General features: G+C 38.5%; 4 protein-coding genes across 13 annotated transcripts; 1 reads left to right on the forward strand and 3 right to left on the reverse strand.

Moving 5' to 3' along the window:
- Positions 1-10,370: 10,370 nt before the first annotated feature.
- Positions 10,371-11,495, reverse strand: LOC104090778 (uncharacterized). The gene has a single exon (XM_070180498.1). It carries the CDS (start codon positions 11,493-11,495, stop codon positions 10,371-10,373), a length of 1,125 nt encoding a protein of 374 aa, XP_070036599.1.
- Positions 11,496-14,457: 2,962 nt separating this feature from the next.
- LOC104090777 (uncharacterized) lies at positions 14,458-16,364 on the forward strand. 3 transcript variants are annotated; one of them, XR_684992.4, is made up of 3 exons: positions 14,461-15,121; positions 15,372-15,561; positions 16,204-16,364. XR_684992.4 is itself a non-coding variant. In XM_009595958.4 (2 exons), exons 1-2 carry the CDS (start codon positions 14,536-14,538, stop codon positions 16,224-16,226), a joined length of 609 nt encoding a protein of 202 aa, XP_009594253.1. In that variant the 5' UTR covers positions 14,458-14,535; the 3' UTR covers positions 16,227-16,364. The 3 variants fall into 3 exon arrangements, 2 of the variants coding, with proteins under 2 accessions (XP_009594253.1, XP_009594252.1); XM_009595958.4 differs by lacking the exon at positions 15,372-15,561 and having other exon boundaries at positions 14,458-15,121; XM_009595957.4 differs by lacking the exon at positions 16,204-16,364 and having other exon boundaries at positions 15,372-15,603.
- Positions 16,204-22,220, reverse strand: LOC108944190 (uncharacterized). Of its 8 annotated transcripts, none has more exons than XM_070181657.1 (6): positions 21,898-22,082; positions 18,968-19,656; positions 18,618-18,905; positions 18,382-18,514; positions 17,505-17,839; positions 16,204-17,386 (listed from the first exon to the last, which is right to left on the reverse strand). In XM_070181657.1, the coding sequence occupies exons 2-5, from the start codon at positions 19,096-19,098 to the stop codon at positions 17,678-17,680; spliced, it is 714 nt and encodes a 237-aa protein (XP_070037758.1). In that variant the 5' UTR covers positions 19,099-19,656; positions 21,898-22,082; the 3' UTR covers positions 16,204-17,386; positions 17,505-17,677. The 8 variants fall into 8 exon arrangements, 6 of the variants coding, with proteins under 6 accessions (XP_070037758.1, XP_070037757.1, XP_070037759.1 ...); XM_070181656.1 differs by having other exon boundaries at positions 18,968-20,054; XM_070181658.1 differs by having other exon boundaries at positions 18,968-19,405; positions 19,499-22,082.
- Positions 22,221-23,294: 1,074 nt separating this feature from the next.
- On the reverse strand, positions 23,295-34,981 carry LOC138895772 (uncharacterized). The gene is made up of 4 exons (XM_070180499.1): positions 34,697-34,981; positions 24,465-25,004; positions 23,663-23,909; positions 23,295-23,620 (listed from the first exon to the last, which is right to left on the reverse strand). The coding sequence occupies exons 1-4, from the start codon at positions 34,979-34,981 to the stop codon at positions 23,295-23,297; spliced, it is 1,398 nt and encodes a 465-aa protein (XP_070036600.1).
- Positions 34,982-72,089: the final 37,108 nt, after the last annotated feature.

The following is a 72,089-nucleotide window of genomic DNA, read 5'->3' on the forward strand; positions in this document are numbered from 1 at the left end:
TATTACGACTAATTTAAATTCGTGTTAGTAAAGTTCATTTAATAGGAAATATATTTTATCAAAAATTTCTCAAATCTCAAAATTCAAACCCAATACCTCTTGTTAAAGGTGGAAGATTCTATCTATCTCACAGTATTTCTCGGTGATTCAAATGTGAATGATGAGGACTTTTGGTGGATGAACAAATGTGTCATATGCTTTAACACTTCAATCTACTTCTTTCAAGTGTTTCTACCTGCATTTTCTCTTTTGTGCTTTTTAAGGATAAAATCTTACTCTAATGAGCAATATGATTATGTCAAAGAAATTGTTCACAACAAATAAAAGAGATTGAAAACTAACATTTTTAATGAGGCTCACTGAATTTAAATGGCAGCTTTCTATTTCACGTTTATCTATCAAAAATTTAATAGAAAAAGGTCAAAATTGTCCTTGGACTAGTCAAAATAGGATAAGTTTACCCTCTGTTAAAAGTTGGTGGCATTAATATCCCTGTTGTGACCAAAAGGGCACATTTTACTTTTACCCTTTCCGACTAATGACCCCCTTTTAATTCTATTTTTTAAATTCAAAATTACGTTTTCCTTTTTTTAATTGTCACATGTCATAACAGAGTGCATAGTTGTCTTATTTCATATAGTTCTGGGAAAATTTTGACTTTTTATTACTTTCTTATTTTTAAATTCTGAATTTAAGCCCTAATTAAAATATCACATATCATAAAACCCTCCCTCTTTAACCAGATCCCCTTTCCTCTCTTACTGTTATAAAGATTTTATCTACAATTAAAATTCATATGCCTACAATATATAAACTCTTTTTCTCTTAATTCAACTCCCCTTCTCCCCCTCTCTGCCAATACCAACAGCCCTTTTGAGGAATTGGATGTGCCAACAGAAAACAAGTAAAATTAGCACCATGTGGCAAAAAGATGTCCCACAGAAATCATGGAGATGATAGTAAAGAAAACAAGCATCGGAGACTATATACAGATGACTGCTATTTGCATGTCATGGAGATCAATGCTTGCTAATGAGCATGTCACGCCATCCGATCTCGAAGCCCCTTGGATTTTGCAACTCAAAGATTGTGAACATAATGATGATAGATGATTTAACTTCTATTACTTGTCTAATGGTTATAAATACTCTAAAGTAGCTTAAGGAGTAGAATGCCAATTCTAATGATTGGTTGGTTCTTATAGTTTGGCTTATCTTAATCGTGACATGTTTTTTTATTCTAACATTGATGTCAAACTTTCTTTACTGAAACACTTCCAACCTTCCCATATTTTGAGCATGATAATATCTCATTACGGTATTTTGGTTCAAGTATTTTCAATCTCGGATAATCCAACCAAAAATGATCATATACCACCTAATTTTTACAATCCAGCATAAGTCTTCCTCGAAGTTGTTTACCCGGAAAATGGATAACAATTAAATTTGTACGTGATTTTAAGGATACGTGATATATAGCTTGGTACAAATAGAGAAAATATACATATTTGGTATCGAAATTAGCTATTAAACGAAATAAATGCAAACCGAATGAATCAATCGGCCTAGGCCCTCAAGTCTGATCACCCTCAAACTAAATGGAGGGTAAACTAATACAAGAACATAATAACTGAATATTAGGAACCAGAAGAAAGGCAGTATCTTGCTTTTTTATTGTATATATTCCTCTTTCTACAAATGATCAGACCCTCTTTATATAGCAGGAAAGTTCTATTCTTAATATAATTTCTAAATACAGCAAGAAATCCCATGATAGACTAATTAATTGACCTTTCCTTGATATACGTCGGGATTTTCACCGAGATTCTCGTCTAATTACGGATATTCCGGCTTTCTATTTTTTGGCTCGATAAGCTTTCTTCGATCTTGATCGGTCTCTATTTTGCTCGATCTCGATATTTGATCGATCTCTGGGTCACGGACTCGACAACCTCACTTCGCATTATGTCTCGATATTCATGAGGTTGAACTTTGCACAGTCATGTTCTACTCTCGATAAGTCACGTGAAAGACAGGCTCGATTTTGACCGTATACAGATAGTCCCCTCGTTTCTTGGAAAGAAGATGGCGAGAAACGATATGAATTTACGAACTCCAACTAGATGGGTAATGACGTCAACGACGAGCCCGATTATGAGGTATGTGACAAAATGTCTTGTCGGTCCAGTTACCGAGGCATTAAATGCATGTCAGCTTTGGCCACTGTCAGTTCTGAATCGCCATCACTAGGCTATAAGTATTCAAACTTTCGCACTCAAAAGCTCTTTCTACTCTTGCTTCTTCATCAGAAAGAATCCCTTTGCTCCACAATTCTTACACCAAAATTTCTAGAACTCTAATCAAACCGCATATCATCCTAATTCTCTTTTCCTTTGCTCATAAATGGTGAAAACTTCCAAAACCGTACCTCAAAAGGAAGTTGTTTCTTCATTACGGCCCGTCAGTGGTGAGGTTACGGCGGAACCTCACCCTGAGGAATTAGTTCCGGTAGGGTGCCGGACCGTTACTGATTTTAGGGTCGAGAAGGCCTCTTTGGTAGCGGGCCGATATGAACCGGTCTTGAGGTACATATCTACTATCACTGAAAAACTCCTCCCTAGGGTTAAACATGAATGCAACTGGGTCGATAAGCATGTGGTTGTTCCTTCGCCCGATGAATCGATCACTACCTTCATGGAGGGGTTTCTAAGTGTTTACACTTATCCCTTTACATTGGGTCCCTTAGATCCTATCATTATTGGCTTTTGTAAAAGGTATGATGTGACCCTCGGCCAAATCCACCCCTCTTTCTGGAGAATAGTGATTCTCCTCCGATTTTTTTGTAAGCAAAATCGAGGGATGTCCCTTTACCCTCGACCACCTTGTGTGCCTCTATAGTCCCTGACTCTATCGAGTGGAGTTGATTAAGCTTGCTCGCCGAGCCAATAAGGCTGCATTCTCGAGTATAGATGAAGGTCGGGCCCGAGGTTGGATGTGTCGATTTGTTCGAGTAAGGACTTCGGATCTGATCCCTGCTAAATACATGCCATTTCCCGAGAAATAGAACATGAAACGTAAGTAGCACTTTTCTTAGAAGGTTTTAATCTCGTTGCTTTTCTTCTTATTTCTTTTTATTGATATTTTCTGGCATTGCTACTGTGGCCCAGATGCCGGACCCGATTTCGAATCTTAGAAAATGGGTCGAAGGCCTCGTGTTACAAAGGCCGTACTCAGAGCATGCTTGGATGGAGTTGTCGAAGGGTCGATGGGAGGCCCGTAACCATGGTGAGTTTCCTTCTTAGAACGGTGGTCGTTCAGGCTTTTCTTCGATCTTACTCATCTTTTTCTTTTGCAGGCCTCGGAAAGGATGTTGCAATGAGGCCCCCGTCTGGTGACGAAGAAGTCCTTCCACCTGCTCCGAAGCAGGCCAAAGAGAAGAAGAGAAAAGGGCTCCGAATTCCTCGGGCTCGGAAAAGAAAAAATCGGCGAGGAAGTCTCACAAGCCCAAGGGGACCACCGGTGTTATGTCTTCGAAATTAATCAGTCGATTAAGGGACGAGCCCGAAGAAGGAAAAGAGGAAGATAATCCCCAATTAATGGCCTGCGTACGGGCTGGTACTTCAATACCATAGTCCTCCGATCTGGCAGAGGTCGAAGAGGGAGCTTTGGCTATAGTTCCTGAACCAAAATAGGAAGAGGCCACTCCGTCCCAAGCTGAGATAGTCGAGAGAGAGATCGGGGGTGATGCTTCCCTGGCAGCAAAGGATGTCTCGAGGGAAGAACTCGGAGTGATCGATATTTCTGGATCACCTCAGATTTCGGATGCTATGATCCATGAGGCCAATGTTTTGGAAGGCCGTTCTTACGAAGGTAGTCACAGGGCTACCGATATCCAAGGCTTTTTGGATGGGTTTGAGTCTGGTGCTTTGGAGGATGCCACCGGGTTTGGTGATTTATCGATACTGAAAAAGTACCGTCACCGAGTGCTACCGGTTCTTCATCGAGCCCAAAACCGGTGGACCGATTCCCTCCCCCAAGGGTTAGTCCCGACCGTAGGCGGAATATAGTGCTTTCTATCCCGGCAGATGTCCTTATTTTCTCTTCTTCCATGGGGATTGCTATCTACCTTCGATCCTTGGTGACCGAGGAAGACCAAGCCGTGATGAACGCGGTGGGAGAAACTTGTCTTTTCAATGAGGCCCAACATGATCTGAATTGGGTAACTTCAAAGGTTTCTTCATTATTTCTTTTAAACTCAGAGTTGTAGGTAATTCTAACATCTTCTCCTTTATTTGCAGGCTTCCGTGTTGCATCACGAGGCTTTCCTCCGAATCCGAGAGGAGCATGAGGCTGAGGTTTGGAACCTCACTGAGAAAAGTGATACCTACAAGCTTTTCAGTGAGAAGCTTCAGGTCGACTTAGTGACAACTCGGGATGAGCATGCCGAGATGGTCGAGCAGGTATTCCGAGTTCTTCACGATAGTGAAGATGAATTGGAGATGACTACTAATGATTTGATTCTGCAGTTTCGACAGAGGCTCGAACAAATCGGACGGCTCCAGACGCAGGCAGATGCGATACAGGCCGAGGTAGAAGAATTAAAAAAGAACATGGACATCCTAGCCTCGAAAAAGGAGACTGTCCAAGCCCAATTGGAGTTGACCTAGACCCAGCTTCGGGCTACAAAAGCAAAGGCCTCGGTGCAGGTCTAAAGGATCAAGGAGCTTCAGTCTCGGTTGGATTTGGCCATTTCTGACAAGGCAAGCTTGGCCAACGATCTCGAAGCGGCCAAATCCGTGGTGACCGTGGCCAAATCCGAGATGGTTGTGGCCAACATAAACATTGATGCTAAAGTGGCCCAGTTTAGGGTCGATGTTGAGGCCATTCAGGCCAAGGCCAAGGACATGGTGGATCATGCAAAATGGCAAGCTCGAAGGGAAGCTCTCGAGGGAGTTAATGCCCAGGGATTCGATATTATGGCCGAAATTGAAAGTGCCAAAGTAGATGAAACCAGGGCCCGAAGGCTGGCCTTCCTTGAGGAAGACTCCGAGAGCTCAAGTGAATTCGAAGATGGAGAAAATCCCGAGGATGGAGATGCAACCTCCGATGACGACCAAGCCACTTAGGACTTTAGGTTTTTTATTTTTCTTTTACATTTTTTCTGAGGCTATTTTTGGCCGTTGTAAATTTTTGTATTAGGCCGATTTGGCCTTTGTAAAAAATTATTGTATATGAATATAAGGTTTTTCTTTCCCTTTCAGCTCTCTTATTTTTCCTTTGTTTTTTCATTTGCATTTACAAAGGTAAAAAATGCCTTAGCATGAAGTAAGGTTGTGTTCGAGGGTTCGAACAAACCTTTTCCTTTATTGTCTTTCTAGGATAAGGCGTTAATGGATGATGTTACAAAAGTTATTTCCCGAAAACATCTTAAGTTTTGAGATTTTTGCCGAGGGTAGCCTTTAGAACCGGTTGTAAAAGAAATTTTGACCGTCTTCGGACGTCTCTGAACCGTGTTAAGTTAGCCGTAGCCTTTTTATTCGGGAGCTGTCCTTTGGGGTTGTTTTCCCATTTTATCCGGGCTTGCCTGAGATTATAGTCCCCGAGTGAGGTGGTCGTGACCTTCAGAATTCGGGGTATTGCCTATTAGGTCTTTTGCTCCAGAGGCCCGATGACTTGGGCTGTTTGAGTCGAATGGCAGTCCCCGAGTGAGGGAGCGATCATTCGTATTTCGATTATGTGTTTCCCTTGGGCTTGTTATGTTCGAAAGTACGAAGCTCTTTGATGTGTAAAGAGGAAAGTTTTTTAAAACATAAGATGATTGCAAGAATAGTATTTCTCTTTATTCTCGATCGAGACAATCATACATGCGTACATATTTTACGTCAGGGTTCGAATGATCTACATGGGCATGAATCGTATTGACCGTTTGGCCCTAACAATAAATCCTATCTATCGAGACCCTCCCTTTATGAAGTATTCTCCTAGCTAGAGTTTTCTATTCGAAGATAAATGTATATCCGAGGGTAGCTCCCCAGTATTCGAGGTTGATTGCAAAGTTGGATTGATCTTCGGTGCCGATTCATAATCGGGCTTGATTTTAAGTTAGCACGATTCATCTTCTCCTCATTAAAAACCTTGCCGAAAAAACCCATTTGGGATAAAAATCGGTCTGAGGGAAAAAGAGTGTGACACGTGCTTTCAGACCTAAAGACTTATCGCCGTTTCTTGTCGACCACCTGCATGTGTTATTTTGAAAATAGAAAAGTAACTGAAGAAGAGCGTACCTTAGCAGTAGTACCGTTTTAGGTGAGATATGCTCCAATTGTTTGGTAGTTGTTCCCCATTCATCGTTTCGAGCTTGTAGGACCCTTTTTCGGTGATCTCGAGAATTTGGTACGGTCCTTCCCAATTCGGACTCAATTTTCCTTCATTAGGATTTCAAGTGTTGAGGGTGACTTCCCTTAGCACTAAGTCCCCGATATTAAAATATCGAAGTTTAGTTCTTCGATTGTAGTATCTCTCGATTCGTTGCTTTTGGGAGGCTAATCAGATGAGGGCGGTTTCACACCTTCCATCCAATAGTTCCAAGCTCGTATTCATGGCCTCGTTATTTGATTCCTTTGTTATATATCAGAATTGGATACTTGGCTCTCCGACCGGTATGAGAATGGAGTTGCGCCGATGCTGGACTTCGAGGTCGTGCGGTATGCCCAAAGAACTTCAGGTAGAATTTCCTTCCACTTTCCTTTGGCGTTGGTCAGCCTCTTCTTAAAAATTTGGATGATGGTTTTGTTGGTTGATTTGGCTTGCCCATTTCCGCTGGGATGATAAGGTGTTGATAGGATTCTTTTGATCTTGTGATCCTCGAGAAATTTGGTTACTTTTCTGCCGATGAACTGTGTTCCATTATCACACACAATTTCGGATGGTATCCCGAATCGACATATGATGTGGTCCCAAATGAAGTCAATGACTTCCTTCTCCCTAACTTTCTCGAAGGCCTGAGCTTCAACCCATTTAGAAAAATAGTTAGTCATAAACAAGATAAATTAAGCCTTACTTGGTGCCCATGGAAGAGGGCCAATGATGTTCATTCCCCACTTCATGAACGGCCATGGTGACAAGACCGAATGGAGTAACTCCCTGGGTTGGTGAATCATTGGTGCATGTCTTTGGCATTTGTCACATTTTCGAACAAACTCTTTCGCATCTTTCTCCATGTTGATCCAGCAATAACCGACTTTGATTACCTTTTGAACCAATGATTTGGCACCGGAATGATTTCTGCAAGTATCCTCGTGAACTTCCTTCAGAACATACTCAGTGTCTCCCGGCCCCATACATATCACTAGTGGACCATCGAACATTCTTCTGGACAAGGTTCCGTCTTCGGACAAGGTGAATCGTGTTACCTTCGTACGCATGGCACTCGATTTTTTCGGATCTGAGGGAAGCTTTCCGATTTCCAAATACTCTGTGTATTTATTTTTCCAATCCCAGGTCAAGCTTGTGGTGTTTATCTCAGCGTGACCTTCTTTGACGACTGTCCTCATGAGTCATACGACGGCCTCCGAATTGAGTTCGTTGTCTTTGATTGATGATCCTAAGTTTGCGAGGGCATTAGCCTAGCTATTCTGATCTCGAGGAACATGTTGCAAAGTCCATTCATTGAATCGGTGCAGAGTTACTTGCAATTTATCTAGGTATCTTTGCATTCGTTCTTCTCTAACTTTGAAAGTTCCGTTCACCTGATTCACTACGAGGAGGGAGTCGTATTTGGCTTCGATCACCTCCGCTCCCCAAGCTTTTGGCTAGTTAGAGACCTGTAATCATGGCCTCATATTCGGCCTCATTGTTAGTCAATTTTACAGTTGTAATAGATTGCCTAACCATATTACCCGTGGGTGGTTTCAGTACGATGTTGAGTCCAGACCCTTTTGCGTTCGAAGCATCGTTCGTGAAGAGGATCCAGATTCTCGAAGACGTACCCGATTTTGTCAATAGTTCTCTTTCGACCCCAGGTACTATGGCCGACGTGAAGTCAACCACAAAGTCTGCCAAAATTTGAGACTTAATGGTTGTACGAGGTCGATATTCAATATCATACCCGCTGATTTCTATGGCCCATTTGGCCATCCGTCCCGAAATCTCGGGTTTATGCAAAATATTTCGAAGTGCATAAGTTGTTACAACACATACGGGGTGACACTGGAAGTACGATTTTAGTTTTCTAGAGGCGCTTATCAAAGCGAGCGCCAACTTTTCTAGGTGGGTTTATCTAGTTTCGGCTTCACCTAAGGTTCGGCTAACGTAATAAATTGAAAATTACGTACCTTGTTCTTCCCAGACTAAGACTCAACTTACCGCTACTTTTGATACTGCCAAATATAAGTACATCTGTTCGTCCGCCCTCGGCGTGTGAAGCAGTGGCAAACTCGATAAGTAACGTTTAAGTTCTTCCAAGGCATGCTGGCACTCCAGTGTCCATGTGAAGTCATTTTTCTTTTTTAGTAACGAGAAAAATCGATGGCTTTTATCGGAGGACCTCGAGATAAATTGCCTCAGGGCGGCTATGCACCCAGCTAACCTCTGCACGACCTTTACGTTGTCAAATGTCGTGATGTCCTCGGTATCTTTGATCTTACTGGGGTTGATCTTGATTCCTCGGTTGGACACCATGAATCCGAGAAATTTGCTTGACCCGACCCCAAACGCGCATTTTTTGGGGTTCAGCTTCATGTTATATTTCCTCAAGATACCGAAGGTCTCCTGCAAATATTTCAAATGGCCCTTTGTTCGCAGGGACTTAACTAACATATCATCAATGTAAACTTCCATAGATTTCCCTATTTGTTCTTCGAACATCCGATTTACTAGGCATTGGTACGTGGCACCAGCAATTTTTAACCCAAATGGCATTACATTATAGCAGTAGGTTCTGTATTTGGTGATGAACGAGGTCATTTCCTGATCATCCAGGTTTATTTGTATCTGGTTATACCCGGAATAGGCATTGCAAAAATTGAGGATCTCGTGGCCGGCCGTGGCATCGACATGAGATCGATATTAGGCAAAGGAAAAGAATCTTTGGGACATGCTTTATTTAGGTCTTTGTAATATATGCATATTCTAAGTTTGTTTCCTTTTTTAGGAACTACCACTATGTTTGCTAACCATTCAAGGTATTTTACTTCCCGGATGGACCCTATTTTAAGGAATTTGGTGATCTCGTTTTTGATGAAGGTGTATTTGATCTCGGACTGGGGTTTTCTTTTCTGCTTCACCGGATGAAACTTCGAGTTCAAACTTAGTTTATGGGTGGTGATTTCCGCTGGGATCCCTGTCATGTCGAGATGGGACCAATCAAAACAATCCATGTTAGCTATAAGAAATTGAATAAGCTTTTCCTGAGCTCGAGATTTAACCCCGTGCCCAGGTATACCTTTCGTTCGGGGAGATGTTCGATTAGTATGATTTGCTGTAGCTCTTCAACTGTTGATTTGGTAGCGTCTAAGTCATCGGGGACTATGAAGGATCGAGGGACCCCGTAATCATCATCTTCGTCAGTCCCCTGCTTCTCTAGTCGGGTCGAGGCCGGCGTTTGTGATTGCTATTTGGCCTCCTGTTTTCCCTTTGAATTTGACCCCTTCAATGATGAGAGTGACGACATCAGAATCACTTCTTCAATGGCAAACATTTCTTTTGCGACGGGTTGCTTCCCATAGATTATTTGGATTCCCTTGGGTGTTGGGAATTTTAGAACTTGGTGAAGGGTCGAGGGCACTGCTCTCATGTTGTGGATCCATGGTCTCCCGAACAGGGCGACCTCATGTCACCCTCGATCACATGGAACATCGTCTCTTGGATGGTCCCGGCCACGTTCACTGGCAAAGTTATCTCGCCCTTAGTAGTTTCACATGCCATATTGAATCTGTTTAGTACTAGGGCCGCGTGCACAATTTGGTCTTGTATGCCGAGTTGTTCTACGACCCTCGATCGAATGATGTTGGCAGAACTACCTGGATCAATCAACACACGTTTAACTCGAGTTTTATTCATGAGTACAGAAATTACCAGTGTATCATTATATGGATGTATGATTCCCTCTACGTCTTTATCGTTGAAGGATAAAGTTCCTTCTGGTGTGTAATCTCGAGCCCGTTTTTCCCTTGCGATTGATACTTTGGTGCGTTTTATCATCGGACCCTGAGGAACATCGACCCCTCCAATGATCATATGAATGACGTGTTAGGGCTCGTCTTGTTCACTCTGTTTATTGGAATCCCTGTTTCTGAAATGATTCTTAGCTCTGTCGCTCAGAAATTCTTGAAGATGCCCGTTATTGAATAACCGGGCTACTTCTTCTCTCAATTATCGACAATCCTTCGTTCTATGGCCATGTGTACCGTGATATTTGCATATCTGGTTGGGATCCCTTTGTACAGGATCAGTTTGTAAAGGCCGAGGCCATTTAATATCTTTGATGCGTCCGATAGCCGATACGGTGGCGGATGCATCGGCATTGAAGTTATATCCCGACAACCGTGGTGCTTCTTTAGGTCCGGTATGTCTGTAGAAACCGTTCCTGCTCATGAACCCTCGAGAGCTTTGGCCTCGATCATTTCTCCTTTCATTTCGCATAGGGTTGCGCCCAGGTTTGTTGCCACTATACTCTCCATTATACGGCTGATATCGATCCATGTTCGACCTAGTTTCTCGATTGATATCCCTCTTAGTTCTATCGATGGATATGATATGATAAATTGACTCGGGTGGAGCCCCGAGTTGGTCATCTTCGACCCTGATCTTTGATTGATACCGATTATGGACATCGGTCCAAGTGACAGCCGGGTATTCTATCAAATTTTGCTTCAACTGCTGCGAAGCCACCGAACTTCTAATGTTGAGTCCTTGGGTGAAAGCTTGAACTGCCCAATCGTTGGCGACTGGTGGTAGGTCTATTCGTTCCATTTGGAATCGGGACACGAATTCTCTAAGCATTTCATTGTCCTTTTGTCTTACCTTGAAAAAGTTCGATTTTCTGGTTTCAACCTTGATGGCTCCGGCGTGTGCCTTTACGAAAGAATATGTGAGCATAGCGAAAGAATCAATAGAGTTAGGTGGTAAATTATGGTACCATATCATCGCACCCTTTGACAGGGTCTCCCCAAATATTTTCAGCAATACATACTCAATCTCGTCGCCTTCCAAGTTGTTCCCTTTGATAGCACACGTATAAGAGGTTACACGCTCATTTGGATTGGTCGTTCCATTGTACTTTGGTATTTCAGGCATACAAAATGTTTTAGGGATCGGTTTTGGGGCCACGCTCGGAGGAAAAGGCTTTTGCACGAACTTCTTTGAATCTAGTCCCTTCAGTATCGTGGGTTCCCCAGGGATTTGATCTACCATGGAATTATAGGTTTCGACCTTTTTATCGTTTGCTTCGATCTTCTTTTCCCCTGACTCTATTCGTTTTGTCAATTCCTCGAGCATTTTTATGATTTCAGGGTTAGTCCCCGATTCTTGTTTATTTGATCTTACCACGGCTGGCCCCGTTCTGTGGGTGACTTCTTGATGTGGATCGGGCTCAGCCCTGTTAGGTGCCTTGGTTTGTCTCTACAACTGAGCTATCGCCACCTGTTGAGCTTACAGTATTTCGAAGATCATTCGTAGGCTGATCCTGTCTTCTCCGATATTTTGGGTATTTCGAGTTGTGGATCGGGTCCCACCATGGACGCTGTTTTCGAGACCGACATGCCGGTTCGCGTCAATGGCCACATGTGAATTAACGTCGATTGGATCCACGACCCGAATCCCAACGGGGTCAGCGGGTGACCTTCCATCACCGGGTGTCACGTTGTTATTCTCACCTTGATAGCCAGATCCGTTGTCGATATGCACGGGGAGTAATTGGGAGATCGTCATCTTTAGCCTGAAATCAAAGACACTTCAAAGAGCAAGTGTAAAATTGTATGTTTTATAGAGATTTGTACCAAATAACTACTATTATCCTTATCTCCACGGTGGACGCCAAACTGTTTACCCGAAAAATGGATAACAATTGAATTTGTGTGTTGTTTTAAGGATACATGATATATAGCTTGGTACAAATAGAGAAAATATACATATTTGGTATCGAAATTAGTTATTAATAAATGCAAACCGAATGAATCAATCGGCCTAGGCCCTCAAGTCTGATCACTCTCAAACTGAATGAAGGGTAAACTAATACAAGAACAAAATGACTGAATATTGGGAACCAGAAGAAAGGCAGTATCTTGCTCTTTTATTATATATATCCCTCTTTCTACAAATGATCAGATCCCCTTTATATAGTAGGGAAGTCCTATTCTTAATATAATTTCTAAATATAGTAAGAAATCCCATGATAGATTAATTAATTGGCCTCTCCTTGATATGCGCCGAGATTTCCATCGAGATTCTCGCCTAATTGCCGATATTCCGGCTTTCTATTTTTTGGCTCGATAAGCTTTCCTCGATCTTGATCGGTCTCTTTTTTGCTCGATCTCGACCTTTGATCGGTCTCTGGGTCACGGACTCGACAACCTCACTTCGTATTCTGTCTCGATATTCACGAGGTTGAATTTTGCACAGTCATGTTCTACTCTCGATAAGTCACGTGAAAGACGCTTTTGACCGTATACAAAAGTATTAAGCTATTTTGGTAAACAAGAATAAAACTAATCCATAAGAGGCAAAAATTAATCTCTTTAACTAGGTATAACAGTATGAGAGGGGAAGAAGTCTGGTAAAAGGGATTGGGAGAAGGGGAGGAGGGGGCGATAGTATGACCTGTGGCATTTTAAATAGTGTTTAAAAAAGATTCAGAATTTAAAAATAAGAGAATGGAAAAAGGTCAAAATTGCGAGAACTCTACGAAATAGGATAATTATGCCCTTTGCTATGACACATGGCAATTAACAATGGGGAAATGTAATTTTGAATTTAAAAAATAGAATAAAAGGGGTTCGTGAGTCGGGAAGGGAAAAAATGTGCTATTGTGGTTGTTAGTCCCGCCAATATTGCTGTATTTATAAATAATAATTCTGCAAAATATAAGTTATCATAATGAAACAGTAATTAATTCGAGCCCACTGAATTCACAGTGTTTCCTTAAGGAATTTAATCCCCTCCTAGTACCCAAGGTTATGGATTATTTCCTCCCAGGATAGAACGAACCACACACTAGTGTAGCGGTACTTCAAACCCCAGTGTTTCAGCGAATACAAAGTTCGGTAGCAAATCACACTTATAGTTGCTTTGTTTGAAGTTAAAACAATACAGAACGAAGGAGTAGAAACTCAGAAAATCGTATGGAAATGCTGAGAGGAAGGAGTGCAATGTATAGCCAAAGTTGAGCGTTTTTCAGTTTTGTTGGTGTTTTCGTTTTTCATTCGTATCTTTCTTCAACTGCTGCACATAGATATAGCAGCCAGCTTTGAAGATGAACGACCCTCCACCCTCCATGGTGGAGCATGCACTAGCTTGTTTGTGGAGCAAGCACTTGGCCATGGTGGGAAGAGCATTAGGCGGCTGCTATTGCAGCTGGTGGTCAATACACGGATTGAAACATATCCGTTACAAATGCGGATAATCTTACGTTAATATTTACTATTAACAAATAAATTTGGTCCAAAAAATTAATCAATCAATTGTCCGAAGCCGAAGCCGAGCCGAGCGACGACGACGGCGACGGCGCGAGGCTTGCTTTCTTCTTAACTCTTTAAGAGCTACAAGAAGAGTAATTATATATATATACCCACTAAAAATCTTTTCCTCTTCCAATATGGGACAATGTTTCATTGTCAAGAGGGGAAAACTTAAAATTCTACTCAAAAAATTTCATTTTCCCTTCATTTCTCATTCACCCTCATTTTAATATTATTTCATCTTAAATAACAAAAATCTCAACAATGGTCACGAGAGCGGCATTAATGCTACCAACTATTAATGGAGAGTAAACTTATCCTATTTAGTCGAAGGACAGTTCGTCCATTTCCGAAAATCTAAAACCTTATTTGGTTTAAGTCTATAGAAGTCTACTTTTTATATATATATATATTATTAACTCCATCGAAGGATATTCATATTTTCTTAAATATGTGCAACTTATAATCTTAAAAAATAATAAAATTATCTTTTATAATAGATAAAGATAACTTAATAGTCTAAAAAATATTTACCCTGATTGTATATAATTAACCTAATCACCTTACCTGTTGGCCTTTCCCAAAATAAAAATTCAATACAACCTTTCCAATTTTAAATTGACATCAGAACCGACTTTTGCAGTAATAGTATGGGGGGGAGAGAGAATCCAAGGAACTTTCACATGTATTTCACTCATTGGGTACTGAAATACAGAGACCAAAGCCAGAACAAAGTCGTTAAAATACGTGGACGCTTTCCATACTGAATATCCTATAAAAACGACATTTGTCCATCTTTATCACCACTATTTCGGTCCCTTTTTTAGAAAAAAAGTGTCTAAAATATCTTGAAAGTGCTAGAAATGGAAGATAGTTTGACTGATATTCCAAACTTGAACGTCTCTAGCTCTGGAGATCAAGAAGTGGAAGAACAAATTCAAGAAAATGTTGGAGAAGTCAGCGAAGAGAATAAAGATAGCAAAGGAAAAGAAGAAGGTGGGCTTATTAATCATTTAATTTCCAACATAATGAGCCCTAGAGCAGGAGATGAAGAAGTTGAAGAACAAATTCAAGAAAATGTTGGAGAAATCAGTGAAGAGAGAAAAGACAGCAAAGAAGGTGGGATTATTAATAATTTCATTTCCAACTTAATGAGCCCTAGAGCAGGGGATGCTAGCAACAAAGGAAAAAATAATTTCTTTGATGTTAAAGATGAGGATAATAACAAGGAAGATAGAGCTTCTGAGCAAAGTGGTAATAATTATGGCAGTGGAAGTGGAGGGATAATCAACAATTTCATCTCCAATATTTTTCATCCAACTGAAAATGCTGTTGAGATCAACCAAGAAAACAGCAGTAGAGAAGGACAAAAAGGTGGGGTGGTTCAAGAAAATGAAACTGCAAGTGTTTTAGATAATATTGTTTCCCACTTGCCAACTCCTCTTGCAGGTATGTTCATATTTTCATCTCATTTTTTGGTCTTGATTATAGTGTTTAATTTTAAAGAATTGTCAGCGTAATTATGTAACTTCGAGAACAAGGCAAGCAACCTGCTATAACAAGTTATTTTTGACTGATATTATAAAAATTTGCCTACATTTAACACTATATCTATCAAACTTAAATCCTCTATGTATTTGGACTGACAGTATAAAGATTCAAATGAGTTATTTTTTTTTGTTTGTTTGTTTGAGAGCAGATGATGCAGTTCCGGCAACAGATGAGGCTTCAATACTGATTCATTCAATTGTTCATGACTAGGGGAGATATAGTGTTTCCTATGTACTAAAAATTAGGCAACAAAAGACGGTGCTGAAGATCATTTAGTCAAATGTTCAGTTCCATTCGTGTGGAGAAGAATGTGGTGTATATACGTTTTTACTTTTTGTGTAAGTTTTGATCTGCAATCTCATTGATATTTGTGGTTGTTAGTGCTGAGAAGAGATCAGAAATGAGTCAATGACTGCTCCTTTGTCTTTTTATTTTGTTCTCTATATATATACTAGTAAGGATAGCACGGGCCCAATAATAATATGCTCGGGAGTAGAGCTAAAGTTAATTAAGCTAAAAGAGATCAATTGCACCTATTTAGGAAACTCGGTAATGAAAATTCAGTTTTAGTAGTCTATAAATATCAAAATTGCAAGTGAAGATACACGCATAAATACAAAATATTCAGCAAAAGTCCACTCTTGTAAAGAGCTAACCATATCAACAAAACCGAATAATCTGCGAGCTACAAATGTAGAGCAGTACCACTAAGTCCCAGATAACAGCTGAAGATATAATAAAGGAAGAAAATTTCAACACGACAATGCCTAAGGAAGCAGAAGAATAGAGTTTCAACAAGGAAGGATCATGTTTTCTGATTTAGTCTATTAATCAACACTTGTTGTTCATATTTTCGAATTCTACACTATTGTAAAGTTAGTAGCTATTTCATATTTGATACAATTGATTTAGATCATTTCATCTACTTATGAGAATCAAGAATGCTATTTCAAATTTTCTTTGATTTCAATGTTTAACAGGTCAACCAACTCTTAAACAGTGATAACAAATTCATCAGTCACTTGAAAGTTGAAGCAAAGAAGAAATCAGAGGATGAAGCAGAAGGAAGACAGAGAAAAAGGCAATCTGTTGGACATTACCTGTACTCCGTCATAAGTTATCAGAAGATGCGTTGAAACTCTTTGGCCTTTAGCTTCTGTCTGAAAATGTAGCTTTGACAAACACACAAATATTATACAAATAAAAAATCAAGGTAGCTAAATCGGAAGGAAAAGTGACCACTTTTCTTATCTGTTTATTTGCACTTTTAATATAGTCTAGCTTGTCGTTGTCCATGTATAGCCCGTCGCACAATGACATAGTTTGTATAACATAAACTTTAAAGTATTTACTGATGCTCAGTAATAAATACTTCAACTAAGGAAAAAAACTTATTTATCAATATTTTAGTGGTAAGAATTGTGTTTAAACACTGTCAAAGATTTTTATAACTGAACTAAAATTAAAAATATGTAAATGATACATGTGTAATTCTTTTGTTAAATAGTAAGAATAGACATCAGTAGTGTAAAATAGAACACTATGTGATAAACGTAGTAAAATTTTGGAAACGTACATGCATCCTAATTATAAGATATCGCTACACAATATCTAGAGGCCGCTCCAATATCCAAAAAGTAATACCAATTGCCGTCTCAAACATAGACACACACTATCGACAACTATTTACGCAAAAAAATGTGGAACACTTTGTTAAGGCGGCCAACTATCTAAACCTTGTTAAAAGATCAGTACGATCTGTCAAAATGTCTTTGTACATCGCATACCATCTGAGCGGACATCATTGGCTCGACAAACTGTACAAATAAAATATTCATTTTGAGAAAATTAGTAGATGGTAAAATATGGTATTTGAATTTCTAACCTTGACTGTGGCTTTGGTAGAGTACTTGGTTCCCTTTTTCGTTTCTTAGTTCCTTTCACATCACTCAGGAGTATTGGCTCTTCTTCCATAGTTCCCTCGGCATCAGTCATAGATGTTGACTCTTCTGGTAGAAACATGGTTGGTTTTTCAGTGTATGATAAAAGGACCAGAGAACTTGCATTTTTGTCTGGTGTTCTGGATGATGACCTTTGTAGCTGAACTCTGAATAGTTTATCTGCAAGTTGTCGATTGATATGGGCAACAGGGAATAACTCGTTCTGCAAAGAGATAGTAAAAACAATGGATATGTCAAAGCTTACGTTTATGTGTTAAGCGTGAGAGCATTATATTAGCTTTGTTGGCTTATGTCAACTGTAGCATTGTATGTGTATGTACCTTAACAGTGATGATATCATATATTTGTTCAGCTCTCATTGACAACATTCTTTCGCCCAAGCCTTCAGACACTGTTGTTGTAGTTGTGCCAGTTTCGTCTGTTTTAGTTGAGGTACAATTGATGGCACACAATATCAAATACTGTCAATGCATCATCTTATTAGTAGCATTTGTTACCTTGGAATTAACATTCCTTGCAGCCTGTAGTTTATGCATTGAATCTCTCTTTTTATTTTGCTCCGAATAAAATGATTACATTCAGAACAACCTAGCAGATAAAATCGTTGAAAATGGTCAGGTAGCGAAATTTCTCCTTCGACGTAAAAAATTTCCGCCTGCAAAATATAAATGATAAAATAAGTCGTTAGCTTTATGTTTATAACATAATTAGTGGAACATGCTAACTCATCAATTGTTAATTGCATATAACTTTCAGCAATCAAATAATACAAAGTTGCATAGTTAGTAAAACCTCATGAGAAGTGTGTTGTGACAGTAAAATGTAAAAATTAGTTAACTAATTTTATGTAAAACTAAGTTGAAAACTATTCTGCTTGATATTAGAATAGATTTCTTTGAATCAACGGCCTCTTTCACAAATATTAACATGACATAGGATACAAATAGGATGTGATATAGTGACCAAACTTTTAAAAAAATATTTCAGAATAAATTTAATTGTGAAGCGAACAATATATAACTTTAATGTAAGAGTTTATTCTAGAAGTTTATACTCTAATATTATTTAAACTATATTATTACTGAGACAACACGAACAGTAGAATATTAGAATATATTGAACAGTTATCCACATTATATAAAACATACGCAATTGCGTAGTGCAGTGTGGCAGTTTTTGGTATTTTCTTGAACTCACAGTGGAGGTTTGCATAGCGATAGTTGAAACAGATAATATTTCATCGTCAACAACTACAAGATTAAGTGATGAAGCTGATTCCGTTGAACTCTTCATTGTGTATTCGATTAGCATTTGTTTATTCTCATTTGCCCTGTAATTCGCACGGGAAATCTCAGACAATTGCTTTTTCACAGAAGTAACAATAGTTAAATAATGAATGATATGGTACATTTTAAGCACAATTTGTATTGTACCAATTCCGTAATTCAGTTGCTTGCACATACAGGGGATTGATTAAGTCGAGTTGTATCTTGTTGCCAAACGGAAAACTGTGTATGCAAATTTTGTTAATAAATAACAGGGAAGCATTATCCATGTGTAGAAACAGGAATTTCATAAGCTTGCCACCATGGTATTTTTTGGTAGCTATATGTATCGCGACAATAACAGGGTATTCTTGTAGTTGCCTTACTTGTCTCAGTAACTCAGTTCCTTCATTGCTTGCCAAGTCTTCCCATATAGTGAAGAAAAGAGGTTTCTTCCTGTTATATTTATAAGTGTCAGCTAGAGATTTTATTATGTAATAGAAGATTAAATGACTCACTTGTTGTCCATAACTATGGCCTCTTGAAATCTCTTAGTCTGATCAGCGGTGTATTGCATTACCCCACAGTTTGCCACCATAGCTAATAGATCTATTGTTATAAACAGAAAATAAATATTTGCATTCACCATGAGTTCCAAGCAATTAAGTTGTTATAAGGCATAGGGCAACACCGCAAGGCTGTTGTTCAAGATCGAGGAACGAAAATGTACTCAGTCTCGACGGAGGAGGTAACAGTGCCTCATTTTTATTATTCTTTGGAATAGACTCCACAATAGTGAATCTGTCGACGACCCATTCAAACTGGTTGATATGTAGTGAATAAGGCTGCGTATTTCTAACTTTTGCAGTTGAAATGAGATACGTCTCAAAAAGTTTGAACAAGTTATCACATCGTCTAATGTCGTCACCATAGAGTATTACACCAATTTGTTCCTCCTACAATGTTATTAAGAACAATAATGCAGTAATTATTGGAAGAGTACAAGTGAGAAGATGTTATGTTACAATTATAGTTGTAACCTGACTTACGTTTTCATCCTGGACAATTATTGTCTGAAAACGAACTCGCTGATCTCTGCTGTCTCGCGGCCGAAATTTGTCTACAGTCTGGACTTTGCAAGTCCATTCTGTAGTTAGTGGTATGATTTCACTGATACTAAGTCTTTGTTCTATTTTATCAATATAACCTGCATATTGATATCCGTAAAATTGCAAGAACAAACTATCCCACATTACAAATATGAGGCAGCAAATAAAGAAAACAAAAAAGAAGTAGATATAAAATTCATGAGAGAAATTCAATATTAATTACAACCCAGTTGGAGAAAGACTGTTATTCCATGAAATACATTGCAAGTATGAGTACAAAGAAAGCTTCCACTCTGATGGGGATTTCATTTTAGCAGGGAAACTATTTCTACCTTGTACTTGTAAATTTTTTAAAAGTTATTTCCGCTCTGCTCTAGTTCTGTATCACTTACTCGTATAACATTTGAATATATTCATACTCCACTTGCACATTGGGATAGTTGCAAGCAAAGACACATTATATGCTTTTACACAATGAGCTCAGAATTCGCATTTTCTGATAAAAAAAAAAAGACAATGAGCTCAGGATGACCTCCAAATCATTTTTCGTCAATGAACATAAATCTCAGCTTTCTACCTGCTCTTTTCATAAACTAAACAAAACTTAGCTTGGTAGAGAAATCCCAGAGCAAGCATATCAATACCCTTTCTTCTTCATACATAAGAAAAACTTAATATTTAAATTATCCATCAAAAAAGTTTGCATACCAGTATGTTCAACATTGCTATTTTAAACTTTTATAACATTGAAGAATTTTGTCAAACACCTAAACAACAAAAATCATTGATACTCAATAAAAATACAGATAAAGATGAATGAAAGAGATGTTTGAAGTGATACCCACCATAAAATAAGATCGATGGAAGAAAACACAATTCAAACTTAAGATCAAGAGGAGATAGACAACAGATGTTTTGGAGATGGCATTGGAGACGTGTTAATTCTCCCAGAAGTGTTAGATTGAGATGAAAAACCAAGACATAACCCTGGTTAAAGAGAATGAAGCCACTAAGCATACACTCGGCAATATATACAGGAACCTCAAATAAGCATAAACATGAGAAACAACAAATTTGACACTTTTAACATCTCCAATAACTTATACAGTGTAACAAAGAAGAGAATTAGCAAACTTAATGTTTACCGTGTGAGAGATTAAGATGAATCAAATAGATGGTAGAATAGATACCCACAGAAAAAATACAATTGACGGAAGGAAACACACTGAAGTGCAAATTTGACAACAAGAGGAAAGACGGAGAGCACATATGTTCTGGATTTTTCTTAGTTCCAGATCTTCACGGTTGTTCGAGATTTAGCCGAGAAACCAGCAGTGCTTCCACGCGTTAAAATTGAAACTCCACGTGTTAGCTGTGAAAGTTTTGAAATGACAGAAGTATCCTCACATTAATTTTAATTTCTTTGTTCCTTTTTTTGATTGTTACGAGTTGAATATAGGTAATTACATTTGAGTTAGCAAGTGAATGATGTGTAGCTTATGTATATTCTTAATCTATTGCTGACTGCACTATAAGGACCCTATAGCCAATCATCCTAAGGTGCCCTATACCATACATTTATATGATATTTTCTATTATATTATCCTAATGATGTCCACTTCAAGTAATCAAACCTTTTTGAATTGTAGATTTATCAATATACTGGGGAGGAGCCACTTAACCACTCAAACAGTACCAAATGAAAAAAGAGAGGAAAAGAAAGAAAGCTGCTGCATTATTGAATTTTGTGAGGACCCTCTATAATAAACAATGTTATCGATAACTCCAGCTATAAAATGTAAGCCTATAACTTATGACAAATTACATAACTGATCTGTTTTCCTCTTTCTTTTTCTTTCCCTTATGCTTTTCTGAAATGGCTTATTTGTTGTTTATGGGTATCCAATTGTATTAGCTTTAACAGGTGAATGATGCTAATCTTATTGTAGAAAATTCCACTGGAAATCTGGTCCAGGCACAGTTTATACAGTTGGATAATGTTACCAGCAGCTTAAGAAGTTCTACGTTGAGGCGCATGTACGAATTTCACCCAAACAAGCTCCCAAATATTGGCTCATATTTCGAGTGTCTGTTCCGCCTATTGGCCGAATACTTATTTTGTTTCTAAAGCATCGCAAAAATTAGTTGAATTTCAGGCTTAGCAATGGAAAAAAGCCAAAGAAATTGGTTTAAAAATTAGGTAAAGCATATAAAAAGAACAATACACAACAACAACCATAAATCACATCAATTTTAAACCCTTTTTCCGAAAAATAACCAGCTTACGGTACAACAAAATATAAAACAAAGACAAAGAACAGTAGGAAGTGCAAACTAACCAACTCAGTTGTGGAAGCAAAGAGGATGTACACAGGGAGAGCGGAGCAGATTAATCACTTTAAGATTGAATATCAAACGAAAACCCCAAAGATCTGATCTTTTTGCAGAAGAAGAAAAAATAGTGAAGAAAGTGAAACCACTAAACCTGCAGAAGAAAAAACAGAAGCAGAGGAAAGCAAAGCAGCGAAGATAAAATTGAGATGTAACAAAATTTGAAGCGGTGCTTTCTACGTGGCAAATTAGAAACGTGGCAGCAGCAGTTGAAATGTCAAAAATGCCCCTCTGCCAGGCAGGCATGTTGACGGAGAGCTCCTTGCTTTCCCTCTTATTAGATAGTAGTAATATAGCGTCAACATTTACCCAGTTACTGTTTTTCCCCGCAATACAATCTCTATAGGTTGCAAGACCCTTTGGTCATTTGGTTACCGAAATTAGAATTTTAATCTCAATATTTGGGATTTATTTAGAGTATTAATTAAAAGCGACATAAAATTTGTATGAAAATCTTAATATTAGCTATGATGTGGGATTATAATCCAGAAATTCGAAGCAAACGACCCCTTAAATTTTGTCCCTTCCTTTCTACATTCTACATGCATTTTTCGTTTTGTCTTTGATCTCAAGGGTTCTCAGTGCTAAAAAGAAAAGCAGTTCAGAAGCGAAGGAAATATCAGGTCACACTACTAGTGACATTTGTCCCCCCTTCTCATTACTATTTAGTCAATTCAAAGAATGACATCAAATGGATCAATATATTTCTTTTAAGGATCTTGTCTGCGTGTTTGGTTCGTATACGTGTAACATGTCATTTTAGATTAAAATTTATAGTTCAAGTTTTGCACATCAGGGGCAAACAAATCAGAATTCGTAACTTCAATTTCTTTCCTAGAGACTTGGGAAAGAGAATAAACACACAAAAAAGGATCAGGAAAGGAAAGAGAAATTTAGGGTGAAATGATTAACACTATAATTACAATGAGTGAAGATTAAGCTTCCAAAACATAATATATGGTACGTTCATAATGGATTTAACGCCAAATTAAAGTATAGAGTAATTCTGGATCCCCTGATGCCGACTTATTGGAAGAACTTTTGAGAAAGACATATATGCTTTAGCATGCTAGTAATACTTTTTACGCCATTTTCTATTTTCTATTTTTTATTTATTTTTCCACAAAAGTCCACCAGGATGGTGTGGGGTTTAGGTTATACCCCAACCTTTAGATAATCAAAAAGGATAAGTACACGGAGGAAGACATAAACCATAGCCTCCAAAACATGATGGAGAATGATAGTACTCCTAGCTTTGGTGGTTACATACTTTACAGTATGTATACATCGAGCTTCACAAAAAGATACTATAAGTATAGTTGTAAAAACTATACAAACATCATCATTATCTAACGTTTGCATCATTAATTATAAAATAGTTCTTCCTTGGTCTGAATCTGAAGTTTGGAATGTTCTCCTGATCCAATATCCCAATTGCCTTCACATAGTCTGGTAAGGAGCTCTTATTATCAAAGATAACTCGATTTCTCCCCTTTTCACCCATGTTTGCTAATTGATCCACATCCATATTTCCCACTCTGAATGTATGGACAAAACAAAAATTACCATTACTTGAGAGAAGAACAATCTGGTCTATGATATGTTGGATGTGCCAAGGAACCTTCATTTTATTGTTAATCGTGTCTACTATCAATTGGTAATCAGCTTCAACTATTACATAGGAGTATCAACCAGAAATGCATATTTTTATACCCTGAAGCATAGCTTTGGCCTCAGCCATGTTGTTACTACAAGTGCCATAGTAATCAGCAAATGCGGAAATGCAAGAACCTTGACTATTTCTAAGTATTCTCCCTCCGCTAGAGTTTCCTGGATTCCCCTTACTACAACTAGCCGTGTTTAATTTTACCCATCCATTATCAGGTTTATACCACCTTACCAATTGGCTGGTAATGACCTGTCTAGCCGTTTCCACTACTGTGTATAAAGCATGGTAAGGCTGAGGAAGAGTAACTTTGGGGAATTGAATATTTAAAAAGAAAATCATATATTTAGACACTTGCTGAATTATAAATCTTTCAGACATATGAATGTTTTCAAATATGGAAGCACACCTACTCTTCAAAATCTCATAACAGATAACTAATGGTAGGTATTGTAATAAAGTAGCATGGATTTTATTCTTTATTTTTACTAGCCACCAACACATTAGAATATGTCTCATATTTTCCATTCTCAAGGTGATACCACAATTTCTACCGAAGAATAGCCAAACTTGTGTAGCAATCTGACTTTTGCAAAAGAGATGAGTGACAGTCTCCTCATTGTAATTAGTACATCAAGAGCACATGGATGGAACCATTCTACCAAATTTCTGAATCATTTCATCAGTAGGAATTCTGGACTGAATCATCCTCAACATAAAAAATGAGATTTTGAAAGGAATTCTCTTGTGCCACATCATAGATGCAGTGAAAGATCTAGACCTTTATTTTATCATATTTTCCCATGCCGATTTACAAGTAAAGACTCTATTTGAATCAACTGACCAAACTGGCAAATCCTCGTTGCACCCATAAATCTCAATTTTCAAAATATTGCTAATGAAACTATCGGGGAGGACTTCCTTAAGCTTGGTCACATTCCTTCTTCCCTCTTCAATGAAGTTCAGGACCTTAGTGTGTCTAGATGCATTAGGTAGTTGCCTGAGCTTAGCCAGAGCACCTCTACCAGTCCAATTATCCCACCAAAATGACACATTACCTTTGCCTATCTTCCATAAAATGAATTTTTCAGCATCTTCCTTGTTATCCATGAGCCTTTTCCAGGTGTGAGATTGACCATATGACCACTTTCTAGCTATTGGATGTTTTCTTTTGCAGTACTTTGCCTTTAGAAAACCCTTTAGCAATCCCTTTTTGGTTCTAAAATTCCACCAAACTTTAGCTGAGAAGGCTCTACAAGTGTCATGTAGAGACCTAAAACCAGCTCCTCCTTCAATGGTGGGATCGCATAAATAAGCCCATGATATCCAGCGCACCTTGTTTCTATCTTCAATCTTCCCCCAAAAGAAATTAGAGATTATCCTCTCAATCTAGTATAAGACCGTTTTGGAAGGATACAATACAGATAAAAGATGGAGTGGGAGAGATTGAAGAACATATTTTATTAGAACGGCTTTACCTCCAAAGGAAAGAAGTTTCCTTTGCCAACCTTGCATTCTTCCAGAGACTTTGGCTACCATGTTACAATTTTCTTCCTTCCCAAGTAAATAGGACAACCTAAATATTGCATGGGGAACTGAAGGTATGGAAAGTCAGTAATATTTTTGACATCCTTAACATTATTTTCATCAAATAGTGAGGAGACATAGAATCCAGATTTTTCTTTATTGACTTTCTGACCGGATATACATTCATATTCTTTTAGCCTGTCCATCATCAAACTGAGAGAAATTAAATCACCTGATGAAAATAGAATAGTATCATATGCATAACATAAATGGGTGATAAATGGGCCATTCTTCTCTGCTGAGTATGGAATAAAACCACTTTTTGGGAGCATGTTCATCAATCTAGAAAGTAGTTCAGCTCCAATCACAAACAAGGAAGGGGATATTGGCTCCCCTTGTCTGATCCTTCTGGAAGATTTAGAGAACCCATGTCTAGTGCCATTAAGGTTGATAGAGTACCAGACATTATTGATCAACCTCTAAACTCTGTCAATCCAGATCTCAGAGAAGCCCATTTGTCTCATAACCTGGTATAAGTACTCCTAATCCACTCTATCATAAGCCTTGGCCATGTCTAGTTTCATGACTACATTACTAGTCTGTGGGGCTTGATTAATATTATGAACCATCTCCTGAGTTAGCATAATATTTTCCGTGATTGCCCTCCCTTTAATAAATCCCGTTTGACATGGAGATACCAATTTCTACATCAGCGGTCCCAATATTTGGTTCATAATCTTTGAGATTATTGTGCAAGAATAATTACTAAGACTGATAGGTCTTAACTCAGTGAATTATTGTGGGCAGGCCACCTTGGGGATCATGATCAGACAAGTATGAGTAAATGCTTTTGGTAAACGGGTACCTGCAAAAATTTGAAGGCTGGTCGTTTTGAGCGTATTAGCCCCGATCCCCTATTTACTGCATTTACCGTATCTGTTTCTGCTTATGTGACTTTCTGGGAGGTCTTATTTTGGCTTCAGAGTGTTTTGGGATACTTAGTCCCTAAAACGGAAGCTTAAGTCTTAGGATTTTGACTGTATTCAGGATGGTGTGAAGACGACTCCGCAATGGAGTTCTGTCAATTTCATTAGCTCCATTGGGTGATTTTGGACTTAGAAGCGTGTCCGGACTGTGAATTTGAGGTATGTAGCTAATTTAGGCTTGAAATGGCGAAAGTCGAATGAGAAGTTTGACCGGGGGATTGACTTTTTGATATCGGGGTCAGATTCCTATTCCGAATGTTGGACTAGGTCCGTAATGCTGAATATGACTTATGTACAAAATTTGAGGTCAATCCGACATGGTTTGGTAGGTTTCGGCATCGTTTGTGGAATTTGAAAGTTTAGAAGTTCTTTAGGCTTGAATCCGGGTGTAATTGGTATTTTGATGTTGTTTTGAGTGATTCGAAGGCTCGAGTAAGTTCCTATAGTATTTCGGGACTTGATGGTATGTTTGGTTGAGGTCCCGGGGGCCTCGGGTGAGTTTCGGGTGGTTAACGAATCATTTTTGGCCTTGGTGAGATAGCTGATATCTGCTGCTGTAGTTTTCTAGTTTCCTCTTACACGTTCGCGAGAGGAGCCATGCGTTCGTGAAGAGTGTTTCTGAGTTGGTAAGATTTTGCTCTACGCGTCCGCGAAGGAGAGGATGCGAAGGTATAGCAGTCCGCGAAGGGGAGTGAGGCAGCTGGGGACCCCCCAGTCTTTTGTTCTACGCATTCGCGAGGCGAGGAACGCGTTCACGAAGGTCTGAGTTTGCAAAGCTTCGCGTTCGCGAAGCGTAGGTCGCGTTTGCAAAGAGTTAAGTTGAGAGGCAGTCAGAGTTGGTCTACGCGAACGCGAGAGGACGGTCGCGTTCGCGAAGAAGGATATCTGGGCAGGCAGTATTAATTTCAAAAATGAGGGTTTGGACCCATTTTTCATATTTTGAGCTAGAGAACACGGAATTGGGCGATTCTTGAAGGGATTTTAGTGGAGTTGATTAGGGTAAGTGAATCCTACTTGGTTTTGGTTAAATTCCGTGATTTCATCTTTAATTTTATCATCTAATTTGTGATTTGGGGTGAGAAATTAGGGAAAAAGAGGAAGAACTCTTGAGTTAGAATTTTGAGGTTTTGAATGGGATTTTTGTTATCAAATTTGAGTAATTATGGTATGATTAGGCTCGTGAGTTAATGGGCTTTCAGGTTTTGTGACTTTTTTCGGATTTTGAGACGTGGGTCCAAGGGCCGGGTTCCGGCCGATTTCGGATTTTTGGCTTATAATTTTATGTTTTTCTTGTGGAATTGATTCCTTTAGCCTATATTAATTATACCGTACTGCTTGTAGCTAGATTCGGGGCATTTGGAGACTGATTCGAAGGGCAAAGTAATTTCGGAGTAGGATTTTCTTGTGGCTAGATTCGGGGCTTGGCATGTAGAGATAGCAGAGTAATATTCTTTACACTGTTCGGATCTGCTTCACTTTACTGTTTGAGTTGCCTATTTAATTTGAAAGCATGCCTACGTTTCTGTTAAGTTATTTCTATTTCATCTGTACCGGTTGAGTTCGTCACTGCCTTTCAGTCCAAAGTTTGGACTTGTTACTTACTGAGTTGGATGTACTCGCGTTACTCCCTGCACATCGTGTGCAGATCCAGGCATTTTTTGTCACGGCTGCAGTTGCTGATTGCGGCTTCAGAGTTCGGAGACTACCAAGGTAGTTGCACGGCATTCGCAGGCCTTTACTCTTCTCCTCTATCACCAGTTGTATTTTTAGTTTATTTCTCTAGACACTGTAGTGGACTGTATTCTAATTTAGATGCTCATATACTCTATGACACCCTGGTTTTGGGATGGATTGTATCGTATTTTGGATATTTCTGTTTTCAAAAAGGCTTTTCTAAATTATTAAATTACTTTTGTCTTTATGTTCAAAGATTTTTATGTGTTAGGATGTTGAGTTGTGGCTTGCCTAGTTCCACGATAGGCGCCATCATGACGGGGTAGGTTTTGGGTCATGATAAGTTGGTATCAGAGCCTATAGGTCTCACGAGTCATGAGCAGGTTTAGTAGAGTCTTGCGGATCAGTACGGAGACGTCTGCACTTATCTTCGAGAGGCTGCCAAAACATTAGGAAACTTCACATTCTTGAATTCTTGTTGTGCGAATCTTTTGATTCTGGTAACCAAATTTTTGTGGTTCTAATTCTCTCACAGATGGTGAGGACGCGTACTACAGGGCAGGATGGACAGCTACTAGTACCACCAGTCAGGGCCGCAAGAGGCCGAGGTCGCGGTAGAGGCCACGGTATGGGCAGAGGTGCAGCTCGCACCGCAGCTAGGGCAGCACGTGCAGATCCACCCATTGCCCTAGTTCAGAAGCAGGCTCCAATTGTGGATAAGCCTGTGGGACTAGCTCAGGCACCACCTGTGCCCATTGTGATTCCAGGCCTTTAGGAGGCCTTAGCTCAGATTCTGACCATGTGCACCAGTCTTGCTCAGGCGGTCTCTGTTCTAGCCGCAGCAACCACTTCTCAGGCCGGGGGAGGCAATCGGACTGCCGCCGCCCGCACACCAGAGCAGGTGGTACAGGGACTCCAGACACCGGGGGCACCACCAACCCAACCGATTTCAACTGCTCAGGACTATGTGGTTCCTGCTATGCCCGAGGATGAGCAGCGTAGATTGGAGAGGTTTAGGAGGCTCCGGCCTCCATCTTTCAGTAGTGCAGAGGGAGAGGATGCGTAGGGATTCTTGGACAGGTGGTAGAGGATACTCTGTACAACCGGTATTCTAGAGACCAATAGAGTCTCGTTCACTACCTTTCAGTTCTCTGGGGCTGCCTTCAGTTGGTGGGAGGCTTACGAGAGGCGTAAGCCAGTCAGCGCAGCACCCCTTACCTGACAGCAGTTCTTCGTTCTCTTTCTGGAGAAGTTCATGCCTCAATCCTGCAGAGAGGAGCTATGTAGGCAGTTCGAGCAGCTTCGTCAGGCTGATATGTCCGTGACGCAGTATGAGATGAGATTTTTAGAGTTCGCCCGTCATGCTATCTGGTTGGTTCCCACAGACAGGGAAAGGATCAGGAGGTTCATATATGACCTCACTTTTCAGCTGCGATTGCTTATGACTAGAGAGAGAGAGTGTTTAGTGCTACATTTGATGAGGTTGTCGATATTGCTCGTCAGATTAAGATGGTTCACAGCCAGAAGCGGGTTGAGAGGGAGGCCAAGAGGCCTCGTGGATAGGGTGGATTCAGCGGTGTTCCTTTTGGGGTTCAGTTCCACCACGGTAGGGGCCATCCTTTCAGACATGCTCAGACGACTCGCTCGGTTCACCGTGGTGCATCATCTGGCCATGGTGCACACAACTATCAGCAGGGCCAGTCTTCATTCGGTACACTTCCAGCTCAGAGTTTGTCTCATGCACCATCAGCTCAGGGTTCATCTGTGTCAGGACCTTCTAGCAGTTATTTCGGTGCTCGGAGTTCCCTTCAGTCCCCACCGCCATTTGCAGAGAGAGGTTGCTTAGAGTGCGGAGATTTGGATCATATCAAGAGGCATTGTCCCTGCCTCTTGGGAGGTTTATCTCAGCAGAGGAGTCAGCCTTCAACTTCGGCACCCGTTACTTCACCACCCGCCCAGCCAGATCGGGGTGGAGCTCAGTCAGCTAGGGGTCGCCCTAGAGGGGAAGGCTGATCAGGTGGCAGTTAGGCCCGTTTCTACGCACTCCCTGCCAGACCAGATGCCATTGCTTCAGATGCTGTGATTGCAGGTATTGTTTTAGTTTGCCATAGAGATGCCTTGTATTATTTGACCCTGGTCCCACTTATTCATATGTGTCCTCGTATTTCGCTCATTATCTAGATATGCCCTGTGAGTCTCTAGTTTCACCTGTTCATGTGTCTACACCGGTGGGCGATACTGTTATTGTGGACCGTGTATATCGGTCATGTGTGGTGACTATTGGGAGTCTGGAGACTAGAGTAGATCTCTTATTACTTAGTATGGTCAATTTAGATGTTATCTTGGGTATGGTGAGTTATAAGATGTTTTATTATATGGCTTAGAGCCAAGTAGGGGAGTCTGCTATCTATGATTTGATTGCACGATTTTGTACGGTATTAGTTTTGGACTGAGGCATACTTGTTGATTGGTTAGGACTTACAGAGGTTGATATCGGGGATGACTTGAGTAAGAAAATTTCTTGAATGCAGGTTATATCGCACTTTATGAAAAAAAAATCATGAAATGATTAAATTATTATTTTGAAGGATATAGTGCACACATGGTGTGAATTTGATTGGTGGTGTTAAGACAGGGTTACCCCTTCGAGCGTTGTTGTGCTAATGAGGCGCGTGTCTTTCAGCCCATTTGGGCGGTGCAATTTAGAATCTAAAATTTACATTTAATGGTGCTGAGATTTGCGGTAATTCTGTATGATTATGGATTCTATATTTTAGTATAAGAAAGGTAAGAAGAATAATTTTAAATTCGCATAAGGTATTTTCAGAGTGAGCGTTACAATTGAGGTATTTATGGAGGTACTTAAAAAGAGTACAATGGCTTACGGGCCTTATGGTGGTGTGGTGTTATGTTAGGGTGTATTGTAGTGAGCTTTGGGTAAGGATCATGGAGTTCTGACAAGGAGAAGTATCAAATTGAGGATAATTCAGAAGAAACTCAAAGTAATAGGATAACTGGGTAGTAGGCTAGACCAGTATAGAGAGGACATGATAGATGTGGTGTGTTGTGCAGGATTAAGATTTACATGTACAAGGTGAAAATTTATTCTTGAAGGCAAGTTCACGAATTCTGGATAGAATGGTCAGTGTGTATATTTAGATGAATGTTATAGTTGTTCGGTAATCCCTGAGAGGGGTGCTCGGTTGAAAAGGGCATTGTGTTTTGATTTACGGATGTTCATTGGTATTGCGATACTCTTTTGGTTGATCGACTGCTGATATTCACTTTTACTATGTGGCACAGAAGAATTTTAGGAGTATTTCTCGTGGATGATCGTGTATGATAGATGTGTTGGACATTCTGGCGGTGGAGTTGGGATCAGATATGCAATTCATGTGTTATATAGATTTGGAGACTGGGAGTTCTCAAGAGCAGGTTGTTTCTATGGTTGTGGACTATAAAGTCATGGCCGAAGCTGGCTAGACGATAGTATGTGTTATAATTCAGTCATTGTGGGCTATCGTAGAGTTATTTATCCATGTGGGGGTGCCCGGAGTTGTTTTGGGGGTCCATTGGTAGGCCCAATTAGGATGTGTATTCTACACCGAGTCGTATTGGTTGGCTTCATACTGCTATTGTTGAGGGATGTGTCATTCAGTTGTTGAGCTTACTCGTATTTTGATATGTTCGGTGAGTTACTCTTCTATGCTAAGAGGGGTTGTGATTCGTTGGTTGTATACACCCATGGTGCAGTTCTATAGGGGCTTTATAGCAGAAATTTGTGCGAGATGGGTATTTGGGTGATGCATGAGTGGTTGCGCATTGGTTATGTTCTTTCGGGTTTGTGTGGCATTGTGTCATTTGCTTCTCCATGGTTATGGTAATGCACTTCGAGTACTTGATGCCAGATTGCACGTGGTTATTGATTTTGAGCATGGTGGCTGAGGTATTTCATATGGATCAGTGTTTGGATGGGGTCGCGTATTGCTGCAGATTTATGTTAAGATATGATCCTTGTGTTAGATTTGTGTGTTATGGTTCTACGGTGTGTGATGGGTTCTTAGCATTGAGTTGGGGTGGTACCCGTCAGGCTTACGGGACAATTCTCTTGTTTGAGTCATTTTCGTGATTGAGTACATTTGGAAGGTTGCTTATTGGTGCACAGATTGCACGGGTTGTGGCTTTAGATAGTATTGGTGTGGCATGTTAGTAGAGTAGCTGGTATTTGATAAGATGAAGTCGTCGGAAATCCAGCTTAGGAATTTGCTATGGTTCTGGTCGAAAGAGAGAGAGCTCCACGACTGGTAGATCTGGTGATTGGTTACGAGTCTCTGCATGTTTCTTTCATCATCGATGGTGTATGAAGGTTTTAGAATGGAGTCTTGTTTGATATGAGGTTTATTACCGGCATGGGTTGTTTCGAGCAGCTACGGTGATTAGAAATCATTGCTTCGAGCATTTGAGCTGTGTGGTATTTGAAGTTTTGAGAATTTGAGTTACGGTTACAGCTTTTGGTACAACTTGTTCAGACTTATACAGTGTGTAGGTTGTGAGATTCCGACCTTATAAGAAATTCTGGATGTTGAAAATTAGATTCTAAGGCTTGTGGGCTAGGTAGAATTAAGAAATTTTAGTTATGTGGTGTTATCAGACCTATATGGGATAGGGTGACGTGGGATCACCCCCGGGTACATGCGTGGTAAGATGGAATAGTAATTTAGTGGCTTGGAAACAACTCTTGGCACGTTCGAAGTCGAACGTATGTTTAAGTGGGGGAGGATGTAACGACCCGGCCGGTCGTTTTGAGTGTATTAGCCCCGATCCCCTATTTACTGCATTCCCTATACTGTTTCTGCTTATGTGACTTGCCGCGAGGTCTTGTTTTGGTTTCGGAGTATTTTGGGATACTTAGTCCCTAAAACGGAAGCTTAAGTCTTAGGATTTTGACCGTAGTCGGGATGGTGTGAAGACGACTCCGAAATGGAGTTCTGTCGGTTCCTTTAGCTTCGCTAGGTGATTTTGGACTTAGGAGCTTGTCCGGACTGTGAATTTGAGGTCTGTAGCTAATTTAGGCTTGAAATGGCGAAAGTCGAAATTTTGGGAAGTTTGACTGGGGGGGAGGTTACTTTTTGATATCGGGGTCGGATTCCGATTATGGAAGTTGGAGTAGGTCCGTAATACTGAATATGACTTGTGGGCAAAATTTGAGGTCAATCGGATGTGGTTGGGTAGGTTTCGGGATCGTTTGTGGAATTTGAAAGTTTAGAAGTTCTTTAGGCTTGAATCCGGGTGTAATTGGTGTTTTGATGTTGTTTTGAGTGATTCAAAGGCTCGACTAAGTTTGTATAGTGTTTTGGGACTTGATGGTATGTTTGGTTGAGGTCCCGGGGGCTTCAGGTGAGTTTCGGGTGGTTAACAGATCATTTTTGGCCTTGGTGAGATAGCTGGTATCTGCTGCTGCATTTTTCTGATTTCCTCATACGCGTTCGCGAGAGGAGCCTCGCGTTCGCGAAGAGTGTTTCTGAGTTGGTAAGATTTTGCTCTATGGCAGTGTGTGCATCGCGAAGGGAAGTGAGGCAACTGTTGACCCCCCAGTCTTTTGTTCTACGCGTTCGCAAGGTGAGGGACGCGTTCACGAAGGTCTAAGTTTGCAAAGCTTCGCATTCGCAAAGCGTAGGTCACGTTCGCGAAGTGTTAAGTTGAGAGGCAGTCTGAGTTGGTCTACGCGAATGAGAGAGGACAGTCGCGTTCGCGAAGAAGGATATCTGGGCAGGCAGTATTAATTTCAAAAAAGAGGGTTTGAACCCATTTTTCATATTATGAGCTAGAGAATACGGAATTGGGAGATTATTGAATGGAATTTTGTGTAGTTGATTGGGGTAAGTGATTCCTACTTGGTTTTGGTTAAATCCCGTGATTTCATCTTTAATTTTATCATCTAATTTGTGATTTGGTGTGAGAAATTGGGGAAAAAGAGGAAGAACTCTTGAATTAGAATTTTGAGGTTTTGAATGGGATTTTTTTATCAGTTTTGAGTAATTTTGGTATGGTTAGGTTCGTGAGTGAATGGGCTTTCAGGTTTTGTGACTTTTGTCGGATTTCGAGACGTGGGGCCAGGGGCCGGATTCGGGCCATTTCAGATTTTTGGTTTATAATTTCATGTTTTTCTTGTGGAATTGATTCCTTTAACCTATATTAATTATACCGTAATGCTTGTGGCTAGATTCGGGGCATTTAGAGACTCATTCGAGGGGCAAAGACATTTTGGAGTAGGATTTGCTTGTGGTTAGATTCGGGGCTTGGCATGTAGAGATAGCAGAGTAATATTCTTTACACTGTTCGGATTTCCTTCACTTTACTATTTGAGTTGCCTATTTAATTTGAAAGCATGCCTACGTTTCTGTTAAGTTATTTTTATTTTATCTGTACCGATTGAGTTCGTCATTACCTTTCAGTCTAAAGTTTGGACTTGTTACTTACTGAGTTGGATGTACGCGCGTTACTCCCTGCACCTCGTGTGCAGATCCAGGCATTTTTGGTCACAGCGGCGGTTGCTGATTGCGGCTTCAGAGTTCGGAGACTACCAAGGTAGTTGCACGGTGTTCGCAGGCTTTGATTTTTCTCCTCTATCACCAGTTGTATTTTTAGTTTATTTCTATAGACACTGTAGTGGAATGTATTCTAATTTAGACGCTCATGTACTCTGTGACACCCTGGTTTTGGGATGGATTGTATCGTATTTTGGATATTTCTATTTTCAAAAAGGCTTCCTAAATTATTAAATTGCTTCCGTCTTTATTTTCAAAGATTGTTCTGTGTTGGGATATTGAGTTATGGCTTGCCTAGTTACATGATAGGCGCCATCATGACGGGGTAGGTTTTGGGTCGTGACACCTCCTTGATGATTTCCCAACACGTGTGATTGAATTTCCTTGATATCCTATCAGGTCTAGGATCACTGACGTTGCTCATAGAAAATACTATCTCCTTAAGTTCCTCCATAGAAGGTGGTGCAATCAACTTGTTGTTATCATCTCCATCAATGATTCTGGGAATGTTATTTTGTAAGGAAAAATCTTTCTGTTTGTGCTCCTTTGTAAATTGCTTCTGAAAGAAATGAATGGCCTCCTGAGCTATACTATTATCACCCTCAATCCAACTACCATCCTCCTTCTTCATCCTTGTTAGAGTCAATCTTCATTTTTTACCATTAACCACAAAATGAAAGAACCTGGAATTCACCTCCCCTTTAACAAACCACCTGATACCACCTTTTTGTTTCCAGAATGCCTCCTCCTTCTTAATAACTCTGATTAGTTCAACATTTCTTCGTTAAGGGCAACTCTATTAATATCAGAATTGTCTTTGATAGACTTTTCTTCCAGATCTACCACCTTCTTTTCCACCTCCTTTTCAGAGTTAAATATGTTCCCTACCGAATTCCTTGACCACTCGGATAGCTTCCTGCACGTATTCTTGCGTTTTAGATGAAACTTTCATAATGGCGATCCTTGCACATCTACGTTCCATGCTTGCTCCACTACTGACATAAAGTCAATTTCTTCAGTCCAAAAATCCAAGAAAATATTTTATAGGGTCTCTCATCTTAGATTTCATAGTGATTAGTAGAGTGGAGTGGTCAGATCCTGTTCTGGTCAAGTGAGAAACCTGAGTGGAATCAAATAGGTTCAACCAATCATGATTTATCAATACTCTATCTAATCGCTGCTGTGATAACCCAAAATATCATCTTTAAATTTAATAAGTAATAATGTGTTCTAAGACCTCGAAAAGCACCATTTATCATTTCTCGATTTGCGTGCACAGTCCGTTCAATTTTCTGGAAAGTTTTCATGTGAAAAATAGATTAAACTATGAAATAGAGCCTTAAAACTCAACTAAGTTGACTTTGGTCAACATTTTGAGCAAACAAATCCGGATCAGTATTTTGACAGTTCCGGTAGCTCCGTATCGTGATTTGGGACTTGGGCGTATGCCCGGAATTTAATTTGGAGGTCCCTAGCTCAAGTTATGACCATTTAACAGAAACTAGTAATTTAAAGGCTAAAGATTTCCAAGTTTGACCACGGGGTTGACTTTTTGATATCGGAGCCGGAATTCGATTCTGGAAATTTGAACAGCTCCTTTATGTCATTTATGACTTGTGTGCCAAATTTGAAGTCATTCCGGATTCATTTAATATGTTTTGGCACGAGATTTGCAAATGAAAAAGTTTAAAACTCAAAGTCTGAATCGAGGTGTGAATTGCAATTTCGATGTTATTTGATGTGATTTGAGACCCCGAGTAAGTCCGTATTATGTTATGGGACTTGTTAGGATATTTGGATAAAGTCCCGAGGGGCTCGGGTGAGTTTTGGATAGGCCACAAGATGTTTTGAACTTAGAAAATTTTGCTGGTATAACTGAACCTGTTGCAGGCCTCTGATCTTGCAATTGCGAGATCAGGCATCGCAAATGCGAACCAAGCAGGTATGGCAATTGCGAGATTTTTATCGCAATTGCGAAGAAAGCCTAGGCTAGCAGTTCTCGCAATTGCGAGTTTATCTTCATAATTGCGAAGGGCCAATTGTCGCAAATGCGACATAGTCTTCGCATATGCGAAGGCATCGGGATTGTGAAGGGCATCGCAATTGCGAGTGTTTCTTCGCATTTGCGAAGCTCAGGTCGCAATTGCGACACCTGCAGCTGAACAAAATGACTTTTGGACGGGATTTTTGATTCATTTCCCAAATCTTTAAAACCTAAAACCTCAAGAGGCGATTTTGGGCGATTTTCACGAAACAATATTGGGGTAAGTGTTCCTTATCCTATATTGATTATATTTCATAATTTCATACTCATTTATATCATGAATTTGTGAATTTATGGAAGAAAAATCAGATTTTTCTAAAATCTTCCAAAAATAAAAATTTAAGATTTGAAGGTCCATTTGATATCGGAATTGGATAATTTTTATATGGTTAGACTCATCTCGGAATGGGTGTTCGGATTTCGTAAGTTTTTTCGAGATTTGAGACGTGGGTCCCACTTTCGAATATTTAAATAAATTTCAAATTTTTATCCGAAAAATTTATAAATTCATATGGAATTAGTTTCTATGATTAGTATTGAATATATCGAATTGTTTACGAATAGATTTGAAGCTTTCAGAGTCAAATTTAAAAGGAAAAGCTGTGATTGAGTAATTGGTTAGAATTTGCAAAGCGAGGTAAGTGTCGTGGTTAACCTTGACTTGAGGGAATAGAACCTTTAAATTATTTGTTATGTGAAATTCATGTGAACGACGTATAGGCGAGGTGACGAGTGTCTATACGTCGTCAAATTAATTGTTTGCATAATTACTTGAAAAATCATAAATTATTTTAAATCATGAATTAATTATTATAATAATTGTTTCTCTCCTATTCTTTGCCAAATATTAATTCTTGAATTCCTGCATTAATTGTTATATGCTACTTGAATTATGTGTCTTAACTGTTATTTGACATTTAGCATATTAAATATTAAACTGTCTATTTTCTCCCTGATTTCTATAATAATTTGCTATTTGACATTGTCTGTTTCATGATTAAATCATAATTATTGTATGCTTGTTGTCTTATAATTTCATATTAATTGTTGCATTTATTGGGGAAATTCCTTCTATAAGAATTGGTAAATAAATATACTGGAGGAGCGGGTTGCACGCCGCACCAGAATTGATTGAAATGAATATATTGGAGGATCGGGTTGCACGCCGCAACAGACTTATTAAAAAGTCCATATTGGAGGATCGAGTTGCACGCCGCAACAGACTTATTAAAAGTCCATATTGGAGGATCGGGTTGCACGCCGCAACAGACTTATTTAAAAGTCGACATACATATATATATATATTGGGGGATCGGGTTGCACGCCGCAACAGACTTGATTAAAATGAATATATTGAAGGAGCGGGTTGCACGCCGCAACAGAACTGAATGTGAATATATTGTGAGAGCGGGTTGCACGCTGCAACAGAACTGAATGTGAATATATTATGAGAGCGGGTTGCACGCTGCAACAGAATTGAATGTGAATATATTGTGAGAGCGGGTTGCACGCTGCAACTGAACTGATGGAAATGATAATTGCTTATGACTGTTGAGTTGGCTTCAATTATTATAAATGAGTTACCTTATTTATTTCTATTATTGTTGTTATTTCTAATATTGCGTACAGGTAATGTAAGTGACCCGCCTTAGCCTCGTCACTACTTCGTCGAGGTTAGGCTCAGCACTTACCAGTACATGGGGTCGGTTGTACTGATACTACACTCTGCACTTCTTGTGCAGCTTTTGGAGTTGGTCCCAGCGGCGTACCGTAGACTTGCTCGGATTTCAGCTACTCAGAGGAGACTTGAGGTATAACTGCACTGCGTTCGTAGTTCTAAAGTCCCCGTCTACTTTACTTTAGCTGTGTGTTTGTTTTCAGATAGCTTTATTTTATTCAGAACTTTATTTGTATTTATTCTAGAAGCTCGTGCACTTGTGACACCAATTCTGGGATGGTATTTAGATACCGTTATTTTTTTTGGATTATTCACTATATTTCAAACTTTGTTTCCGCCTTTGTTTCCTTGATTATTTATAATATAAAAATTATTTTAAAAATAGATAATATTATTCTAACGTTGGCTTGCCTAGCAAGTAAAATGTTAGGTGCCATTACGGTCCGAAGGTGAGAATTTCGGGTCGTGATAGCTGCCAAACTCTTTTGTTTGGACACCAACCATTGCACTAAGTAAAATCAGAACCAGTGTAGTTAGCATCCAGAAGCTCACAATCCATGATACACTGAATGAATGACAAACTTTTGGACATTCTATGGGGAGATCCTCCTTTCTTTTCCAATGTGTCAGTTATGCAATTAAAGTCTCATATTACTAACCATGGAAGGTTGTATGAATCACTTAAAGTTTTACAACTCTCCCATAAATCCTCTCTTAGTTGATTATCACACTTTGCATATACAAAGGTCCGGAGTAAAAATATCACATTAAATTTGATCTTGCAAGTAACTTGTTGTTCATCTTCTTCGACAATCGTACAATCAAAATTATCTTCCCAAAAGATCCAAATTTGACTATTACAGTTGGCAAAGGCATTTTGAAAACCAAGAATTCTTTTGAATTTGTCCAATTTATTAGTCTCATAGAAAGGTTCACTCAAGGTAATAAATGGTAGTTTTTCTGAGGTAATCAATTGTTTGAGTCTTTCAAGAGCACCACTGGATTTAATATTCCCGATATTCCAATAGAGGGACTTAAACATAATAACTTAATTAGATAAGATGTGACCCTGTGAGACCCTTCCAGGCCTTTGGTTGTTTTGCTTACCCCCTCTAATCCCCCTGCCTCTTGATGAAAGCCACCTCTCTTGTTGCCCCTTCTTATTCCTCTATTAGATAGGTGCCCAATATTAGCCACCTATCCATAGTCTGCTGTCACATTAACCTCAACCATTGAATGAGAGGTAACTGCCTCCACCAATCTATCTGCATGTTCATCACTATTGTCTTCATCACTGTCCACACTACCATATTCCTCACTTGTTTATGAGCTTTCATCATCTGCATAATCCATATCCTCTGAGCTGTGATACCTCATTTCAGAGGAGTTGGTATGTTCAGAAATCTTAAGATCGTCATCAACTTCCTTACTCTTGGTCTCAAGATCAGTTCCACTAATTCTTAAGATAGTTGCTGTCAGTGTCTCCTGGGTCAATTTCATACACCGCTTCATTGATATGAACTTGTGTATTTAACAGGTCACCATCATCTTCTGGAATAGATGATGGTGCAATCTCTTTTTGTGTGTGTTCTTGCGTTTGCTCATTCACTATATCAACTGTTTGGAATTATTTGTTTCCTTTTCACTTTGCTTTGGTGCTATCTTATCCTTCACCAAATTTTTTTGTTTGTCTATATTCTCCTCCTCGACCACAATATTTTGTTTCTTCCTCCTATTACTCTTCTTCCGTTTGTTGACAGAATCTGGTTTTGGCTCCAAGTTATCCCTGTTGCAATTCCCCTTTTCTATCTGATTATTTTGAGTAACTTTTTTCGTATCTTTATGAGTGATCTCGTCGTTAGCAAGACCCTTACCTTTTCCTGGTACCTCTTCCAACTGTTGAAATTTGCTAACTTTTGAAGGTTCCCTGATAGTAATGCCAGTGTTTCTTTTTGGATTTTGATTGATTTTATCAATTTGTTGTGTATTATTCTGTACAAGTTCGAAGTGTTGCTTATGGTTTGTTGCACCTCTTTTTTCTTTTCTCCCTTTTACTGCTCACTGTTTGAAAATCCTCCTCATTTTTTGTTTCCTTTTCTTTATTGATGTTTCCTCCATTTGGGCTTTGATTCTCTCGTCTCTTGCCTTATTTCTGCATTGAGTTTCCATATGACCTTGTAATTTACAGTATAAGCAGTAACTTGTCACTTTTTCATATTCGATATCGAGCCATCTGCCATCTTCCTCACCATCAAGTCTATTAAAACCAAGCCATATTTGGTCTAGCTTTGGTTTCAACAAATCTATCCCAACTTTAACCTTCGCAATATTTCCCCTAGATTTGGAGTATGTTGCCTGATCCAACGCCACAACAATTCCAACAGATTTGACCATTCATGAGATAAGAGGCCACTTGAATAAGTGCCATGGTAGTTGGTGGATTAAAATCCAGACAAGAACAATAGAAGTTTCCTCCCCTGGTTTAAAGTCAGCTGTCCATTTCAATACCTTCACAGGGGCTTCACCAATATCCACATATTCTTTGAATAAAATATGATTATAATCAACCTTAGAGGTGAAGTCTAAGTAGACATGCGTGTAATCAAAATAGGCAATACTGATCCTTTTTATTGAAACTTTCTGATAAAAACTCTCCTTATCTCCTCCATAGTAGGTTTGCCTCTATAAAACTTTTCTTTTAGAATCAATCTACATTCTTGAGCCAGATTCACAAAAAAGTCCTCAGCCGAGAAGAAGACAGTTGGCTTACCTAGGTGCGTACCATGTCGGATTTCGATCAGTGGTGCATCATAGTTTAGAGAGGTCAATTAGGATTGCACAGTAGCTTCAAAGGATGGTTTTGATACTATTGCATCACTCCCTTTGTTACCCCTATATGCACTTGTTCTATTTCCTACCACCGGTGATCTCAATAAATGCATGTCGGTTGTAGTTGTGTTTTGGGATTGTGGGTTAGGTATTTGTTGTAATTGTATTTTTTTGGGAAGATTTTGTGATTGATTAACATTTTCATCTACCACAAGCTCATTCCTGCGGGGCAGCTTGTCAAAATTTGAGGAAATTTTGGGTTGAGATGGTACAGAACTTGTCTTGGGCTCTATATTATCTGGTTTGGGTTCTGTGGTTGTAGATTTTGGATCTGTGGAGGTGGGAATTATGGAGCTGCTATTTGGGATTTCGATGGAATGGGTGGTGGAATGGGGTGGTTTGGTGTGGGAGGTGTTCTGTATAGTGGCCGTTGAATTGGTGACTTTAGGTGGACTAGTTTTGAGTAGGTTTGTTGTTCGATTATCATTGGTTGAGGACAATAGGTCAGGGGGAGCTAGTGGATGAATTGGTGGTGGGTTTGGGGTGTTGTCCTACCAAGTTTTTTGATAGCATCGTTGGTTAGAGAGAGAAGTTAGAGAGAAGGGAGAGAAAATATTTTCAACAAAATAGTCAAGTCGCAAGTACTAGCATTTACATGAAATATACTTGTGATAGAGTAATCATCGAGAAAATGGTCAGGGATTTGATGGAATTAAGGAGAAGTGACTCCTTGCAGAGGGCAAGCTGCTCGAAGAAGCAGAAAACATTTTCTGTGAGATTAAAGAAGTAACTTCAAATAACAAGCACTAACTTTACACTACTAAAAATCGGGTAAAAATCGACTAAGCCATACCGACCAAAGTTAGTTGGTCAACAAAAGCGACCAAAAAACCGACCAAAACGGACGGAAACTATAAAAAAAGTATTTTACATTTTTTTAAAATTACCTACCGACCAAAGTTGATCGGTATATTGGTCAAATATTTGACCAAAGTAGTCAGACTTGTTTAGTCAAAGTACCTTTTTGATTACCGACCAACAATGGTCGATAATATGGACCCATATTTTTATATTTTAATAATTATATTATTATTTAAAATATTTTATAAAATTTATAGAATTTATAGTTAAGTTTACCGACCAAAGTCGGCCAGTTATTACAGGGGAAGATTTTACCGACCAACTTTGGTAGGTATATGTAATTTCTGAAAAATAATCGACCAAAGTTGGTCGGTTAATAGGTCAAACATGGTCAAATTTTTGAATCACATTAGTATTTATTATCTAAATAATATAAATATAATCCGTTAATACTTTATTTTGTAATACAAAAATGAATACACTAACATATACTATAACAAGCTATATATAGTTAAAGTAGTACAACGAAGTGTATGTGTGTGTGTGTGTGTGTGTGTGTATATATATATATATATATATATATATATATATATATATATATATATATATATATATACACACACATATACACACACACACACAAGAACACGAAGCGCTAGGGACACATGGTCGGGTTCTTTTGGAGATAGACTTGTGAAGAAGCAATAATCTAATTAGTATATATAATTGATCATCATCAAATATATCTATTTGTAAATTGATTCATCGACTTATAACTTAGATGCATCGATGAATATTAAAAACAAAACGTTTCGACCTATATCGATGAATATTAAAAAAAAAATGTCTCCGCCTATATCGATTAATCTATGTCATGCATTATTAGTGATGAATGAATGAAATATAGAAGAATTAATACTAAACATCTTTGACATGTATATATAGATCATAAATTAAAGAAACGAAAGAAGTTATTAGCATTACGTAAACGAGTTAATAGGTCAAACATGGTCAAACGTTTGAATCACATTAATATTTACTATCTAAATAATATAAATGTAATCCGTCAACACTTTATTTTGTAATACAAATAATGAACACAATAACATATACTATAACAAGCTATATATAGTTAAAGTCGTACAACGAAGTGTGTGTGTGTATGTATGTGTATATATATATATAGCCGCATATATGTAAGAACACAAAGCGCTAGGGCCACAGGGCCAGGTTCTTTTGGGGATAAACTTGTAAAGAAGCAATAATCTAATTAGTATATATAATTGATCATCATCAAATATATCTATTTATAAATTGATTCATCGACTTATAACTTACTTAGATGCATCGATGAATATTAAAAACAAAGCGTTTCGACCTATATCGATGAATATTAAAAACAAAACGTCTCGACCTATATCGATTAATCTATGTCATGCATTATTAGTGATGAATGAATGAAATATAGAAGAATTAATACTAAACATTTTTGACATGTATATATGGATCACAAATTAAAGAAATGAAAGAAGTTATTAGCATTAAGTAAACGAGTTAATAGGTCAAACGACTAAACATATTTAAAATAAAATAATATTGGTTTATCAATTGATAAAGTTTTCATACGTAGTAATGTATGTGATTGGCGAGCATGACACGGCTATACATTACTACGAGGCCTCCATCACACGGTTATACTGAGCTGCCACAGCATCACGAGGCCTACACCTTCATCCAAACACCAGGTCTTCCATCATAGGGCCATAGGACTATACGTCTGACATACAGTCCAGCTGCCTCACAGCCACGTGAATCGCAGCCATCTACATCACAGCCACGTGGATCACATCCCTACATATCACAGCCACATGGATTACATCCATCCATATCACAGCCACTCGGGTCACAGCTATCAGTATCACAACCACATGGATCGCATCCAGCTATGTCGCAGTCACTTGTATCGCATCCATCTTCATCATCGACTCAATCCATTTCAGGCCTTCGCCTGTGAGACAATAGCTGTGAGACCCCTACACCATCTACACATGCCTCTGATACACATGCTGGGGATGATGATCCAGAGGTAGTGCATTATGATCGCTATGGCAGGATCATCATAGTCCCCGAGGGTGACGGATAAGAGTTATTTATTATTTTTGAGTTTATTCTTTTATAATATTTTTAATAATATATTCATGTATTTTTATTGTTAAATTGTAGGTTCAAGACGGGTAAGTAGACTACGAAGATAATCACCAATGCGATCAAAAATCTTTATGATGACCCTTATGCGACTTGGACTGATTTTCCATTCTCGCTGAAGGAGCAAAGTTTCAATCAGTTTAAGGTATAAATGTTCTTTTAAGCAGTTTAATAATTTATATTTATGATGTTTCCATCTAAGATTTAACTTTTGAAATGGAGATCAAGTGTGTATGGGAAGACCGCTATAGCAAGGAAGTGGCTGTAAATTTTCATCATAAAGCTCGCAAGAGAATGGCAGATCATTTCTCGGATGGTAGAAAGAAGAACAAGAGGCATGGCTGATGTCTGCAACATTTATGGGATGATTTGTTAAGGCAATGGTAGTCCGAGGATTTCTTACATAGGAGCGAAAAAGGAAAGAAAGCTCGCTCATCCGAGAAGGGAGGATCCTTGCACACTGGGGGTGTTATCAACATCGGGACAATAAAAAGAGATTGGTAATTGCGTAAGTTATTTACTTTTCTAAGTATATCAATTCTATTTATTAACTAAATTAATTTGTTTTCAGGAAAAGAAGTATAGGCATCCGATGAGCCATGATGATCTACTCAAGGAGACACATATTTTAAAGAAGAAGAATGAGGGGGATGGAGATAGGTGGGTCGAGGACCGGGCAGTGACTGCATATGTAAGCTTTTAATTTTCTTTAAGTGTTATAATTTACTTTTATAAGAATTTTTAACTACTAATTTAATTTAAAATAATGTAGGGTCGCTACCAAAGTAACGTAGAGGAATTCATTCGTAGTCAGCTAGCTGGTGAATCGGGTGAGCCAACCCAACCTTCGGACGAGGATGCTGAAAGAATATGGTTGGAGGCTGTTGGCGGTCCAAAATGGGGGAAGGTATACGGGCTTCCTACGAAAAATTACATCGCTATAGGTGTGAAATGCAAGGAATAGGGACTTCCTTATAGGGCGAGGAACTTAATAGGGAGAGCCTCTCAGCTATGCGGGAGACAGTGACAAAGCTTACATCCGAGCTAGAAGTGGCCAAGGAAAGAGAAAGGCTTAGAGATGCTCAATTCCTTGGCAAGCAAGCTCAGATCAGAACTTTCCTTTCTACTGGAGCTTTTCCGTTGCCCCGGTCTCGTGAGTCATCGCCAGAGGCTCGACCTTTACGTGATCGTTCCTCCCGTCCTCCTCGTGATCATTCCTCCCGTCCTCCCCATGATCATTCCTCCCATCCTCCACAAGACCGTTCTCTATACCGTCTTGCAGATGAAAGTTCATCAGATAGTGATGATGTTGTAGAAAACACCCCTTGACCAATACTTTGATATACTTTGAACTAGACTAATAAAACTAGTTTTGAATTAGATTGAACAATTTTGAACTTGTTGTAATTAGTTTTTGCTTGATTTTGGATTGTGATGTTCAATTGAACTTTAATTTGTTAGTTTTAAAGTATTAATTGGATGTTTGGTTGTTGTTGTTGTTCGATATATGGTTGGATTTGTGGTGAATTAGGGATTGTATGTGGTGAATTGGTGGTTATTACATGTGCATTGGGGGTACTGGTATGCTGTTTTTATTTGGCAGGTGGTGTAGTTACCAAAACAGACATTTTCTGCCAAAATTAAACCCAGAAAATTGACCAATCTTGGTCGGTAACTAATAAAAAGAAAATTTTAATTGCACATTACCGACCAATATTGTTCGGTTAATGTACAATGAATTCCCAGAAATTCAACATTACTGACCAAATTTGGTCGGTTTGCTGCCTGCCCTGTCCAGTTTACCGACCAATTTTGGTCGGTATTTTTAAATTTTAATTATTTATAAAAAGAATATATTTTCCAGTACCGGCCAAAGTTGGTCGATATTTTTAAATTTTAATTATTTATAAAAAAATATATTTTCCAATAAAAAATTTATAGGTAGCCAAAATTAATAAATTTAATACACCGACCAAGTTTGGTCGGTAAAATTAAATTAATAAAATAATATTCCGACCAATTTTGGTCGGTAAGTCAATTAAATTGTCAGATGGTCGTGTAGAGCATACCGACCAACTTTGGTCGGTATGCCCTTCCGACCTTCAAAATCCCGTTCACACGTGAATTGTCGCATTTTGGACGGTTATTGGCCATTACCGACCTACTTTGGTCGGTTTGTTTGGACGCTTATTCCCAGATTTCTAGTAGTGTTAACTCATATTTGTCACGCCGTAGCAAAAATAATAACAACAAATACAATTTTTTCTGTTAGTTTAATATCATTCTGGTTCTTATATGTGTTTTGCTAAATGAAGTAATGAAATTAAGTGCAGGAAAAAAGGAGTGATGAAATTTTAATATGTGAAGAAAAACATAAACGACTCTTTTCAGTTGTAAAAATTGCATGGGGCGCCCAATTTAGTCGCCCCTTTTTAACTTGTACCCGCTTTATTTTCCGTTTGCATCGGTACCCATTTTTTGTTTAAAGCATTTTATAAAGATGATTTTGCCCTTCTTTAGTAAAAGACTACTTTCTCTCCAAGTATACAGTATATTGTCTCTTGTCTCTGTCTCTCTCTCCTTCATTGCGGTTTTGATTTGTTTTTCTCTTAAATCAAACGGTTTTCGGCATTGCATTCTTCTTGATTTTGCAACTGTTTCTTCCCCAACAACATTAAGTATAATCACATGTATAATTTTAATAGCTGCTTTTGTACATTGCATTAACTTTGTATGGGATTTTAATTTAGGATTAGTTTTATGATTTAATTTCTGAGTTTTTTGTTGATAGTAATCTTAGTTGAATTGTTTTCCTTTTTTATTTGTGCTAAAATAGTTTCCTAGGGTTTTACTTTGATTAGTGCATTAGTTTTGTAGGTTTTACTTTTACGATTAGTGTTTTTAATTTTTTTGAAACTGTGTTTGTGTTTTTGATGAAAATTGTATATATTCTTCAGTGATTTTTGGAGACATTGAAATTTTTTAAAAATTTGAGATTTAAATAGATGATGGTATTAAAGTGTGAAGTTTATAATACTTCAAGGATAACTTAATTCTAGGAGATTTGTTTTGTGTTTTGTAACAGTAAAGTATGTTTTGTCTGCAGTTTTTGTTTGTTTTTGATGAACTTTAGCATTATTGGAGTTGAATTTGTGTTCAATATTTGTAAAACTACAACATGTTTTGGCTGAAGTTATTGTTCTGTAATTGCTGAACTTTACTATTCTTAAAGCTGAAGTTTTGTTCTGTATTTGCTGAACTTCAGCATTCTTAGAACTGAAGTTTTGTTATGTATTTCTCTAAAGTTAGAGGGCTTTAAAATATAACTTAAGCCAAATTGTGCTGAAGTTTTAACTAATTTTTTTGATAATGTTCTGAAGTTATTTGTAATGACCCGACCGGTCGTTTTGAGCATTTGCATTTTGCTCGGTAGTTTGAGGGCATGAGTAGCTCTGTATGATGTATTATGACTTGTGTGAATCGTCAGTTTAGGTTTTCATGTTAATAAGAATCGATTTGGAAGAATGAATTTCATGATTTAAGCTTTAAGTTGGAAGAGTTGACCAAGTTTGACTTTTGAGAATTTGACCCTAGAACGAAGTTTTGAGGGATCCGTTAGGTCCGGATGTTGATTTTGGACTTGGACATTTTCCCGGATTTGCATTTGGATACTTCTAGAAGGATTCAACACTAATTGGCGAAAGTTGAAATATTTGAAGGTTTGAAAAATTCATAAGTTTGACCGAGAGTTGACTTTAATGATATCGAATTTAAATTGTGGTTTTGGGGATTTGAATAGCTTCATTATACCATTTAGGACTTGTGTGCAAAAATTGGGTTCATTCCGTATTGATTTGATATGTTTCGTCGCGAGTTTTGGAGATCTCAAGTTCAAAATTCATTTAAGTTTGATTTGAGGTGCGGTTTATCGTTTTGATATTGTTAAGTATGATTTGAGGCCTCGAGTAGGTCCGTGTTGCGTTATGGGACTTGTTGGTATATTTGGACGGGGTCTAGAGGGGCTCGGGTAACTTTCGAACGAGGTTCAGATCGTTTGGATCATTTTTGGCTAAAGTTGCTGGTGGCAGCACCTGGTGTGATCGCATCTGCGGCAAGTTTGCACAGGTGCGGTGGTCGCAGAAGCGACAAAGGAGTTGCAGGAGCGGAAGCGGAACTGGGAGCAGGGCTCTGTAGATGTGAGAAAAGGGCCGCATCTGCGGATGCGCGGAAGCAGTGCCTTGGGTTACAGGGGCGAGGTATTGCGCAAGTGCGATGGCAGAGCCGCACATGCGGGCGCGCATGTGCGAAGTGGTGTTCCACAAAAGCAATGGCTGCTGAGTTTGGTTGGTTTGCAGAAGCAAAGATTGGTCCGCATGATGCGCGGGTCCGCAGAAGCGGGATTTTGGTTCGCAAATGCGATAACCACTGGGCAGAACCTATAAATCTAGCTTTTGGTTCTATTATCATATTTTGAGATTTGGGGCTCAGATGGAGGCGATTGTTGAAGCGGTTTTCACCATATGGATTGGGATAAGTGTTCTCTAATAGGTTTTGATTATATTTCGTGAATCTATCTTCATTTGTGGTAATTGGATTGTGAATTTTAAAGAGAAATTGGGGGGGTTTGGAGGGGGGTTTGCCTAAAGTTTCATAAAGTGAATATTTGATTTTTGAACGTCGATTCAGAGTCAAATTTGAGTAAAACTAGTATGGTTGGACTCGTAATTCAATGGGTTGTTAGATTTTTGTGAGTTTCGTCGGGTTCCGTTGCGCGGGGCCAAGTTTGACTTTTGGGTTGATTTTGGGCTTTTGATTAAAGATTCGACCTTTATTGATTAGATTTGTTTCCTTTGGCATTATTTGATGTATTTGAGTTGCTTTTGGATAGTTTCATTTGGAGCATCGCTTGGCATGCTCGGTATTGGATTTGGCTTGTTCGAGTTAAGTAACACTTCTAAACTTGTCGTTGAGGGTATGAATCCCTGAATATTCGTGATATATGTTTGGTATTGAGATGACGCACATGCTAGGTGACGGGCGTATGGGCATGCACCGTGTGAATTGTGACTTGGTTATTTCTGTGGTACTGTGTAGTTACCTAATCTTACTTGTATCTATGAAATCTCTACGTGCTAGAGTAATTGGGTTGTGATCCATGTTAGAAACCATGTGTAGGCTATATGCTTATCCTGTTGGGACCCACTGAGATCGTTTCTGCTATTGAGTTATTTGCTTACATTGCAATTACATACTCAGTCATACGAATTCATTTTCATATCATATCTCAGTCTCTGCTACCATTTATTGATACATCACATCATCATGTTGGGCTGATTTTTATGACATTGTGAGCCCGAGAGAGTGGAGAGATTGATGATTGAGTGAGGACGAGGGACTGATGGTGAGGATATTGATGGGATCGGGCTGCACATCACAACATGTAGTATTGATTTATGATGGGATCGGGTTGCACGCTGTAACGGGTATTTTTGATGTATGATGGGATCGAGCTGCACGTCGCAGCAGTTAATATTGATTTATGATGGGATCGGACTGCACGCCGTAACATGTATTATTGATTTATGATGGGATCGGGCTGCACGCTGCAACATGTTTTATTGATTTATTCTATGAGTGGCTTCTAGTGAGCGCAAGTACCTACTGAGTGCGAGTGCCGAGTGATTGTGAGGACTAAGTGACTGTGAGGACTAAGTGACTGTGAGAACTGAGTGTCTGGGAGGACTGAGTGAATTGATACTCTGAGAGTATGTATATGGTTTTATCACTGAGTTGCATTGCATTTGACATGCACACTTGACATACATGCATAAAGATGTATTTTTCTCATGTTGTACGATATTGCATCATTCATGACTTCACATACTCATTGACATTTAGGCATAGAGATGTATTTTCCTTATGCCATTTGAAAATGAAACATTTAACTATTGAAAGTTTTTGGGAAAAATCACAATTTTACAAACGTACTCATATTTTGGTGATTTCGGTAAAAGATTGGGTTTTCACTTATATACTTGAAAAGCATGCCTATTTTTCGTAACTGTGAACGAGTTGAGCATCATACCTCTGGGATAGTTTTCTTGAATTATTTTATTATATTGTTATGAACTGTTGCCGGTTATTGGATTTGGACTCGGACCCTTGTCCCAGCTCGTCATTACTTTCAACCTAAGTTTAGGTTTGTTACTTATTGAGTACATGGGGTCGGTTGTACTAACACTGTACTTCTACACCTTGCATGCAGATGTTGGATGCCGATGTTGCTGTGCACGACGGGAGCTGGATTTGAAGATGTACCTGTATTCCAGTCATAACTGCCTCTTGATCTTGGTAGCTTTAGAGTTTTAATCTGTTCATGTATATTTCAAACATATGATGTACTTTATTTCATACCAGCTTTGTAAATTCTGAATTTTAAAAGCTCATGATTTGTACTACCAGCCTTGGGGAGTTGTTTAAAATTTAGTTATCTCATCTTTGATTTACTTTAGTGCTATTATATTATGTTATTTTATTAATTGGCTTACCTAGCTGGTTGGGTTAGGTGCCATCACAACGGTTTGGATTTTGGGTCGTGACAAGTTGGTATCAGAGCTCTAGGTTTATAGGTTCTACAAGTCATGAGCAAGTGTCTAGTAGAGTCTTCTGGATCGGTATGATGACGTCCATACCTATCTTCGAGAGGCTACACGACATTTAGGATAAATTTCCCATCTTTCTTTCTTTATTGTGCGACATTGATTCAACTTGAAGCGTAACTCTTTGAATTCCTTCCACGAATTCGTATGTGCCTGTGAGCGCTCTGTATCAGTTGTATATCGATGACTTGTAATTCCATGGATGAGGTGCGAGATATGATTTTGGTGTGCTGATGATAGGCCAATCTGGAGGACTTGAGGCCGGGTTTTGACCGTAGCTTGAGCACGGGGATTTCAGCTGTGTGAGCATGTGCCTTTGGACTTATAAGTCCGATAGTTTCCCTATTAATGGAATTTGTGGCTCGGTGAGTGGTTGGATAATCATATGGTGAGTATGATCTGACTACGGGATGTGTTCAGATGGTTTGAATGTGACGGGAAGAGTTTGCTTGGGATGTGAGAATGACTATTGGGTGCTTGATTTACATCTTGACGTGACGTATAGTATCGAGTTATGAGTGTGTTGAAAGATTTTTCATGTTGTTTAATTGTGCAATGAAGTAGATTTTCATGCCTTGTTGTGAGTTCAAACTCATGAAGATTAAGTGATGTCATAGTAATCGTGGCTGCAAAAGGGTATATGTGTAATCGTGGCTGCAAAAGGGTATAGCAAGATTCTAATTTGAATCTAAGCATGTGGGTTATCTCCTGCAGAATAATCTACGGGGGTGTGATACTTATGATATTGTGTGGAGAGTTTCTTTTCTACTAACGGGGTATATGTATTGGGATTTGAATTTGAATTTGGTTGAGAAAGTTGACATGATCGTCATGTCGATGTCTGCAATCTTAGTAGATGATTTGAGGTACTATATGGTTTGTGTTATCTGAGATTATGAAGGATTTAGTTGAACTTCGGTGCGGGATTATGGCAGTAATATAGTATGGATATTATGAGTTATCAAGTGTTTTGTTCTATGGCTTTGAGACAAGTGGGGGAGTCTGCTATCGACGATTTGATTACGTGGTTATTTGTTGTACTGGTTTCGGCTTGAGACACACTTGTGAATCGGATATGACTTGCAGAGATTAAGATCGAGGGTGATTCGAGTAAAGGAATTTCTAGATACGGGTTATGTTACACTTTATGGGTATGTCGGAATCATGGAATGATTGAGTTGTTATTGTGGAAGATGTAGTGCGCATGGAGTAGGACTTTGCTCGGTCGCATTAAGGCGGGGTTACTTCTTTGGGTGTTGGCATGCTAATGGGGCACATGTCGTTTGGCCCGTTTGGGAATTGAGATTTGAGCAGAATGAATGACTCTCGAGAAGGATCTAATGGATTCAATAATTATATATAGGAATTGAGAATTTATTCGAATTTATATATGGCTAGACTCTAAGATTTGCGTCGGATGGTGTCGGGACTCACGGTATAGAAATATCACTATGGATTCTACATTTCACTATCAGAAGGGTAAAGGAAATAGTTTTAGATTCACATGACTCTTCGAAATGGGTGTCTCGATTGTGGTACTTTTGGTGTGCTTGAGAGGGAATACAACGGCTTATGGGCCCTAGGGCGGTGTGGTTTTATTCTAGGATCTCGTGGGGTGAGCTTTGTTTGAGGGTCACAGTATTATGGCGAGGAGTGTTAATTTGGGGATAATTCGGACGAAACTCAGAGAAATAGTACAGGTTATCTTCAGATAGGTTGTGTCATCAGGCGTATATGGCTTAGAGTGACATGAGATCACCCCCGGGTATGTACATGGTAAGGTTACACAGTGATTTGACGGCTTATGAACAACTCTTGGCACGTTCGAGGATGAACGTATGTTTAAGTGGGGGGGAAAAGTAATGACCCGACCGGTCGTTTTGAGAATTTATACTTTACTTGGTAGTTTGAGGGCTTGAGTAGCTCCGTATGATGTATTATGACTTGTGTGAATCATCGGTTTTGGTTTTTAGGTTAATCGGAATCGATTTGGAAGAATGAATTTCAGGATTTAAGCTTTAAGTTGGAAGAGTTGACCAAGTTTGACTTTTATGAATTTTACCCCGGAACGAAGTTTTGAGGGATCCGTAGGTCCATATGGTAATTTTGGACATGGGTGTATGCCTGGGTTTGCGTTTGGATACTTCTAGAAGGATTCGACACTAATTGGCGAGAGTTGGAAAATTTGAAGGTTTGGAAAGTTTATAAGTTTCACCGAGAGTTGACTTTAATGATATCGGATAATTGTGGTTCCGGGAATTGGAAGAGCTTCGTTATGCCATTTGGAACTTGTGTGCAAAAATTGGGTTCATTCCGTGTTGATTTGATATGTTTCGGCACGAGTTTTGGAGATCTCAAGTTCAAAGTTTATTTAAGTTTGATTTGAGATGTGATACATCGTTTTGATGTTGTTATATGTGATTTCAGGCCTCGACTAGGTCTGTGTTGCGTTATGGGACTTGTTGGTATATTTGTATGGGGACCCGAGGGGCTCGAGAGAGTTTTGGATGAGGTTCAGATCATTTGGATCATTTTTGGCTAAAGTTGCTGGTGGCAGGACCTGGTGTGATCGCACCTGCGGCTAATTTGCGCAGGTGCGGTTGTCGCAGAAGAGACAAAGGAGTTGCAGGAGCGGAAGCGAAACTGGGAGCAGGGTAATTGGGCCGCACCTGTGGAAGCGCGAAAGTGGTTCCTTGGGTCGCAGGGGCGAGGTATTGCGCAGGTGCGATGGCAGAGCCGCACCGGCAGGCGCGCATGTGCGAAGTGGTGTTCCGCAAAAGCGATGGCTGCTGAGTTTGATTGGTTGGCAGAAGCAAAGAGTGGACCGCATGCGCGGGTCCGTAGAAGCGAAATTTTGGTTCGTAAATGCGATAACCGTTGGGCAGAATTTATAAATCGATGTTTTGGTTCTATTATCATATTTTGAGATTTGGGGATGAGATGGAGGCAATTTTTGAAATGGTTTTCACCATATGTATTGGGGTAAGTGTTCACTACTCGATTTTGGTTATATTCCGTGAATCTATCTTCATTTTTGGTAATTGGATTGTGAAATTTAAAGAGGAATTGGGGGTTTTTGCCTAAAGTTTCATAGAGTGAATTTTTGAGTTTTGAACGTCGATTCAGAGTTGGATTTCAGTGTAACTAGTATGGTTGGACTGGTAATTCAAAGGGTTGTTGGATTTTATAAGTTTCATCGGGTTCCGTGGCACGTGCCCTGGTTTGACTTTTGGGTTGATTTTGGGTTTTTGATTAAAGATTCGACCTTTATCGATTGTGTTTGTTTCCTTTGGCATTATTTGATGTATTTGAGTTGCTTTTGGCTAGTTTTGAGCCGTTCGGAGGCCGTTACGTGCGGGGTGGCATTTTGGAGCATCGCTTGGCTTGCTCGGTATTCGATATGGCTTGTTCGAGGTAAGTAACACTTCTAAACTTGGTGCTGAGGGATGAAATCCTGGATATACGTGATATGTGTTTGGTGTTGAGGTGACGCACGTGCTAGGTGACGGGCGTGTGTGCGTGCACCGTGTAAATTGTGACTCGGTTATTTCTGTGGTACTGTGTAGTTACTTAATCTTATTTGTATCTATGAAATCTATACGTGCTAGCGTAATTAAGCTTTGATCCATGTTAGAAACCATATGTAGGCTATATGCTTATCCTGTTGGGACCCACTGAGGTCATTTCTGCTGTTGAGTTATTTGCTTACATTGCAATTACATATTCAGTCACACGCATTCATTTGCATATCATATCTTAGTCTCTGTTACCATTTCTTGATACATCACATCATCATGTTGAGATGATTTTCATGGCATTGTGATCCAGAGAGACTAGAGATATTGATGACCGAGTGAGGCCGAGGGCTGGATGGTGAGGTTATTGATCGGATTGGGCTGCACGTTGTAGCAGGTGTTATTGATTTATGATGGGATCAGGCTGCACGCCGCATGAGGTATTATTGATTTATGATGGGATTGGGTTTCATGCCGCAGCAGGTATTATTGATTTATGATGGGATCTAGCAGCACGTCGCTACAGGTATTATTGATTTATGATGGGATCGAAACGCACGCCACAACATATTTTATTGATTTATGCCATGATTGGCTTTTTATAGAGCTTGGGCTGAAGGAGCCCCTCCAGAGTCTGTACACCCTTAGTGAGCGCAGGTACCTACTGAGTGCGAGTGTCAAGTGTGAGTGCCAAGAGCGAGTGCCGAGTGATTGGAAGGACCGAGTGACTGAGAGGACTGAGTGACTGGGAGGACTGAGTGAATTGATACTCTGAGAGTATGCATATGGTTTTATCACTGAGTTGTATTGCATTCGACAAGCACACTTGGCATACAGGCATATAGATGCATTTTCCTCATGTTGTACGATATTGCGTCATTCATGACTTTGCATACTCATTGACATGTAGGCATAGAGATGTATTTTCCTCATGCCATTTGAATATGAAATATTTAACTGTTGAAAGGTTTTGGAAAAAATCACTATTTTACAAACGTACTCATATTTTAGTGATTTCGGTAAAAGATTGGGTTTTCACTGATATAATTGAAAAGCATGCTTATTTTTCGTAACTGTGAACGAGTTGAGAATCATACCTCTGGGTTATTTTTCTTGCATTATTTTATTATATTATTATGAATTGTTGCTGGTTATTGAAGTTGGACTCGGGACTTTGTCCCAACTTGTCACTACTTTCAACCTAAGGTTAGGTTTGTTACTTATTGAGTACATAGGGTCGGTTGTACTCATACTATACTTCTGCACCTTGCGTGCAGATGTTGGACGCTGATGTTGCTGTGCAAGACAGGAACTGGATTTGAAGATGTACCTGTGTTCCGATCATAGCTGCCTCTTGATCTTAGTAGCTTTAGAGTTTTAATCTGTTCATGTATATTTCAAACAGATGATGTACTTTATTTCATACCAGCTTTGTAAATTCTAAATCTTAGAAGCTCATGATTTGTACTACCAGTCCTTGGGGAGTTATATAAAATTCAGTTATCTCATTTTTGATTCACTTCAATGTTATTATATTATGTTATTTTGTTAATTGGCTTACCTAGCGGGTTGGGTTAGGTATCATCACGACGGTTTGGATTTTGGATCGTGGCATTATTTTTCCCACCTTTAAATTTTTTGAACAGATGGCATCTACGAAATCCAAAGCACCTAAAGCACCTAGAATATGTAAAGCTCCTTCAGTCCCTGTTGATGTACCTACAAAACTAGGGGAGAGATAATATGAGTATCGATATTTGTTTAACTTTCGTGCTTACTAGAAGGGGAACCATGTTTTGAAGGGTTTAATTGCAACTTTCTTGACTCCTGCACAACAGGAGAAGCCGAATAATGGTACATTTCAGTATATCATGGCTATGGAGAATTTTCATTGCAACATGAAGTTGGTTCATTGTTTGATTCTTTCTTGCTTATTCATCAATGATCGAGATTCCATTAGTTTCAAGATTTTTTGCTGTTATGTGTCGTTCAGCCTTGAAGACTTTCACATTATGTGCGGTTTGAGGATCACATCACACAATGTTGAAAAACCAATTAAACGAGAGAGTAAGATTCTGAAGCGCTATTTTGGAAAGTCTAAGGGTGTGACCTTGCAGGATATTCGAGAGTATATGATACGGAATCAAATTAAAAAGGATGATGTGAATTTCAAACACGTATGCGAGAGTGATGAAGATGCTGTGAAGCTTATGAAAATTCTTATTGTGGAGTTTATTTTGTTCGGACAAAATAATGAATCTACTGTGTTGGAGGAGTATGCAGGTATTATTGAAGACGATGAGGCCTGTGTTAATTATCCTTGGGGTAATACGTCTTATGAGAAGCTTATTACCTCAATGAAACATGATTTGGACAACAAGGACAAAAATAATCTAACTGAGTATACTGTAGGCAGAAATGCAGGGTAAAGTTGCGTACAATAGACCCTTATGGTCCGGCCCTTCCCGGACCCCCGCGCATAGTGGAAGCTTAGTGCACCGGGCTGCCCTTGAGTATACTATAGGCGGATTTCCATATCCATTATGTGTTTGGTTCTATGAGCGCTTCCTAGATATTCGGGACAAGTATTTAAAAGATGACAACTACCTTAATGTCCCTCATGTTCCCAGGATGTTACGTTATCAATCTTTGGGAGAGCTTAAATTTAAAGAACTTCATGCGGATTACTTCAGTAATCATGGTGTAAGTTAATGTTCTTTATTTATCCTTTTTTTATGTAGTTTTGTTAATATGTTGATGTATCAGTTTTATTTTATTTTTCCTAATACACCTTTTTGTATTAAACAGAAATATCGGACATTTAGGTTATTGGAGATAATTCCTACCGAAGAGAAATTGAATTCAATGCCTTTAATTGGACAATTACCATGCAGCCGCATTCGTTCGAAGGTAGTGAATCTGGTTCCTTCAACTGGTGAATCACCACGTAGTCGATCAAAAGAAACCAATTGAACTCCTGTAATTGGAGAATTACCTCGTATCCAGAGTCGTTCTAAACATTCTACAATGATGTTTGATGATGAATTAGTTAACACAATATGTCATGTAAGTTTTATTTTTTTGTTTTTAATCTGAAGTTTTTCATACTATTTTTTTGCTTAATTATAGGATGTTTTATGTGATGTTTTTGTTATGTATTTTGCTCAACTTCAGCATTGTATTTTGAGCTGAATTTCTTGTTCTGTATTTTGTAAAACTACAACATGTTTTGTCTGCAATTTTCGTTCTATTTGTGATTAAGCATTCTGGGAGCTGAAGTTTTGTTTTGTGTTTTGTAAAACTAAAGTATGTTTTGTCTGCAGTTTTTGTTTTGTTTTTGATGAACTTCAGCACTCTTGGAGTTGAGGTTGTGTTCTATATTTGTAAATGTCACGACCCGAATTTCCCACTTTCGGGACTGTGATGGCGCCTACCATTGCACTTGCTAGGCAAGCCAACCTTAGAATATAATTTGCCATTTTAACATAATTTTAAATTAATTAATAAAAAAGAAACAAATGCGGAAATAAAGTCTAAAATAAAATGAATAATCCATAATAATCGCGATATCTAAATACCATCCCAGAACTGGAGTCACAAGTGCACGAGCTTCTAGAATAATACAAATAAGGGTCTTAATAAAATAAAGTTGCCTGAAAGAAAATATACAACTAAAATAAAGTAGACGGGGACTTCAGAACTACGGACATTGTGCAGTTATACCTCAAGTCTCCTCTGGGAAGCTGAAATCCGAGCAAGTCTATAGTACGCCGCTGGGACCAACTCCGAAATCTGCACAAGAAGTGCAGAGTGTAGTATGAGTACAACCGACCCCATGTACTCTGGAAGTGCCGAGCCTAACCTCGACGAAGTAGTGACGAGGCTAAGGCAGGTCGCTTACATTAACCTGTACACAATACTAATAACAGGAATAATAGTAAGACCGATAAATAATATCAATATTTGAAATCAATTTAGCAGTCATAATCCCTCAATTTATTTCCATTGTGGTGTGCAACTCGCTCCAACGATATAAACTTAGAATAAAATCCGTTGCGGCGTGCAACCCGATCCAACAATATAACCTTTCAATTACATTTCGTTGTGGCGTGCAACCCGCTCCAGCAATATAAACTTTAAATAAATCTGTTGCGGCGTGCAACCCGATCCCCCAAAATATTCATTTTTATTTCTGTTGCGGCGTGCAACCCAATCCCCCAATATATTTTAACAACTCTTAAATGTAATAAAAATACTCTAATAAATACCACGTTCAATGAGAAACTATTAAGCATCAAGGCATACAGTAATTATAATTTATTTATGAAACAAATAATGACGAGTAGCAATTAATTGTGGAAATCAGGGAGAAAGTAGACAGTTTAATATTTAATATGCTAAATGTCAGGTAGCAATTAAGACACATAAATCAAATAAACATGTAACAATTATTGCAGGAATTCAAGAATTAATATTTGACAAGGAATATGAGAGAAACAATTATTATAATAATTAATTCGTGTCTTAAAATAATTTAAGATGTTTAAATAATTAAGCAAACAATTAATTTGATAAAGTATAGGCACTCGTCACCTTACCTATACATCGTTACACATGAAATTCATGTAGCAAATAATTCAAGGGTTTTATTCCCTCAATATACTCAATACAAATCGTAGGAATTGATTCCATATGAATTTACTAATTTTCAGGATTAAAATTCGAAATTTATCTAAAAAATCAACAGTGAAGCCCACGTCTCGAATCTCAGATGAGTCCAACCATATAAAAATTACCAAATTCCGATGTCAAATGGACCTTCAAATCTTAAATTTTAGTTTTTGAAAAGTTTTATAAAAATTCCAATTTCTTCCATCTAAATCCGAAATAAATGATGAATATTGACATAAATTTATGAAATATAATCACTTTCAGATATAGAATACGTACCCAAGTCGAAATCGTAAAAAACCCTTTGAAATCGCCTAAATCCGTGCTTGAAATGTATAAAAATGAGAAAAATCTCGGACTCTTCGATTTATACACTGCCCATGGATTTTCGCTTCTGCGGTGGACTTGACCGCGCCTGCGGTCTCGCTTTTGCGGAACCAAATGCGCAGCTACGCTGCTTTCCGCTTCTGCGATCGAAGGGTCCGCTTCTACTGACGCGTGGGTGCGTTCAAGGTTCTGCACCTACAGCTCTTTTCCTAGCTTGCCCAGGCCGCTTCTGCAAGGGATTTCTTGCTTCTGCGGTGCCGCTTCTGCAGCCAAGGCTTCGCAGAAGGGAAGGCACCAGAAGCAGCAAAATTCTAGATTTTGCTTAAGTCCAATTTTTGTTCCAATTTCGATTCGAATCACACTCGGGGTACTCGGGACCCCGTCCGAATATACCAACAAGTCCCATAATATAATACGGACTTACTCGGGGTCTCATATCACGTCAAACAATGCTGGAATTACAATTTTCACCTCGATTCAAATATTTGAGTTTCAAACTTTTTAATTTACAAAACTCGTGCCGAAACGTATTAAACGAATCCGGAATGATTTCAAATTTGGATTCCTACCCCGATTTCAAAAAGTCAAATCCGTGGTCAAACTTTGGAATCTTTAGCCTTTAAATTACTAGTTTCCATTAAATAGCCATAACTTAAGTTAGGGACCTCCAAATTAAATTACGGGCATACGCCCAAGTCCCAAATCACGATACAGACCTACCGAAAATGTCAGAACACTGATCCAAGTCTGTTTGCTAAAAATGTTGACCAAAGTCAACTTAATTGAGTTGTAAAACTCTATTTCATATTTTAATCCATTTTTCACATAAAAACTTTTCGAGAAATTATACGGACTGCGCATGCAAGTTGAGGAATGATGAATAGTGTTTTTCGAGGTCTTAGAACACTTAACTAATTATTAAATTTAAAGATGACCTTTTGAGTCATCACATTCTCCACCTCTAAAACAAAAGTTCGTCCTCGAACGGAATTAGAAAAAGTACCTGAGCTGGTGAAAAGGTGTGGATATTTACTCAGCATGTCCGACTCGGAGTCCCAGGTAGATGCTTCTACCGTCTGACCTCTCCATTGCACCCGAACTGAAAGATAACTCTTAGACCTCAACTGGCGGACCTGCCCGGCTAGAATAGCTACCAGCTCCTCCTCATAAGTCAAATCCTTGTCCAATTAGACTGAGCTGAAATCTAACATATGGGATGGATCACCATGATATTTTCGGAGCATAGACACATGGAACACCGGATGAACCGCTGATAAACTAGGTGGTAATGCAAGCCTGTAGGCTACTTTGCCCACCCTTTCAAGAATTTCGAAGGGTCCTACATACCTAGGGCTCAACTTGCCCTTCTTTCCGAACCTCATTACACCTTTAGTAGGTAAAACCCGGAGCAATACTCTTTCTCCAACCATGAATGCAATATCACGAACTTTATGGTCGGCATAATTCTTTTGCATTGACTGAGCTGTGCAAAGTTGATCCTGAATAATCTTGACCTTATCCAAGGCATCCTGTACCAAATCGGTACCCAACAACCGAGCCTCTCCGGGTTCAAACCAGCCAACTAGCGAACGACATCGCCTCCCGTATAATGCTTTATATGTAGCCATCCGAATGCTCGACTGGTAGCTGTTATTAAAGGCAAACTCCGCAAGTGGCAAGAACTGATCCCAAGAATATCCAAAGTCTATAACACAAGCACGAAGCATATCTTCCAATATATGAATAGTGCGTTCTGACTGTCCGTCTGTCTGTGGATGAAATGATGTACTCAACTCAACCCGCATGCCTAAATCACGTTGTACAGCCCTCCAGAAGTGCGAGGTGAATTGTGTACCTCGATCAGAAATGATAGACACAGGCACACTGTGAAGGCGGATAATCTCGTGGATGTAAATCTCCGCTAACCGCTCTGAAGAATAGGTAACTATTACTGGAATAAAATGTGCTGACTTGGTCAACCTGTCCACAATGACCCATACTGCGTCAAACTTTCTCTGAGTTCATGGGAGTCCAACAACAAAATCCATTGTGATACACTCCCTCTTCCACTCAGGAATTTTTAACTTCTGAAGCAAACCACCAGATCTCTGATGCTCATACTTAACTTGCTGCCAATTCAGACACCGAGCTACATATGCAACTATATCCTTTTTCATCCTCCTCCACCAATAATGTTGCCACAATTCTTGATACATTTTGGCGGCACCTAGATGAATAGAATATCGAGAACTGTGGGCCTCTTCAAGAATTAATTCACGAAGCCCATCCATATTAGGAACACAAATACAACCCTGCATCCGTAGAACTCCATCATCTCCCACATCAACCTGCTTGGCACCAACGTGCCGCACCATGTCCTTAAGGACAAGAAAATGAGGATCATCATACTATCGCTCTCTGATGCTCTCATATAAAGAAGACCATGCGACTGTGCAGGCTAGAACCCGTCTGGGTTCTGAAATATCTAACCTCACAAACTGATTGTCCAAAGTCTGAACATCTGCAGCTAACGGCCTCTCACCAACCGGAATATACGCAAGGCTGCCCATACTCACAGCCTTTCTACTCAAAGCATCGGCCACCACATTAGCCTTTCCGGGGTAATACAAAATTGTGATATCATAGTCTTTCAATAACTCCAACCATCTTCTCAGCCTCAAATTGAGATCTTTTTGTTTGAACAGATACTATAGGCTACGATGATCATTAAATACCTCACACGAGACACCGTAAAGGTAGTGCCTCCAAATTTTCATCGCGTGAACAATGGATGTCAATTCTAAGTCATGAACATGATAATTCTTCTCGTGAACTTTCAATTGTCGCAACGCGTATGCATTTACTCTGCCATCCTGCATTAATACTGCACTAAGTCCAATACAAGATGCATCACAATATACCGTGTAAGATCCTGAACCTGTTGGTAATACCAACACTGGTGCTGTAGTCAAAGCGGTCCTGAGCTTCTGAAAGCTCTCCTCACACTCTTCGGTTTACCTTAACGGAGCACCATTCTGGGTCAATCAAGTCTTAATAATCATTTATAGAATCGTCAATTAACTTTATGTTTACAAAAATTTCTTTTCAAACCTTTACAATACTGATAACGAGATGCGAGGCATGAAGACCTCATAATTATTTACCCGAATTAACGAGTCACATTTAATGCCACCTGGGCGGGCACCTACCTCGTAGGTTAAAACTCAATATTACAACACGAATTTGGCAAGTATGCATAGAGAATTTCATACAAAAAGTTTTATATAAGCCTAACATGCATGACTCCCTATTATTGCTATAGTACAAATTTAATTTCATATGGGAGTACTTAAACACAAGAATTTTCCTCACAAGGATCTTGTCCTTATATAACTTCCACCGCAACTCGTAGTCTGGTTTAAACATATCAATTTATATAAAATGCGAGGATTTCATCCTCAGTTCTGAATCACAAGTAATATGCACATCGTACCAATCAAAAATTTTCATTTTCTCCTTTTAAATAATTTTGGTTACACAAAATCACAACACATAATGAACCCCACACCGGTAGGGTATATAATTCAAATTTTGTAGTTAATTAACCGAAAAGTACATCAAAACTTACCGAAATGAGTAATAGAAAGTCACCTTTAGCCTCGCAGCTCTTATTAGTGACCAACATGGAATGATAGGCGTAGTTATCTCCATAGAATCTCCCAACAGGAGTAAACACATAAGTAGATTATAGAATTACGAAGCTCACTCATAAGTGGAGAATAATAGGAGGACTCATCTCGATACTCATAACCGAATCAAGTTAAGGAAATTATTCCTTTATATTAAATCGAGGTCGTACCTGTAACAACACCATCTGATGTAGCGATCTCCGCTATACCATAAAACAAATATATCAACGGCTGGGCCTCCACATCTAGGACGCCTTCTACCCGCATGTCCTCCATCCCTCGTGTTGGTAGTGTAGTAACTACAATGGGGCATGTAGCCTGAGTGCTTTGATGAAATATGTCTCTCCCAAGTCTGGGACAATTTTCATGTACCGAGTATCATCACATTCATAACAACCCCTTTGAGGGTTTGGATGCTCATATTGAATTTGTGCTAGATAACTGGAATACCATTGTAGGAAACTCATGTCGGTGGTGCATTAAAAGAACTTACTGGAGCACCCTGAGTAATCCGATCTGCGGACTGGGCTGACCGACTGCCCGAGCCCTCGCCATAATGATTTATACTTGCATAGTAGAATCCACTGAATCCTCCAGAACCTCGAGACCTCTTGGTATCCTTAGTATCCTTTTTTCTCACCCGAACACGTTCTAATATCTTGGCAATTTCTACCACTAGCGGAAATGAAGTATCAACCGGTATCTCCCGAGTCGTACAGAATTTTATGTTCATAATTGAGTCCTTTAATGAGTCTATAGACTCGCTCTCTGGCATTTGAGGGCAGACATTCACATATGTGAACTTAACTTACCAGGCCTAGGTCTGTATCTACGGACAACATAACCACACCAGCAGCATCGCAGAAGTGCAAAAGGGGACGCAAAAACGGGCTTCTTCGCAGAAGCAATCGAGGAACCGCAAAAGCGGCCTTCGCACCTGCGTGCCAGCTTCCGCAGAAGCGAGCCAACTCCCAGGCCTAAATGATCGCAGAAGCGAGCCAACTCCCAGGCCTACACTCCAAAGTGTCGCAGGTGCGAAAACACTAGAACCAGACCTGTTCAAAACTATAAAAATCATCTGAAACCCGTCTGAAACATACTCGGGGCCCCAGGGACCCCGTCCAAGCATACCAACAAGTTCCATAATCTAACACGGACTCGCTCGGGGTCTCAAATCACATCAAACAACGCCGAAACTACAAATCGCACCATGAATCAAACTTATGAACTTTCAAATCTTTCAACTTCTAAAACTCGCGCCGAAACCTATCAAACAAACCCGGAATGACGTCAAATTTTGCAGGCAAGTGCCAAATAACATAACAGAGCTGTTCTAACTCGCGGAATCGCATTTCGACCCCGATATCGCCAAATTCAACTATTAGTCAAACCTCTCAACCTTCAAAACTTTAACTTTTCTAATTTTTGCCAAAATACTCCAAATTACCCTATGGACCTCCAAATCCAAATCCGGACGCACACCTAAGTCTGTATTCACCACACTAAGCTGTTGAAATCATCCATAACCCATTCTGTAGCCGTTTAATCAAAAGTCAAATTCCAGTTAACTCTTACTGCTTAAGCTTCCAATACTATAATCCTTCTTCCGATTTGACTCTGAATCATCCGTAACTGAACTCGACCACGAATGCAAGTCAATACACATAATACGAAGCTGCTCAAGACCTTATGCTGCTGAACGGGACTTAAATTCTCAAAATGATCGGCCGGGTCGTTACAGAATATTTTGATGAGAGGTTTGAAAAGTTGTTTAAGATTGTGGACAAGTCAAAAGGAAGAGATGATGGCGATGTAGATTTTGAATTCATGAACTATCAACAATATGATAGGATGAACGACTCCTTCGAACCTCAATCTAATATTAATGATGGTCATGATGGACTGCATAAAGTCGCAGATAAAAATGTAAGAGGTGAGGAAGCAGCTCTTGAAGGGCACATTCAAGTATTCGAGCAAGTTCAATATGTTGAACGACAAGTTCAAGCAGAATATTTTAGTGTTGATAGACTGAGAAACGTTGCTGGATATGATAAACAATTATCAACCGAGAATGTAGGAAGCAAGAAAGGTGCAGATGATGAAGTTGTCGGTAATGAAGAACATCTACCGACTTGTGATTTGGGTAGTCCTATTGCAAAAGGCAATGTGTTTGCAGATGCAGATGATGAACCTGTTGGTACTGAAGAACACGCACCGAGTGATATGGGTATTCCTATTGGGAAAGGCAATGCGTTTGAGAAAGCATTAGCTATTTGCCAAGAACTTTTAGGTGCAGAGACACATAAAGTTGTCACTACATGTATAAATTTTCTATGTTATATATATATATATATATATATATATATATATATATATATATATATATATATATATATATATATATATATATAGGTCATTGATCCCCCCTCCTATGAATATGCAGTGGAAGTTAAAAATAGTGGTGTTTCAATTGATACGACTCAAAAACTCTCCGATGATGCTGCATTGCATGAAGATAGAGTCGAGAAAATCCTTTCGCAGAATACTCCAAGGCTCCCCGATGATGCCACACCATTGAATGAAGCTAGAGCTATTGCGATCGACAAAGGTATGTAGTCTGGTGATATCGCAGTGGAAGGCAAAAGTCAAGGTATTCTATATATCATGAATTTATTACATTTGATCCAAGTATTTATTTTTAGTTTTAAAATTTACATACTTTCTTTTCTTTTTTGTGCTTTTTGATGATTATTCAGAAAGACTCGATGCAGTCGAAAAAGAAATTGGTGAGCTCATTCGGCTATATGAGAAAGGAGAAATACGTCTCTTCACACATGTTGGCTCACAGATAGGTGTGATGTGTCTTTGTAGTATTTTCAAACTTTAGTTAGTATTATTTAATATTTTTTTTTGCATGAAGATATAGGCATATCTGAGGGTAATACAAGCGGATCCGTTGGTATGCAAATACCATCTGTGTCGCAACACTTAGACCAGGTAGTTATTTCCTGTAATTCGATTACAATGTGTTTTTTTTTTTGCCTAATGTGTGTTTGTATTAGTTGTATTTATGTATATATTTTCCTTGGCTTTTGCAGATCTCATCTGATGCATCACAACTTCTTCCAAATTCTAAGAGAAGGAAGGTGTCCAGTTCTCCTAATGTTTTGCGTGACACCAGTGATATCTCCAACTTCAATTTATGTTCATTTTTGTTGGGTAGTACACAAGAGACTGGTTCAGAAGCTAATTCTACTGTTGTTGTTATTGGTGAAAAGAGAAAAGAACATCATGAACATTAGGGAGTTGGTCAAGTATCTGCCCCTATGGCTGTGAATGTTTTTCCTGCTACTGAACCGCAATAGTTAGTTACAATTAAGCAGCAGGAACAACAAGCAAAAAGAAAACCAGCTAAAGTAGGGAAAAGAATTTATATGGAGAGTATTTGGTTGAAATCTCCTTACATCATTCCTAAACAAAAGGCAAGGGGCAAGATTGGAAAGCAGGAATGATTACACGAAGGTGTTCCTTCCATTATGTCAATCAAGCCAGCGAATTGACAGAGATTTATAGACTAGTTGAAGACGGATGCCGGGGAATATGATTCCAAGCCATTCAGATTAGATGGAATCGATATTCCAAAGTCGTTCTTTACTGAGCTTATGGACCCTACCTCTAATCTTGCAGATGAAGTAAGTTATTAAGTTTGTTTTTTGAACTGTATTTCCTAAAACTTCAGCCTTATGTTTGTTTTAAAGTTTCTGTACTGTAATTTGGTAAACTTCAGACTTATGCATGCTTAAGTTTTTTAGTTCATTTGCTAAAATTTCATACTAAAAGAAGCTGAAGTTTTGTCTTGCAGTCTGTAGTTTAGAAATGAGTTTTTCCCTAAATACTTCAGACTATAAATGCTGAAGTTCTTTAGTTCATTTGCTAAAATTCAGACTAAACATGCTGAACTTTTTGTCTTGCAATCTCTAGTTTTGTAATGAGTTTTTTTCTAAACTTTAAATTAAACATACTGAAGTTTTTTAGTTTATTTCCTAACACTTCATATTGAACATTCTTAAGTTTTTGTCATGCAGTTTTGTACTTTTGTAATGAGTTTTTTCTAAACTTCATACTTATGCATGCTGAAGTTTTTTAGTTCATTACCTAAACTTATTTTTTGCTCTGAATTATATTGTGGTTAAGTTCACATATTTTCTTTTGTTGTTGTTCATTTGCAGCATATTGAAGCGGGCATATATTTCTTGCGCAAAAAATATTACTATCACCTTCCAAATTATCTAAAATCAAAATGTGCAATAACAAATTTACTTCTTGATCATTATATGACTAAGTTGGCTACTGTTCATCCTTCAGCACGCATTAGCATACGCATTCAGCGCGCACTCATTAGAAAATTACATACTGCAGGACAAAAATTTAAGCATGTTTAGTGTGAAGTTTTAGCAAATAAAGTAAAAAGCTTCTGCATGTTTAGACTGATGTTTCGGATAAAACTCATGACAAAATTATTGACTGTAGGACAGAACTTCAGCATATTTTGGTATAAAGTTTTAGCAAATGAACTAAATAACTCCAGCATCCATTATCATAAAATTTTAGCTTCAATGTGAAACAACTTCATGCTACATTAGCATGAAGTTTTAGTTTCAGCATGTTTAGAGTGAAGTGTTACGAAATGAACAAAAAATATTTAGCATGGATAAGTTTGAAGTTAAGAAAAATCTCAATAGAAAATTACGTATTGTAGGAGAAACCTTCAGCATGTTCAGTCTGAAGTGTTAGCAAATGAACTAAACAACTTCAGCATGTTTAATCTGAAGTTTTTAGGGAAACACTCATTGCTACAGACTGCAGGATAAAACTTTAACATGTTTTGGTATTTTTTAACTTGAAACTTATCTTTTTTGTATTTACCAGATATGTTTTGTCTTTACCACCTACTTCATCATACATTTAATTTGTCTGATCATATAGTAAATGACCTGAAAAATTACTTTTGCATTTAGAAATAGTAAATGAAGTCTTTCAGTTTGAATATGTGAAAACTTTGGCTTTTCAGGCTGAAGTTATTTTTTCTACTATAGAAAAACTGTGGACTTATTAAGGCGAAGTTATATTTCTTTTTGCATTTACCACCTACCTGTTGTCATTTACCACAAACTTATCTTGTTACATTCAATTTCTCTGAACGTAAAACAATAAATATACTTGAAAAGTTACCTTTGCATTTATAGATATTAAATTGATTAGGTGCACACTTTGGCTATATTAACAATCTCTTCACTTGAAAATTTCATAGTCATCCATAGGCTTCTATCATATTTATTTAAATTTATATTCATCCATAGCCATTTAGCTTTTTTAAAGAAACAATGTCTGATGCTAACGGAAGTAGAAAGCTTACAATGGATGAACTTATGCAGAAATGGGAGAGTTTAAAGTCTGTTGGAATAGTAACATACCAATGGCTAATACTATGCAGAAGTGGGAGCAAATAAAGGCTGATTGGGAAAGAATCAGACCACAAGTTTTTGCAGATGAATCATTCCATAACAGGCTAAACCTCGAACGCAGTTGTGAAGGTTATTGAACCTCGTTCGACAAGGTTGTTAAGCAGTTTGATTCATTTAAGTTTCCCATCAGGGACGACTATGCCAAGATGGAAAATAGCTTGAAGAGTCTTCCTTATCTTATGGATAGAGTAATAATAAACAAAATCAGTTGCGTGATCAATTCAACAAGTTGAAGTGCGATCTCATGAGACTTTATGGTCTTTTGTCCGAGTATCCTATAATTATCTCCGATTCGAATGATGATGAGATATATCAAGAAATTGAGGAGTACTGTTCTAATGATGGTGGTGATGCTTAGTTTTTTTAATCCCTTTTTAATGTTTTTCTTCTGTATTTTTGTTAATATTTTTTATGGCTTTCTTTTGTTTTGTGTGGTTTTATCTTGTAATATGTTATATAAATAAAAATCATGTTTCGTTTTTGTGTATAAATATTTTGAATTTTGAAGGTTGCATTCTCATTTTAATATGGTGTCTTCTTTTGTCTCACTTTTTTAGTCTTTGTTTGATCTCTCTAATATCTGTCACCTTCGTTCAAGCCTCCCAAATGAACTATCAAGACTTGAAAAATCTTTATCTCCACCTAAAGTTGAATCTTGCTAGCATCATCATTATTTTCTCTGCACTCTTTGTTCTTGGAACAACTGTTTATATATATATATATATAACTTATCCATGCTGAAGTTTTTTTGTTCATTTCCTAAAATTTCATACTAAATATGCTGAAGTTTTGTCCAGTATTCTGTAATTTTTGTAATGAGTTTTTTCGAAACTTCAGAAACATCATGCTGAAGTTTTTTAGTTCATTTGCTAAAGTTTCAGCCTAAAAACGCTGAAGCTTTTTCCTGCAGTACGTATTTTTCTAATGAGTGTTTGTGAAACTTTATACTTATCCTTTTAGGCTTGAAGTATTACTTTATATATATGAATATTTCATGCAGAAAGGTGTAGTTTTTTTATTATATATATGTGTGTTTTGTGTGTGTGTGTGTGTTAAAGATATGTATTTCACTTACAGTTTTTTCTCGCTGAAGTGATTGCGTACTTTTTTAGAATGCAACCAAACCTGTAAGCCGCCAACAAAATGAGTGGTTTATACTTCAAGCAATATATAAACGAGTATTTTTCTATCCAAGATATTTTATTTTTATTTCTATGAAAACAATCACATTTCACATATGTCAATCAATAATGAAAGTCTAAATTCAGAATATCTATCTTCCTTTAGAATGAATTGTTTTTCCAAGGATTATTGAACGTTGGAGTATTTTTCAGCGTGTTTCTTGGAATATGGATGAGGTGCTGGAGAAGACAAACAAGTTGTTCTGTTATGTCCAATTTGTTTACAGTAACTGCATTTGGTAGACTTCAATCGCACTGATTCAGTCGCAGGGATATACCTCTTCTTTTATCTTCTTCCTTGTAGAATCTCTACATCGGGAGGTTTTGTGATTTGAGATTCTATATTTTGTGGTATATCCCATGAATTTTGATCTCCCACAGTATTGACATGCCCTTCATATATTTTGAACCATGTTTCCCTTGAACACCATTTTGAGCAGTAATCAGATTTCTGTAAATATCTCTTATTGATAGCAGCAATTGCGTATGGACAGGGTAATTCATCAAGTTGGAATTTCAAACAGTCACAAGTTCTCTTCTTTAATTCCACATTGAATTTCATTACTTCATTATTTATTCTAGATAACATTGAATCAAGGTTGAACACCTAAGAATGAATAAAAAAGTAAAAAAACTATATTAGTATACTATTGCTTCAAAAACAAAAGGTATAAATTTTTATATCTGTAAGCAGTAAATCACCGCAGTCATAAAAAATTGAAGTAGTTATGCATTAGTTAATTACTTCAGATAAAACACACTGAAGTAAATTTTGAAGTTAATAAATATACTTACAAACATTTTACAAACCAAGTCTATCTTCTTATTTATCTCTTCTTCTGTCCATATTGATACTTTGTGAAAAGTTTCATGTGTTATTTTTCTCCGTTCGTAAAATCACTGTCCCAACTTTTCTTGGATGAAATCTGACATACTTAAAACATACATCTCTCTCACTTTTAGTAACACGGAATTCATTAATTCTACCATGTTTGTTCTCAGCATATCATAATGTCGTCGTGAGAATCACGATCAAGCCCATCTCTCTGGGGGCTCTTCCATTATGTAATTGTATATTTTCTTGTCAACACTTTTGATATGGGACATTAACTAATTAAAATATTCACATTTCTATGACCTTGCAGCGCTTTGAAAAAGATTTATTACCGTGCTTTTTGCATGTCTTTGCTTTAAATTCTTCTCAAAGTGATAGAGGCAGATACCATGGTGAGCTTCAGGATAAATTTGTCTAATCCCTTTTGCGATCGATTGGTTTCTATCTGATAAGAAAACCAGTGCACGACGGACTTCAATTACTTTTCTCATTTCCCCGACGAACCAAATGTATGCATCATTATTTTCTAAATCTGCTACACCAAAAGATAGAGGAAATATTTGATTGTTTGCATCCTTTGATACAACAATAAATAGAACACCATGATATTTTGACTTTAAAAACGTTGCATCAACTACAATCACGGGCCTACAGTAACGCCAACCAACTATTGATGTCGCAGGAACAAAGAACATGTAAGCAAACCTGTAGAGGTAAAATACAAAAAAATAAATCATAAGGTGTGAAGTTTTCAAATAGGAACATTTGAAGCTTCAGACTGCTGGTTACTATTTTTTTGCTTATCGATTATGCTCATCTCCTTTTATGCTAGTGTACGTCCCTGGGTTTCTATGAACCATCATGTGTAGGTATGAAAGAAGAATCTGGTAGTTCTATTCCGGTGTTCCTCTTATACAAGTAATAGCTTTTTGGATAGCGCGTCATGCCTTGTGATATCTAATGTCAATTCCAAATATCTTTTTCATTTCACTTTCTACAAAGGCTGGTGTAACCTCAATCTTTTTATCTTGAACATATTCTAAAATTTGCTCACTTATAAAATTTGATGTAGCATGCTTCTGATCTGATTTTCTTGCATCAACCGAGAATTCATGGTTGTTATGAAATTTTATTACCCTGAAAAGTGTGGAATATTTTATTCTAGTAGTACGTACATTCCAACCATATTTCTCCACGATGCATTTCAGCTAGTATCTCTTTGAACATGATCTAACGGCTGTGAATTCAATTTTTTGATTTATCTCAAAGGTGCAGAAAATTTAGTCATACTCTTCTTGTTCTCAAAAATTGATTCTACTTTTATTTCCTTAGGCAATGCATCATGCCTAAGTATTTTACATGGTGGAGATTCTTTCAGCTTTTTCCTCACCCTTTTTTTTGATTTCTTAGAAGCAGTAGAAGTTTCAGCAATTTCTTCAATTGTATCTGATGTTATCGGTATAATTTCTATATTTTCTTCACCTTGGTTGTTACTTATCATTGCAGGAGATAACAAAAAACTTTGTTGGATTGTGTGTTGATTGTTTATTTGCATTATTAGCTGTCCTTCTTCTTATTGGGACTCACCAAACTAGTATGAATTTATTGTAGCGGCAGGTAATTGTTACAGTGTTCCATATTCTGAATCAGCTGTAATGTTAGAAGGTTGTTGCTCGTTGTCTGCTTCCATTATTGGTTGTTCTACTTCATGTTTATAATC

This window comes from Nicotiana tomentosiformis, chromosome 7 (assembly GCF_000390325.3).
Source record: "Nicotiana tomentosiformis chromosome 7, ASM39032v3, whole genome shotgun sequence".
NCBI lineage: Eukaryota > Viridiplantae > Streptophyta > Magnoliopsida > Solanales > Solanaceae > Nicotiana > Nicotiana tomentosiformis.

Bases quoted from the DNA above. Each gene is read 5' to 3' on its own strand.
- LOC104090778 (XM_070180498.1), bottom strand. From the start codon at position 11,495: ATGCTCGAGGAATTGACAAAACGAATAGAGTCAGGGGAAAAGAAGATC.
- LOC104090777 (XM_009595957.4), top strand. From the start codon at position 14,536: ATGGAAGATAGTTTGACTGATATTCCAAACTTGAACGTCTCTAGCTCT. The intron at 15,122-15,371 runs GTATGTTCATAT...GTTTGAGAGCAG, and splicing joins CTTGCCAACTCCTCTTGCAG to ATGATGCAGTTCCGGCAACA.
- LOC108944190 (XM_070181657.1), bottom strand. From the start codon at position 19,098: ATGGTGAATGCAAATATTTATTTTCTGTTTATAACAATAGATCTATTA. The intron at 18,906-18,967 runs GTGAGTCATTTA...TAAATATAACAG, and splicing joins GCCATAGTTATGGACAACAA to GAAGAAACCTCTTTTCTTCA. The intron at 17,840-18,381 runs GTGAGTTCAAGA...TATATTTTGCAG, and splicing joins TCGCTATGCAAACCTCCACT to GCGGAAATTTTTTACGTCGA.
- LOC138895772 (XM_070180499.1), bottom strand. From the start codon at position 34,981: ATGAAGAAGGAGGATGGTAGTTGGATTGAGGGTGATAATAGTATAGCT. The intron at 25,005-34,696 runs GTGTCACGACCC...GTCTTATACTAG, and splicing joins GTTGGGAAATCATCAAGGAG to ATTGAGAGGATAATCTCTAA. The intron at 23,910-24,464 runs GTTTGGTCAGTT...ACTCTTCCTCAG, and splicing joins GGTGCAACGAGGATTTGCCA to CCTTACCATGCTTTATACAC.